The sequence below is a fragment of the Miscanthus floridulus genome, chromosome 8 (genome assembly GCF_019320115.1).
Source record: "Miscanthus floridulus cultivar M001 chromosome 8, ASM1932011v1, whole genome shotgun sequence".
Taxonomy (NCBI): Eukaryota; Viridiplantae; Streptophyta; class Magnoliopsida; order Poales; family Poaceae; genus Miscanthus; species Miscanthus floridulus.
Window position 1 is genome coordinate 37825816 of NC_089587.1, and position 72089 is coordinate 37897904.

The 72089-nt window shown below is 47.5% G+C and overlaps 1 protein-coding gene and 1 pseudogene across 1 annotated transcript; both read right to left on the minus strand.

The window, feature by feature from the left end:
* Positions 1–14863: 14863 nt before the first annotated feature.
* On the minus strand, positions 14864–32270 carry LOC136471661 (heavy metal-associated isoprenylated plant protein 32-like; annotated as a pseudogene).
* A 24974-nt stretch (positions 32271–57244) lies between these two features.
* Positions 57245–59098, minus strand: LOC136471662 (cytochrome P450 93G1-like). The gene is made up of 2 exons (XM_066469406.1): positions 58100–59098; positions 57245–58022 (listed from the first exon to the last, which is right to left on the minus strand). The coding sequence occupies exons 1-2, from the start codon at positions 59081–59083 to the stop codon at positions 57378–57380; spliced, it is 1629 nt and encodes a 542-aa protein (XP_066325503.1). The 5' UTR covers positions 59084–59098; the 3' UTR covers positions 57245–57377.
* Positions 59099–72089: the final 12991 nt, after the last annotated feature.

The window sequence follows — 72089 nt, forward strand, 5'->3', positions numbered from 1 at the left end:
AGTTGGCACATAGATTTAATACAAAATACCGAGCTTTATTGATCTTAAAAATATGGTCTTACAATAGTCAAAGTTCAAATGACATAGCCATAAGTACTATATAACTAGCGAGGTTCTAATGTCGTGAAGCGGCAATTTATTACAAGAGGGTGGTAGATACTACAGCGGAAACTACAGCATAGCGAAACTCTAATCCACAGGCAAGCTTGAGTGCGATCGAAACCCTATGTCCTAGCGACTCCTTCTAGCAAATCCGTAAATCTTCGCGTGGCTCCTAGTCCTCGTGGTCTACCTCTTCATCGATGTCGTAGTCCTATTCAGGGTTGATATCTGTGAGTCATCAACGGGTGAGTACATAAAGTACTCAGCAAGCCCTAACCTTGGGGTATGGTGGAGTGGATGGTGGAGGTTTTTTCACGGAGGTGGATTAAAATGGTAGAGGTGGTAAGGGGATGGTAATATAGTGCAAGTAATGTTTGGGCCCTGGAAGAGCATCACCCTTCTTGCTAGTTCCCAGGTTAGTATTACAAGTTATTTAAATAATCATATGAGCACAATTCATAAATAAAAGATGACTAATCATAAGAGACCTCATCCTAGCGATTGTCCATTCTAAGGATGTGGCTATTCGAATAGATTCAATATGCTCTGCAGAGGGTGTACACTTTTCCCCACATGATAGGCACAATTCCCAACCATGATCAGTGGTGGAAATAAACCTAACAAGATCCCGTACCTGAAAGACTCGATCTTAGATTTCCATATAATTCTACCACGCCTTCTCAGGGGCCGAAAATGACTTGGATGATCACTCATCATCCAATAGATAACGACTTGGATGATCACACATCATCCAATAGATATAAATATAAATATAGGTGCTCGCACACGGCACAACGATAATTTTACATGGAAGACCACATAGCATCCATGCCGACTAGACCATGGAAGATCACCCAGCATCCGTGTCGTCTCCTGATAGCATGTTGCCACGCCGACCTCCTAGTAGAAATTATACTTCTATCTAATAGGGTGTGAGATCTAGTCTACTCATATAGACATATGGTTGTACGAAATATCAGGCTAGACGAGATGGCCTATGAACCGATCCTTATGCGACCGAGGCAAGTATCTCCTACCAGGAACCCTCACTAGGCGATCCTGCCAAGGTAGTTTATACCCCCATAAACTACCCATCACTAAAACGGGTTTGCTAAATACACATTCACATAGTTTGGTTCTTAAGTTCATCCTTAGATTAAAAGTCCATGGAATATTATAAAGAGTTATATCATGTCACAAATGCTCATATTATAAATATATCACAAGAGCTCATATCATGTCATAGTTTCAATATATCACATAGCTCATATCAAGTCACAATATCTCACATTATTCGTCCTCATGAATATTTATATATAATAATATGGATTATATAAATTGGATTTATTAGTTATTTATTAGGTAAAGTGGAAAGTAGTGGGGTCATGATGGAAAAGTGAAATATGGTGGTGGGAGAAGGGGAGTTAGGACTTGCCTTCGCTGTGCTCTCCTTCCGGTTCAACGTAGTATGGGTCCTCGTTTTCCTGATACTTGCCCTCCTCTGTTGGTCGTTGCTAATAAATAAGACTACCGCTAGCGCAAAAGCAAACACAAAAACAAACATAGAACCATACGGTGGTACTAGGTAAAATAAATAGATCTTTATTTTAGAGGAATTTTGGTGGTGGTTTTACGAAAAACGAAATTAGAACGGAAGATATATGATTTTTAGAAGTTAAAATAGGGTTTTGGGAATTTATGGAATTTTAGAGATATTTGGACGACTGGAAAAGTCGTGGTAAAGGTGTGGGTACGCTCTAGGGTGCCTCTAGTATTTATAAGAATTTTATGGGAATTTTTCTATGTAAGGAAAGTAGTTTTTTATCACTTGTGTACACAGCCCGTGTGACCCTAGCAATTATCTGCGTGTTGTGCACTTTGCACGTGATGGTGTATCAGATAAGTGGGGTCAGGGAGTCGGTGACACGTGTCGCTGGCGTGTGGGCCATCCTTGGCCTCCCTCCTCAAACGGGCGGGACGCCGTTTCGGACCCGGGCCCGCGGGACAGAGGAAGAAGGGGGAACGGAGGGCGACGGCGTTCGGACAGTGGTCACCGGCGCGGTGCGGCAGGCAGGGGAGGGGCGCGAGCTCGCCTGAATTGGCCTCGCCGGCGACGCCCTCGCCCGAGGATCGACACAGGGTAGCTGCCGGAGCTCCAGAGGCTACTCCGCGACGGCTGATGGACTCCTCGGTGACGGTGAGCGTCTGTAGCGGCGGTGGCGACTCGTCGTGGCAAATGCGGCGGCGCGGTGACGCGCTTGCCCTCGCGCTGAGCGTCTGGGTGCGTGCTGGTGCGTGTGTGGTGTAATTACGGGTGCGTGGACAACGGATACGTGCTCGGCCATTCCTTTCCGGCGGCGGCGGCGGCACTGGCGTGGAGCCACGGCTCGTCGGGGGATGCTACACAGTGGCAGGCCACAGCAGAGAGAAGAAGGGTGCTAGGAGTGACGGAAGAGGTAGAAGAAAGGTCCGGGTTCTCACCTGCTTCCCAACCTGGCTGGAGTTGCGCTACAGGGGGATGAATTGGAGCTCGGACTCCATGGCGGCGGCGACACCCAATTTGGGGGGAAACGGGATGAAGCTGAGAATGAGAGGGGAAGGGAGGAGATAAGGGGGAGATGGCTCGTTCCAGATCTAGGCGGAGCTCTCAGTTGTGGCCGCGACCGTGGAAGATCACCGGCCGGTCGGTGACGGCGGCGAGATCTTTTCCGTCCAGCCGAAATATCTCCGCCCGCACGTGCTCGAAGCCGGGCGCAGGACGATGCGCTGGAAGCTTCGGAGTTGACTTCTCATCCGCGGCAGTCCTGGGAGTGAGGGAGAGCTCGAGAGGTCTCATCCATGGCGACGGGATTCCCGCACCGGTTGCTCTGCTGGCGCTGACATGCTGTGGAGAAACAGGGAGAAGGAGAGGAGGTGATGGGATGGTTCGGGGTCGCAGACAGTTGGCGCCCGGGTGCTCATCTTCTTCAACGCCGGGACGGGGCCACGGCAGGGCCGGCGCGTCGAGCGCGGACGCGACGCGAGATTTTTGTTGAAGACGAAGCTGACCACCGGGTCCCACCTGACAGTGAGGAGAGGGAAGGGGGAAGGAGCTGCCGCTGCGCCTAGTTGGGCCGAGGGCGTGACGCCGGCCCACGCAGGGAAGAGGAGAAGGGAGGGGAGGAGGTGGGCCGCGCCCGCGGGCCAGAAGGGAAGAGGGGGAGGAAATGAGCCCGAGATGGTTTTCCTTATCTACGAAATGCTTTTCTTTTTTCTTTTCCCAGAATTCCATACACAGGTGCCAGAGAGGAATTTCAAATCCTAAAATGATTTCCAAGGAATTGTACCACCATGGGTTCGACAAACACAAGCAAGCAATATCACGCATGCAACTTGATTTTTTCTTCTGGGATCCTTTATTTGTGTAAAAAATAATCCTACGCATTTAACTTAATTCATTTATAGAAAATTTAAAAAGTTCAAATTTTTAGTGATTTTCAAAACATGGCAAAATTTCAGGGTGTTACACACGCTCTACTAGTGTTGCTCTTCGCGGCTCCTGCGGGCTGAGCACGGTACCCCTCACAATCCTTCTCCGGAGCACCACACAAGCTTCTTGCGTGCTTCGACGGAGACCACCACCAAGCCGTCTAGAACCTTCAAGAGTAACCAGCACCACCGGCTTGCAACTCGATCACCTAGTGCCACTCGATGCAATCTCACAATACAATCGTACTAGAATCACGCGCTCATAATCGGATCACACTCTTGCAAGCACAAGTGAGTCGGAGGGCTCCCAAGCACTCTCAAACATGGACACAAAGTTCCCTTAGGTGCTCCAACTCAGCCATGGCCGATACACCCCTCTATTTATAGCCCAAAGGCTAAATAGAGCCGTTGCCCCTTCACTGGACACTCTGCGACGCGACCGGACGCGCCGGTCAAGATGACCGGACGCGCCAGGCCCTGTGTCCGATCACTCTCGGGCGTCCACGTGGCCTCGCCGTTCAACCGCGCCCATCGATCACCCACGGTCACTGACACCGCCCAACGGTCAAGTCACGATCGGACGCACAACAAAACGATCGGACGCGCCAAAGCCGCCCCCGCTCACGTGCGCGCCTGAGGCGCCAAGCCCACTACCTGATGCGCTGCTCACATACCGTACACCGCGCCAAAGCAGAGTCAGGTCGACTCCAGTAAGCACCCCGAGAGGATTTTCTTGGACCGGACACGTCAGATCAACAAGGACCAGACGCGCCCCAGAGTCTGGTCAGCACTTCGCCTCTCTCCTCGCGCAAACCTTGCCGACGTCAGCGAACCTCACGGCCGACCGGATACAGGCCCTGCAAGTCCTGTCGCACCTCCTCTGCTGAGTCCGGTCACAGACCTGAAGGCGCCCTTCTCTGCGCCAGCTGACCAGACGTGTCTGGGGTGAGTCCAGTCACCCCGAGGCAGAGTCCGATCACTTGTGTGACCACTTTCTCTTCACCATTTCTTCCCCTCCTTTGCAAATATGCCAACACCATCAAGTGTACACCTCCATGTGTATGTGTGTTAGCATTTTCATAATCATTTTTAAGGAGTTAATCGCTCAATTCACCGCGCCACTCGATCCTAGCAATGATGCAAAGTTAGATCACTCGAGTGGCACTTGATGACCGATATGCAAACAAGTTTGCTCCTCTTGATAGTACGGCCATCTATCATAAATCCGGTCATAAACTTTTCTACACACCTATGACCGGTGAAATGAAATGCCCTAGGTTATACGTTTGCTTTGCGCATTCCATTCCATCTCCTCCAACGTTGATGCAACATATGCACCAACCATATCACAAATGATATGATCCACTTCATATCATCATATGACCGTATTGGTTCATCGATCTTGACTTCACTTGCTTTTCACCGTTGCTTCGGTCCATCGGTGCCAAGTCATCACTCAACTTGACCTTCACACTTGCAACCGGTCCATCAAGCCAAGCCTTGTCTTGATCTTCTCCACCTTGGTCATATGACTTAATGTCATGTCTCATATGCAAGGAGTTCCTTCATCATATGTGTGAGCTTTGCAACATCTCCGAGCCATTTTCACCTCCATGGCATATATTGCTCACACAAGTATTCTTGTGGACTAATCTCCTATGTAAATCACTTAACCACACATTAGTCCAGCTAGGTTGTCACTCAATTACCAAAACTAAATAAGGACCTTTCATCATAGCTATAGCCCAAGTCTTCGGTTTTCCTTTTTCATGACCTGTGTTGAATCCCACTTTTAAAAGGTATATATAATAAATATTTTCTCTTGTATATTTAAATTTGAAGGGAATTCTTTTCCTTTACATATCATTGTGTATGCTTATGTGGAAAACTCGATGTTATTTTGGTATCTTTATTAAAATAAGTTGTCTAAAACAAAATGAAAATGATATATAAAAAGGGGTAGTATAAAGAAAAAGTTGATCAATTATCTACATGGGCTACACCAGGCAGGTGCACTCGCACGCCCCCACCAGATACTAAGCCAACCGACTCAGTCACAATTGGCCCTAGGCAAAAGGCTGGACACTCCGGCACTTGGCTCGGCCATCTCGCCCAACTGACCTTCGGTCGGATAAGGCGGACAGATCATCCGAGTCGCCATGAAGCTAATCTCCTTGAGCGAAGAGATAAGCATCCTCTAACGAAGAGTTATTTAATGTGCTTAGAAAGAACAACATTATTGTGATGATTTGGGAGTCTTGTTGACTTGATATTAATGTGAGACCAAACTCATTTGAGAGCTTATCAAATAAGATTTCCATCAAGTACTCATGGGCCTCTATCACACTCTAGATAGAAGAGTTACAACATTTCCAATGAAGCAATGTTGAGTTGTTGATGAACCTAAAATTGGGTTGGAATGAACTTGCATGCCAACAAATTTTTATTTATATCGTTATGCAAATATAGGAACAAACTCATCCTGTTTTTAATTTTTAAAGTGGTATCGTATCCGAAGGTTGCACGTTCTATCATATTGTGCCATGTCACTAATGGCTCATTAGTGACGTGACTCAAGAGGTCACCACTTTTGCTCTGTTCACTATTCTGCATTTTTCGTGTAACGCCTCCAACTCCATCTAGGCATGCGCTAGGACTCACCCATGTGGACATATATATGTGCCTGCGATGTGATATCTGGGTTCTCTGTGGACCAGTTTAGTAAGCATTTGGCTTTGGAGGCTTTCATCCCTTACAACCTCAACTCCTTGTCTGTAATACTTTGACATGATGGCTTGAATAGGATTATGATATTAGCAGAATGCAAATGCCAAAAACACGCGAGAACAACCCAAAGGAAAAGTATAGAATTTGATCTAGCCATCTCGGAGACATAAAGACTCCAAGAAAAAGAAAAACTTTCTACGAATTTGGAGTCAACACAATTCCTGTGGGTTGGATTCAACACACAATGACACAAAAATCTATACCATTCCAAGTTTCAGATCCTACAGAATTAGGCCTTGTTTAGATTGAGAAAAATTTCAACCCGATGAATAGTAGCACTTTCGTCTTATTTGGTAAATATTGTCCAATCGTGGACCAACTAAGTTCAAAAGATTCATCTCGTGATTTCCAACTAAACTGTGCAATTAGTTTTTTTTTTACCTACATTTAATGCTCCATGCAAGTGGCTAAAAATTGATGTGATGGAGAGAGAGTGAAAAAACTTGGAATTTTGGGGTAATCTAAACAAGGCCTTATTTTGGAGAGCTTTCTGTTTTCATCGATCATCTGACCCGGCCTGTCAGCCTCTGTGCCGCTGCCGCGTGAAACACCAACAGCACCAGCACATTATTCCTGTCAAGGCATGGCGGGATCATTCCAGTCCAGTCGATCAATGGGGGCCCAAAAGGGTTAAAGGCGTCATAATTGAAACGCGGCACCCCACACCATCCATCCTCCTTCCTGCCACAGCAATAAAGCTACTACTCCATTCATCTACATGGACAGCTACCAGCACCAGCTACACAGCCTATGCATTTTGGAATGCAATGATTCAGCGCACCCTCAAAACATGGCCCCGAACTCGTTCATGCCGGCACCTATTCTTTTGACCGACACTTGTTTGCTTTGCCACTTGGACATACTAATTAAGGAGGCTTTTCTTGGCATCGAAAACATGGCACAGTATTATGGTTTGGTTTCTAGTTCTTGCAGAAGATCAGGAGAAACGTTTCTCATTTTTTAGTACTAACTATATAAGATTTTTTTTCCAAACCAGTGTAAGTGTTTCTCATCAGTCATCAGAATCGTTTATGCAATTCTGAATTGACCGAACTATCCAAAGCAACTGTATAAGGTTAGCTGGATCTAGCGAACTCGTAGCCCAATAACTGCACAAAATGCCGCCGCCAACTAACCAAAGCGTTTGCAAAGACATAGTATAAGCGCGCGTTTAGTTCGCGAAAAGTGCGAAATTTGGCTACTGTAGCAATTTCGTTTTTATTTGGCAATTAGTGTTCAATCATGGACTAATTAGGCTCAAAACGTTCGTCTCGCAATTTCCAACCAAACTGTGCAATTAGTTTTTATTTTCGTCTACATTTAATGCTCCATGCACGTACCGCAAGATTCGATGTGACGGGTACTGTACCACTTTTTGGAAAAACTTTTCACGAACTAAACAAGGGCTAAATTATAAACAGAATTTAAAGAATCCAGAACCGGAGATGGGACCGAAGAATCTGACAGGAAAATGAATAAACCACGCACTGACACTGTTCCAAGGTAAAGCGTCATCATGGCAAAGCAGTAATTCAATTAGTTGAACTGAGCTGGTGTTATGAACTGGTGTCTACATTTTGCTAGTAGAATCTGTAACTAATTCTCACATTGTTAAGTGAAACAATGTAAAACCAACAAGAGGTGAGGTTGCTGATGGGATAAGTCTCATGTGTTGGCTGGTCTTTGTGGGGCTGTGCTGGTCATATGGTCCTTTTGGTTGCATGATCTATTTTTAGGACAGCATCTTAGACTAGAGGACAACATCTTAGCATCTAGGACAGTATCTTAGACTAGCATCTTGACATATGCTTGGCTGGTTAGCAGCCTATAAATATGTACCCCCAACCCCTTAGGTTGTCATGACATTTGGAAATAAAACAGAAAAAAGCCCCAACTCCTAGTGTCATCCTCTTTCGATGAGAGTAAGAATTCTACTACTACCAAAAGTAAGAATTCAGCGACTAACAACTGGTATCAGAGCCGTACTATCCTGTAGCCTGAGCATCTCCTGCTCATCTCCTTTCCTAGCCACACAACAGCCCCAGCTAGGAGCAGCAGCAGCGCCGGATGCTCCTGCTCACTCCTCTCCCTCTGCGCGTCTGAAGCAGCCCTCTCCCCACGCAGCAGCCCCCCGGTAGCGCGTCATGTCCGCAGGGCAGTCTCAGTGCTCAGTCGCCTCGAGCACGCGGCGTCGGCAGGAGGCCGAACTTGCCGCGACAGAGGAACGCGAGCGAGCGATGGCAGAGACCGCTGCGGTGGCGGCAAGGGCGTCGAGGCTGGCAGTGGCGGAGCTGGCAGCAGCCAGAGCGGAGGTGGAAGCAGCGGCGGCGGTCGATGCAGCGCGTGCGGCGGCAGCAGAGGTCGAGGCCCTGCGCGGCAGCATCAGCAGCTCCGTTTCTGCTGACGACAGCGCCGACACGGACCTCGAGCTGCTGGGGAGGGAGGCAGGACGAGCGTGGGCGGCGCAGTGGGCAGCCGCGCACGCCCACGAGCGCGGCGGCAGCCCCGACAAGCGCGGACGTGCCGGTGGCGCTCCTGGAGGAGGCGCGCACGGCGGCGACGCTCCTGGAGGAGGCGCGGACGACGGTGGCGCTCCTAGAGGAGGCGCGCACGGCGACGGTGGCAAACGGGTCGATGGAGAGCGCGGCCTTCACAAGCAGCGTGGCTTTTCCCCGGATCGGTACTGTGGTTACCACGGGCTCTAGGCTGTCGTCAGGGACGTCGGCCCCGGCGGTGGGTGGCCTACCCTCACCAAGACCAACTACGTCGAGTGGGCTACGGTGATGAGGGTAAAGCTCCAGGTGCGGCACATGTGGGAGGCAGTCCAGTACGACGACGTCGACTACAACCTAGATCGACGGGCGCTGGATGCCCTCATCGCTGTAATCCCGCCCGAGATGCAATTCTCGCTTACCAACAAGCGGACTACCAAGGAGGCTTGAGACACCATCGCTGTGGCACGCATCGGCAGCGACCATGCCCGCAGGTCCACACTACAGGCACTTCGCAAGGAGTGGGAGAACCTAGCCTTCAAGCCAGGTGAGGACGTTGATGACTTTGCTCTCTGTCTCAACACTCTGTTGCAGAAGATGGTGCAGTTCGGCGATGACACCTACGGCGAGGAGAGAGCTATCGAAAAGCTCTTCCGCTGCGTCCCCGAGAAGTACAAGTAGATGGCTCGCTCGATCGAGTCTCTGCTGGATCTCTCCACGATGTCGATCGAGGAGGCAATAGGTTGCCTCAAGGTCGTCGACAGCGATGAACCATAGTCTCTCTCGGGGCCCATCACCACTGGCGGGAAGCTCCTTCTCACTCGGGAGCAGTGGCTTGCCAGCCAAGGTGACCGGAAGAAGGGGAGCCTTCTTCCACGATAGGCGGCCGCAAACATGGCAAGCCGTGCAAGACGCGCAGAGACGCCCAGGCCGGGGCACGAGGACGTGCCGAGGGTGATGCTCATGGAGGCGCCTAGGGCGGCGCCGTCGGCAGGCACAAGCCGGCACGAGACGACGCCTGCCACAACTACGGCCAGCTTGGCCATTGGGCCAAGGACTATCGACAGCCACGACGCGGCCAGGCCCACGTCGCACAGGCGAAGGAGGAGGAGCCAGCTCTGTTCATGGCACATGCAAGCATCGAGCTACCTCCAGCGGCACCGGTCGCAGCGGCCCTCCTCCACCTTGACGAGCCAAAAGCACACGCCCTCCTTGGCGATGGCTCCAGCAACGACAAGACTGACGGGTGGTGCCTCGACACCGGCGCCACCCATCACATGATCGGTCGATGGGAGTTCTTCACCAAGCTTAACTCTAGCGTCCGTGGCTCCATCAAGTTTGGGGATGCCTCCGGCATGGAGATCAAGGGCGTTGGCTCTGTCATCTTCACCGCCGTGTCTGGTGAGCACAGACTGCTCACCAAAGTCTACTACATCCCCATGTTAAGGAACTCCATCATCAGCTTGGGATAGCTGGATGAGAACGGTTCACGCGTGGTGGTTGAGATGGAGTCATGAGGATTTGGGATCGCCGTCGTCGCCTTCTTGCTAAGGGATCCAGAAGCGCAAATCGACTCTACGTCCTTAACGTGCAGGTGGCACAACCCCTCTGTCTCGCTGCTCGTCGGGACAACGAGGCATGGCAGTGGCATGAGCATTTCGAGCACCTTCACTTTGAGGCCCTGAAGCGGCTCAGTGCCATGGAGATGGTGCGAGGCCTACCGTGCCTCAACCATGTGGAGCAGCTCTATGACGTCTGCGTGTTGACGAAGCAGAGGCGACTCCCCTTTCCCCAGCGGGCGAGCTTTTGAGCCAAGGAGAGGCTCGAGCTTGTGCACGGGGACTTGTGTGGCCCGGTGACACCGGCCACACCAGGAGGACGACACCACTTCCTGCTGCTCATCGACGACCTCTCCCGCTACATGTGGGTGATGGTCCTCGGCAGCAAGAGAGAGGCTGCGGACACCATCAGGCACTCGCAGGCTGCTACGGAGGCGGAGTGCGGCCGCAAGCTATGCGTGCTACGCACCGACAACGGTGGCGAATTCACGGCGGCTGAATTCATGTCGTACTGTGCTGATGAGGGCAATCAACGCCACTACTCCGCGTCGTACCACCCACAATAGAACGACATTCAAGTGGTGCAACCAGACGGTTGTGGAGATGGCTCGGGCTCTTCTCAAGCAGAGGGGGATGTCAGCTGTCTTCTGGGGAGAGGCGGTGGTGTCGGCCATCTACATCCTCAACCGCTCACCTACCAAGGCGCTCGATGGCAGGACGTCGTATGAGGCTTGGCATGGGCGCAAGCCAGCGGTCTCCCACTTGCGAGTCTTCAGCTACCTCGCGTTCACCAAGGAGCTTGGCCACATCATCAAGCTCGACGACAGGAGCACTCTGGGAGTGTTCATCGGCTACGTGGGGGGCTCGAAGGCCTACCGCATCCTCGACCCAAAGACACTGCATGTGCGCACGGCGCGTGATGTTGTGTTCGATGAAGGGTGAGGATGGGCGTAGGACAAGGCTGTGGATGACGGCTCGGCTCTGACGTATGATGACTTCACTGTCGAGTACGTCCACTTTGAGGGAGATGGGGGAGTAGGCAGCTCTTCTTCGGTGAGCGCATCTACCCCAGTCCCCGAGCCTCCACCAACCCCGACGCCTGCTACTCCGACAGCACCACGCTCTCTAGCTAGGACCTCGGCTGCGATGAGTCCTTCGCCAGCTCCACCAGAGCTGGCAACGCCACGCACTCCAGCACCGATAGGCACCTCTCCAGGCACATCTACTCCAACACCAGCTCATGTCGAGCACAACCCGGTTGAGCTCGCTACTCCGCTCTCTCACGATGAAGAGCGCATCGACGCATACCACGACGACGAGCCATTGCGGTACCGAACGATGGAGAACCTTCTCGGTGACCAGCCGGTGTCAAGATTGGTGCCTCATGACCTAGAGGACCTAGAGGCGTAGTTGCATCTTGCATGTGACGACGATGATCCTTGGTCCTTCACAGAGGCTGAGAGACACGCGTCATGGCGCGCCGTGGTGCAGTTGGAGATGGATGCGGTTGAGAAGAACCGCACCTGGGAGCTTGCTGACCTCCCTCGCGGTCACCGTGCGATCACCCTTAAGTGGGTGTACAAGCTAAAGAGGGATGAAGCTGGCGCCATCATCAAGCACAAGGCTCGCTTGGTGGCACGAGGTTTCGTGTAGTAGGAGGGGGTCGAATTCGACGACGCCTTCACTCCCGTGGCACGGATGGAGTCCGTATGACTCCTCCTTGCGCTAGCTGCCCAGGAGGGCTGGCGTGTTCATCACATGGACGTCAACTCAGCGTTCCTTAATGGTGACTTGAAGGAGGAGGTCTACGTGCACTAGCCACCGGGATTTGTGATCCCCGGCAAGGAGGGCAAGGTGCTCCGCCTGCGCAAGGCCCTCTATGGCTTGCGGCAGGCACCGAGGGCGTGGAACGCCAAGTTGGATTCCATGCTAAAGGGGATGGGCTTTGAGCAAAGCCCGCATGAGGTGGCCATCTACCGATGGGGCAGTGGAGTAAATGCTCTGCTGGTGGGTGTCTACGTCGATGACTTGGTGATCACCGGCACCAAGGATGCGGAGGTGGCGGCATTCAAGGAAGAGATGAAGGCCACCTTCTAGATGAGTGACCTGGGGCCTCTCTCCTTCTACCTGGGAATCGAGGTGCACTAGGATGACTCCGGGATCACGCTTCGACAGACCGCCTACGCCAAGCGCGTCGTTGAGCTAGCTGGGCTCACCGACCGCAACCCAGCTCTCACTCTGATGGAGGAGAGGCTGAAGCTGAGTCACAATAGCATGACAGAGGAGGTGGACGCTACGTAGTACCGACGTCTTGTGGGGAGCCTTCGCTACCTCACCCACACACGGCTAGACTTGGCATTCTCCATCGGCTATATTAGTCGGTTCATGCAGCGATCGATGATGGAGCACCAGCAGGCTATGAAGAGGATCATCCGCTATGTTGCGGGGACTCTCGACCATGGCCTCTACTACCCTAGGTGCCCTAGGGTAGCACACTTCATTGGGTACAGCGACAGCGACCACGCCGGCGACATCGACACCAGCAAGAGCACGAGAGGGATCCCCTTCTTCCTAGCCAAGTGCCTCATTAGCTGGCAGTTGGTCAAGCAGCAGGTGGTGGCCCTATCTAGCTGTGAGGCCGAGTACATAGCGGCCTCCACCGCTTTGACTCAGGCGCTCTAGCTCGCTCGACTGCTTGGTGATCTCCTCGGCAGAGACACTAGAGCGGTGGAGCTTAGGGTGGACAGCAAGTCCACTCTGTTCCTGGCAAAGAACCCCATTTTCCATGAACGGACTAAGCACATCCAGGTGAGGTACCACTTTATCCAATGTTGTTTGGAGGACGGGAACATCAAGGCGAGCTACATCAACACCAAGGATTAGTTTGCGGACCTACTCACCAAGCCCCTTGGGAGGATCAAGTTCCTTGAGCTCTGCTCCAGGACCGGGATGGTTCAACTTTCCCACAAGACGACGCACAAGACTTAGGGAGAGAATGATGGGATAAGTCTCATGTGTTGGCTGGTCTTTGTGGGGCTGTGCTGGTCACATGGTCCTTGTGGCTGCATGGTCTGTTTTTAGGACAACATCTTAGACTAGAGGACAGCATCTTAGAGGACAACATCTTAGCATCTAGGACAACATCTTAGACTAGCATCTTGGCATATGCTTGGCTGGCTAGGAGCCTATAAATATGTACCCCCAACCCCTCAGGTTGGCATGGTATTTGGAAATAAAACAGAAAATTGCCCCAACTCCTAGTGTCTTCCTCTCTCGATGAGAGTAAGAATTCTACTACTACCAAAAGTAAGAATTTAGCGATTAACAGTTACTGGCCGAAACAAATCCAATAAAAACTAGTATAGTCATATGGGCATATTGCCATAAAACTAAAATGCTCATGATCAATCTTTTCTTTGCACAGCTGAAGGTTTGCATCGGTGCTCACCTGCTGCAACTTGGTGTCTCCTTTGTATCCTATAGGAGATAAATTTACAAGCAAAATTAGAATGGCAGGTTAAAATACCACAAATATTGAGAGCTGTGCCTGACAAGTGAGGAGAGTGAACAGAGTACATTTCACCCAGAGACATTTTCTGCTCTCATAATAGCACAGTTTATAGTTGTCATGGGTGTCACCAACATAATTCACCGAGTTGTTTATGAAATTTTCTGTCACTTGTATTCAAGCGGTGTAAGGAAATGGAACAAGACACACCATGTGAAAAGCAGAATGACAGAATACATGAATTCAAAGTTTCAAAGGTCATGTGAGCTGAATCTGAAAATACAGGACAACTGTATCTATATTAGTGCAAAACCAGATCAAATTCCCACAGGCGGATATATCTATGTGTTATTCATGATTCATCCAACTACAAAGGTCTGAATGCACCAGACAATAGCTGGCTATCATATAAATTGAACTTCCATGACCATTATATAGTTAGAATGTAAACCACAACATATGCACACTAATTTACTTGGATTAACAACATTGCTCTACCTTCAGTCCACCTTTTATGTAGCCATAGCCCACAAACACCACCCCAATTGGATGGTGGCTGTGCCTATAAATAGCCTGTTCGCTTGTTGGTTTCAGTCAGGGCTTATCAGCCAGCCAACAGTATTTTCTTCTCACAACAAATTAGCACCAGCCAGGCTTATCAGCTCAGAAACCAACCAGCGAATAGGCTAAAAGGCTCATCTCTCCCTTATCAATACTATCCATAATTACTATACCAAACTTTGCATTCAAGGAAGTTTCTTTCTCCAAAGAAAGGACAAAAAGAGAAAGAGAAGAGGAAAGGGAAAAGGATAAGTTCTAGCTGGCACTCAAAGTACACTGATGATTGAGCCATGGTATTTCAACTTTCAACCATGGCGATGTTGATCACCTGTGACCTTGGGCAGCAAGACGAAGCTAACTGGCTGGTGCCATCTTTTCTCTCCCCCTCACATCACCGAGCAGCTGTTCGGGTTCTCATCACTGAAGATGTTGTAATCCCTAGAATGCGAATGGGGCGGGGGCATTGGGTACCCCATTAGGTAATGCATCAGTGGGTAGCCATAGCCATAGCCCATTGACAGGTACCCTGCACTGTCATGGCCATGGTGGTGGCCATGGCCATTCATCATCATCTGCTGTTGCTACATCAAGGCCCTACGCCATGGGGTTCCCGGTCGCAGCAGTAGCCTGTAGCATCTCGGCGCCCAACGGCCTACCACCTCCTCCTTGGTAGAACCCTAGCGCTAGCATGCCCTGTACGGCACCACTGGCGCCGGCGCTGGTGCCACCGCCACCCTAATACATCAAACCCATGGTCAGATGCTCGGTGGCATACGCATGGGTGCGTCGCCGCCCATCTGCCCTGTACCAGGGAAGCCAACACCACCGATCATGTTAGGCCTCACCATGCCCTGCTGTTGAGGCAGCATGCTGGACATGGGCCCCCCAACACCGGCGGCATTGCCGCTGCCCTTCTTCCCCTAGGCCGGTTGATTCCCGCCGCTTGGGGCGCCTCCCTTCGCACCCACATTGTGGCCCTAACCATTTCCCTTGCTCTGTGTCGAGATCTCGTTCCCGCCGCCACCCTTCTTGCCGCCTTTCTTGTCGCCCCCACCGGCGCCCATGGGCTTCATCATCATCTTGGGGTCATCGTAGAAATTGTCGTCGAGGCCATCGTCGTCGTAGTCATTGAAGTCGTCGAACTCATCGTCGAATTTGCTTCCATCGTCGTCGAAGTCATCCTCGGCGAGGGCAAACTTGACGGACTTGGGGTCCTTCAACGACGCAGCTGGGGTGAACGCCGACATATTGTTGCCCAAGAGCTACGGCGGAAGTTTCAGCCCCTTCATCTGCAACTGCTGCTGCCGCTGTGTCAGCAGCGCTGGCAGGCACCGAAGAAGATGCTGCTACTTCTAGCTTGCTTACCGGCCCACCACATATTCAGCCCAAGAGAGTCACGAAGCCTAGCTCACGGGTAATTGGCCCATCCTAGATCAACTAGAAGATATAGTATAAGTACCAAAGAGGTATGGGAAGAGGAACAAGAAGAGAAAAATTGTAAAACCCTAAATTAAGTTTTAATCATTCATGGTAGCTCATCTCTGTAATTTCTGTTCTGCCTGCTTTTCCTTCTTCCTCGGCGCCATCGGGTGCTAACACCTGGTATCAGACGTCTAGTTCCAATCCTGGCCATTCCATCACCGCCACCCCCTCCTCCGCCACCCCCAACTCTGCACCACCACTATACCTGGCTCAATCGTGTTCACGGCGCCATGGAACCATCCCTAAAGCAAATCCTCGACGCGCTCAACTCCCGCTTCGATGAATTCGACCGCCGTCTCGATGACCGCAACCGCACCTTCGCCGACCGCACCGGCTCCATCGACTCCCGCTTCACCTTACTAGAAACATCCATCTCCACCCAACCTATTGGGCTTGAGCGGCGCTTGGTGGGGATCAAGTCATGGCTTTCGGATCCAGTGTCTGCATCTATCGAACAATGCCTCGCCTCCCTCGAAGCATCATTCGCCGACGGCCACGGCCACCTCCTCACCACTCTGGAGACCAGCAACGGTGTTACCGTCAAGCCAGAGTTCGATTCACGGATGGCCACTCAAAGGTCCTTGTTTGGTTTTGGTAATTGAGTGACAACTTAGGTGGACTAATTGTGTTTATGTGAGATACATAGGTGATTAGTCGACGTGTATATGTGTTTGAGCAACATATGCCATGAAGGTGAAAATGGCTTGGAGATGTTACAAAGCTCACACATGTGATGATGAAGGAGCTTAAATGCACATGAGACATGACATTGAGTCATGTGATCAAGGTGGAGAAGATCAAGACAAGACTTGGCTTGATGGACCGATTGCAAGCGTGAAGGGCAAGTCGAAGGCTTTGGAGTGATGGACCGTGTGACGTTGAAGCTTGAGCAAGACTTGGCGCCGATGGACAAAGGCAACGGTGAAAAGCAAGTGATGTCAAGATCGATGAACCAATATGATCACGTGATAATATGAAGTGGATCATATCATTGTTGATCATGTTGGTGCATGTGTTGCATCAATATTGGAGGAGATGGAATGGAATGCGCAAGGCAAAGGTATAACCTAGGGCATTTCATTTCACCGGTCATAGGTGTGTAGAGAAGTTTATGACCGGGTTTAGGATAGATGGTCGTCCTATCAAGAGGGGCAAACTTGTTTGCATATCAATCATCTAATGCCACTCGAGTGATCTAACTTTGCATCATCGCTAGGATTGAAGTTGGAGTTGATGTGGATCAACTCGGTAAAGAAACGGAGATGAGAAAGGTCCCATAGAGTGGACCAGACTATGGTCACATAGTGACCGAACGCTGAGGCTCAGCGTCCGGTCAGTAGTGGCAGTCAGCATGCAGCGTCGGTCTGTCGACTGGACGCTGGCTCTGAGAGTGACTGGACGCTAGTGGTAGTGTCCGGTCCTGTTGTCGGACGAAGCAGTGTCGCTGGAGAGTGATCGGACGCTGGGGCTGCGTCTGATCATGTCCGACCGGACACGTCTGGTCGGGGTCAGTACCTTACTGTAAACGACCGGACGCTGAGGGTCCAGCGTCCGGTCAGTTGAAGCTGCTGTGTCCGGTCGATAGATGACCATTAAGATTGGAAGAATGCCGTTGAACGTAGGTGACACGTGGCTGTCATCGAGCGACCGGACGCTAAGGTCCAGCGTCCGATCAACAGTTGCCCAGTGAAGGGGTAACGGCTAGTTTAGCCCTTGGGGCTATAAATAGAAGTGGTCTTCGGCCATGGCTAGGGCTGAGCACCTTGGGGGACTTTATGTCCATGCTTGAGAGTGCTTAGGAGCCCTCTATCTCACACATACTTGATAGTGATCATTCGATTGTGTGAGTGAGTGATTCTAGTGTGATTGCATCGTGAGGTTGCATCGAGTGGCACTAGGTGATCGAGTTGCAAGCTGGTGGTGCTTGTTACTCTTGGAGGTTGCCACCTTCTAGATGGCTTGGTGGTGGTCTTCGTCGAAGCCCGCAAGAAGCTTGTGCGGCGCTCCGGAGAAGAGCTTGTGAGGAGCATTGTGCTCGCCCCGTGGGAGTCGCGAAGAGCAACTTTAGTAAAGCATGTCATTGAGCTACCCTCACCTTCGGGGTAGGTTCTTACGGCGCCCGACGTGCGGGCTTAGCGGGTGATGCTAATTAGCCGCCGAACCACCAAGTGAGCGGTCGACACAACAGGGACTAGCGTGTTGGCAAACACGTGAACCTCGAGAGAAAAATCATCGTGTCAACCTTGTTCTTCCTGTTGGTTTGCATCCCCATTACACAAGCTTGCAATTACTTTTATACATATTAAGCTTGTGTAGTTACTCTTGTAATTAGTTAGCTTGTGTAGCTTACTAGTTACCTTCTTGCTTGTGTAGCATAGAAGTAGCTCCCTTGCGTGGCTAATTTGGTTTGCGTAACCTTGTTAGTCACATTGCTTAGTTTGTGTAGCTAAGTAATTACACTCTCTAATTTGGCATTGGTTGCCTTGTTATTGAGCATTGCTAGTGAGCTTAGTTGGCTTTGTGCTTTTGCTTACTAGAATGCGTAGGAGCTCCCTTGTCGCTTAAAGTACTAGTGGCATAGGTTTGTGTGGCCTTGCTTCTAGAATTGGTTAGGAGAGCTCTATCTAGCCTGGCATCTTTGTTGCTAATTAGTATCTTTGAAAGGTGCTAGTGAATATAGATAGAGGGGTGTAGTCTTGGCTAGACCGATAGTTATAATTCCGCACTTGTTTCGGTTAGCCGACGAGATTAAGTTTTAGAAAAGACTATTCACCCCCCTCTAGTCACCATCTTGACCCTTTCAATTGGTATTAGAGCGAGGTCTCTCATTTGTGGTCTTCACCGACCCGAGAGGATGGCGTCTAATGGGCTAGATGTTTGTGAGACACACATTTTTTATGGCACAAACTTTGCACTTTGGAAAAATCACATGCTTGATCATTTTTATGCAAAGGGACCTAAATTTTGGTGGGTTGTTACTAGCGGTCTCACCCATGTCTTGGATCATAGAAATCTCACCAAAGCTCAAAGAGTTCTCTATGAATTTGACGCACATGCTTGTTGTTATCTAATGGATGCTTTGAGCTTTGATTTGATGAAACAAGTAAACATCAAGGGAATCGCTCGTGAGATATGGGAGTCCATCAAGGAAACCTTCGGTGATTCCTCCACATGGGATGATGGCAAATTCAAGAAAGAGGATGAGCCTAAGAAGGAGGTGCATGAGTGTGTTGAGCATAACCACAATTTGGTGATTGTGGAAGATTGCTCCACCTCATGGTCAAGTGATGATGATGATGATCGATCTACCACAAGTTCACATGACAAGGTTGATGATGATGTCACAAGTGTTGCAAGTGATGATGCTACCCCATGCACACTTGATGGTAATGATGGTTCATGCTCAAGCCATGATGTAGATGCTACTACAAGCTCTCCAACTACATCACCACATTGTTTCATGTCACAAGGTGACACCAAGGTATCAAATGATAATGTGGTTGATCATTTTGATTCATATGATGAGCTTGTTAGTAGACTTGCTAGCATGACCATGTCTTTAGAAAATGAGAAAGCTAAAACATTGAAATTAGAAAATGAAAACTCATTTCTAAAGAACTCTTGTGAAGAACATAAAGACTTACTTGATGCTTATAAATCTTCACATGATGAGTTTAAATTGAATCATGAGACACTACTTGCATCTCATGATGAATTATTAGAACAACATGCTTCTCTCATTAAAATGTTTACCAAGAAACTTAAAAATAATGAGAGTTCATCACATGGGTCAATTGATCAATCGCATATTATTGCTAACCCTTGTGATGTAGGCAAGAAGCATGTATCCACCTCTTGTGATGATTTATTAGATATGCCATGCTCTTCACATATAGATGCTTGTTCTACTTCTATGTCTTGTGAGACTAACCTTTTGAAGGAGAACTTTGAGCTTAATGAACAAGTGAAGAAATTGAGCAATAAGTTAGAGAGGTGCTACAACTCTCAAGTCACCTTTGAGCATATGTTGAAGACTCAAAGAAACTATGGTCACAAGTGTGGCCTTGGCTTCAAGAAGAAGATGACAAAGGGTGAAAGAAAGAGAGAGAGAAAGATGAAGAAGCTACAACAAAGAAAGCTCTCTCATACCATGTGCTACCGGTGTTATAAAGCGGGACACCTTGCAAATGGTTGCCCTAACATTGAGAAGCTCAAGAATATAAAAGAAGAAGAGAGGCTAAAGCATGTCAAGTGCTTCAAGTGCCGCACTTGGGGTCATCTTACCTCAATGTGCCCAACCAAGCAATTGGTGAAGTAACAAATGAAGCCTCAACCAAAGCCACAAGTTGAGCTAGAGAAGACACCCCAAGTTCAAATCAAGATCAATCATAAAGATGGTGGTGATTTGATGATAAAGAAGAAGAAAACAAGAAGGGGTGGAAAGGCAAGGCATCCAATGCAAACTCAAGATGCCAAGATGATGAGCAAGAATGAAGATGACAAGAAAGATCATGCTCACATCAAGTGCTTCAAGTGTGGAAGTGTGGGACACTTTGCCTCTAAGTGTCCTACCAAGCTTGAGAAGAAGGCTCAAGCAATCCATGAGAGGCAAGGCAATGAGAAGCACCACATGAGCAAAGAAGAGAAGACTCAAGCAAAGAGAAAGTGCTACTCATACCGGGAAAGGGGACACATGGCACATTCATGTCCCCTAGGTGACATTTCTAAGCCTATTTCAATTGTTGATAATAATGTGCTTAGAAAGGATGGTAATGGTACATCTATGGTTGCTATTGCAAAACATCCCGCTACTCATACTAAGGCATTGCCTAAGTATGTTGCTCCTAACTTGAGAGGACCCAAAGTTGTTTGGGTACCATCAAAAAGTGGATGATTGTTTGTAGGTACCATCAGCACTGGAGGCTTGGTTCAAATGATATTCATCTTGTTGATCATGTAGTTGAGCCAAGTATTGCTAAGTGATGATCATTATCCCAATGCCATGACAAATTGAGTGAAGTCCAAATATGCTACAACATATAAGTGTCAATTTTAAGTTGTTGGTGATTCATTGGATATATTTGATGACTTGCAAATAATTGAGTTGAAGCTTGCTAGTTGGATGATCATGAGCTAACCAAGGTATATCTCTTATTGATCATTTCATTTGGGTGCATATGAGTTGATTGAATTGGATAAATATGCAAAGTTGCTTGCTATAAGTTGATTGAATGGATAATTGCTTAGTAATCAAGTTTGGATTGATTTGTGTTGGATAAATTCATAAGACGATATTTAGTAAGTGGATTGAATGGATTTATGTCTTATGGAAGTATTCAAACAAGTTAATTTTAAGTTTGATTCATATTTGATGAAGTATAGCTCAAGTGATTGAAATATGTCCTATATTGAAAATCTGAGCTAGCTGTGATGTTAGCCATGTTTAAGTGATCAAAACCTATTGGATTGGCATGAAAATTGGTGTAAATACTCTAGACTTATGGTATAAAATGCTGTATAAATTTCATGAGAATTGGATAAGAAATGCTTTGGTTTTGGAGTAGGTCTTGTCAGCTATAGTGCAGCAGTTTTCAACATATAGCAGTGGTGGAAGAATTAAAATCTAGTAGCAATCTAGAAGTCAAATACAGCTCAAATTTTTACAGATGCTAGATAACTTAGTGAAGCACACCTCCACCAAATTTAGTGGTATTTGGATTTATACTTTGGGAGATATGCTTATTTCTTTGAAGGGTACAAAATCTGTCAAAAAAGTGACAAATGTTGGATTGATCTAGAGTCACTTTGATTGAAAGGTCCTCAAGTTGGAAACATGTTTACAAGTGTTTGAGGTACCTAAGTTTGGTTTTGAGATGATCTAGAAGCATGAAAAGCAAAGAGTACAAGGCTATTTGATTGTGGAGTGTACTTTGCACACATTCGGTACTCAAATTGAAAGATCAAGATCAAACTCAAGATGAAGTTGAAGTTTAAGTTCTAGTGACTATTGAACATCATTTGGTAGAAAGAAAAGGACTTAAAGAAGTAATCAAGGTTACTCACCAATTTAAGTCCATCACTTGGATCAATCAATCAAGTCATTTCAAGTGAGTATCAAGAATAATTCTTGGAGAGAGGTCACTTCTCCCTAGTGTAGGGGCTTGCCGCCTATGTGTAGGTGAACCAAGTATAGTACTTGGAAGGCTAACATGAAAGTGGTGATCCGAGGAACATTTGAGATGCTTAGTTGAAGCAATCAAAAGGGTTGATCAAGAAAAGCAAGCAACACCCAAAAGAGAGCTAGTCATGATATTTCAAGTGGTATTCTCAAATTGATGCTCTCATGCAAGCAAAGATCAAAAGATAAAGCAAGCCAACCACAACAAGAAAGTGCACTTGATCAGATTATAAGTGGTATTCATTTCATATGGGTGAAGAATGAAATTCACCATGGTATCTATTGGTCTTCACCAAGCTTATAATTAGACTTCACATTGCTATTGGAGTAATGAATTGGAATCTATGTGACTATCCTCTACTCCAACATAGCAAAGGTATTATTGTAATGTGCATGATCATTTCATCTCTTACTAGTATGTGGTTAGTGCATATAGTACATGCTTCATAGGATCATGCATAACAAATGAAATGCCCAAATTCATAGCCTACCACTATTGTTTGAATGATTACTTGATCTAGTGGTTAGTACATAAATTTGTTCATGAGCTAGTGAACCCAAGTACTTGACTCAATTTGGATTGCTAACAAGTGACAAGTACAACATTGACAAGATAATTCTTGCAAGAGGTGTGAAGAAGCTTGTCATTGGTTCAAACCAGACTTGAAAGCTTAGGCAAATCAATTTAGTTCAAGTCAATCATAGAAGCTCATGATAGTGATAAGAGTACAAGCACAAGACAACAATGCAAATGGATATCTAGTTTGTTTGTTTCAAATAGTATCTAGACTCAAGTATTTCATCAAGAATCTATAAGTGATGTCTAGATCAACTCACAAATGATATCCTATAAGTGGTACTCATAAAGGTAGCAAATGTTCAAGAAAATGATCAAAATTAATAAATCCAACAAGTGGTTCCAAAATAGAAATTTATTTCAAATGGTATCACATCTACATATAGTATTAATTATACAAGTGATATCAACCATGAAAGATGATGGTTCCACAAGTGATCCTCAACTTTAAGTGATCAACAAATGAAGAATGCATCCCTCAACTACAAGAGCTCAAGTGTATCAATTGGATGACCCATGCTATCACAAAGGGGAGTTGTCACACAAATTGATAACAAGATCAAAGAATCTAAGTGTGGTATCTCAAGCAGATACAAGGGGTACAAGTTACAAGTGGTATCTACAAGTGGTGTCATTCCAACAATCAAGTGATGTCCATAAAAAATGCAAGATTCAAGCCTCAACCATCTACCCCAAATGCATACCTTTGCATCAATGAGAAGCACACCTTTTATAGAAATTGATGATAAAGGGGGAGAGATTGTACAAAGATACGAAAGTCTTTATAAGGGGGAGAGATAAACTGTATAAAGGGAGAGATAAGATATGAAAGCTTAAGAGGTTGGACATGAACATGGACAAAGAGGGAGCAACATTTGAGAAAAGAGATGGATCAAAATTCTTGGACAAGAGAAGCACACAAGTAGGGGGAGCAAGCTCATGAACTTTGATTGATTGCATTTGATATGTACATATTCATGTGCTTGCTTGCATTGCATAAGCTTTCAAATTCAATATGCATGCTTGTGTGGTGTATGCTAGTTGTAAAACTTGAATGATGATTTGATAACTAGCATGCATAGGATGATAGCTAGACACTTGGTATGCTTTTCGAGTAATGCTAGTACCTTGCTTTTAATGTTGATCTCACAAGGTATCTAGTGCTTTTATTTCCAAGTGATATCTAGCTAACCATGGTGCTAAGGATGAACTTAAAGGTGCAACTCCGATTGGTACACGCTTCAAAGGTTTATTCTATACACCTTAGCATCATTTTGTAGTAATTACTCTCCCACAATTTCAATCTATGCATATGTGCGAGCTTCAAATTAAACACACTAGCACATATGTAGGGGGAGCTAATACTACCATTTTAGGTTTGTGGTACTTGTCCAAAAATCATTTTCACATGGTAAAATTGTTTGGGCAAGCAACATGAATCCAAAAGAGCTTAATTTCCATATCTTTGTAGAGTTGTCATCAATTACCAAAAAGGGAGAGATTGAAAGGTCTTTGTTTGGTTTTGGTAATTGAGTGACAACTTAGGTGGACTAATTGTGTTTATGTGAGATACACAGGTGATTAGTCCATAGGTACATGTGTATGAGCAACATATGCCATGAAGGTGAAAATGGCTTGGAGATGTTGCAAAGCTCACACATGTGATGATGAAGGAGCTTAAATGCACATGAGACATGACATTGAGTCATGTGATCAAGGTGGAGAAGATCAAGACAAGACTTGTCTTGATGGACCGGTTGCAAGCGTGAAGGGCAAGTCGAAGGCTTTGGAGTGATGGACCGTGTGGCGGTGAAGCTTGAGCAAGACTTGGCACCGATGGACAAAGGCAACGGTGAAAAGCAAGTGATGTCAAGATCGATGAACCAATATGATCACGTGATGATATGAAGTGGATCATATCATTGTTGATCATGTTGGTGCATGTGTTGCATCAACATTGGAGGAGATGGAATGGAATGCGCAAGGCAAAGGTATAACCTAGGGCATTTCATTTCACCGGTCATAGGTGTGTAGAGAAGTTTATGACCAGGTTTAGGATAGATGGCCATACTATCAAGAGGGGCAAACTTGTTTGCATATCGGTCATCTAGTGCCACTCGAGTGATCTAACTTTGCATCGTCACTAGGATTGAGTGGCGTAGCAAGTTGAGTGGCTAATCCTTTGGAAAATGATTATGAAAAGCTAACACACATACACATGGTGATGTACACTTGGTGGTGTTGGCACATTTACAAAGGAGATGAAGTTGGAGTTGATGTGGATCAACTCGGTAAAGAAACAGAGATAAGAAAGGTCCCACAGAGTGGACCGGACTCTGGTCACGCAGTGACCGGACGCTGAGGCTCAGCGTCCGGTCAGTAGTGGTAGTTAGCGTGCAGCGTTGGTCTGTCAACCGGACACTGGCTCTGAAAGTGACTGGATGCTGGTGGTAGTGTCCGGTCCTATTGTCGGACAAAGCAGTGTCGCTGGAGAGTGACCAGACGCTAGGGCTGCGTCCGATCACGTCTGACCGGACGCGTTCGGTCGGGGTCGGTACCTTACTATAAACGACCAGATGCTGAGGGTCCAGCGTCCGGTTAGTTGAAGGTGCCGCATCCGGTCGACAAATGACCATTGAGATCGGAAGAATGCCATTGAACGTAGGTGACACGTGGTTGTCATCGGGCGACCGGACGCTAAGGTCTAGTGTTCGGTCAACACGACCAGAGCGTCCGGTTGACCCGACAGTTGCCCAGTGAAGGGGTAACGGCTAGTTTAGCCCTTGGGGCTATAAATAGAAGTGGCCTTCAGTGATGGCTAGGGCTGAGCACCTTGGGGGACTTTGTGTCCATGCTTGAGAGTGCTTAGGAGCCCTCCATCTCACACATACTTGATAGTGATCATCCGATTGTGTGAGTGAGCGATTCTAGTGCGATTGCATCATGAGGTTGCATCGAGTGGCACTAGATGATCGAGTTGCAAGCTGGTGGTGCTTGTTACTCTTGGAGGTTGCCACCTTCTAGATGGCTTGGTGGTGGTCTCCGTCGAAGCCCGCAAGAAGCTTGTGCGGCACTCCAGAGAAGAGCTTGTGAGGAGCATTGTGCTCGCCCCGTGGGAGTCACGAAGAGCAACTTTAGTAAAGCGTGTCATTGAGCTACCCTCACCTTTGGGGTAGGTTCTTACGGCGCCCGCCGTGCGGGCTTAGCAGGTGGTGCTAATTAGCCGTCGAACCACCAAGTGAGCGGTCGACACAACGGGGACTAGCGTGTTGGCAAACACGTGAACCTCGAGAGAAAAATCATCATGTCAACCTTGTTCTTCCCGTTGGTTTGCATCCCCATTACACAAGCTTGCAATTACTTTTATACATATTAAGCTTGTGTAGTTACTCTTGTAATTAGTTAGCTTGTGTAGCTTACTAGTTACCTTCTTGCTTGTGTAGCATAGAAGTAGCTCCCTTGTGTGGCTAATTTGGTTTGCGTAACCTTGTTAGTCACATTGCTTAGTTTGTGTAGCTAAGTAATTGCGCTCTCTAATTTGGCATTGGTTGCCTTGTTATTGAGCATTGCTAGTGCGCTTAGTTGGCTTTGTGCTTTTGCTTACTAGCATGCGTAGAAGCTCTCTTGTCGCTTAAAGTACTAGTGGCATAGGTTTGTGTGACCTTGCTTCTAGAATTGGTTAGGAGAGCTCTATCTAGCCTGGCATCTTTGTTGCTAATTAGTATCTTTGAAAGGTGCTAGTGAATATAGATAGAGGGGTGCAGTCTTGGCTAGACCGTTAGTTATAATTCAACACTTGTTTCGGTTAGCCGATGAGATTAAGTTTTAGAAAAGACTATTCACCCCCCCTCTAGTCGCCATCTCGATCCTTTCAGCCACGCTTGAGAAGGTCTTAGCAGATCTAGAAGCGTGGCACCCAGGCGTGGATGGCGTCCTAGATGACATCCAGAAGGACATCTAGAAGCTGGTGAAGAACCTCGACCGCCAGGTGTTCGATGATTCGTCTCACTGCCCAGTCACGCTTCATTCACCACCGACGGCGACTGCGTTGGCTTCGGCTACCGGTCTACACATCACACCGCCCAGCGGGCACCGCGTCGACATCAGTGCACGGGATGCTGGGTCTAGAGTCATCATGACTTGGACCCATGCCTCGGCCAATGGTATGTTTCCTGACCATCACTCTCGTCTTCCTACATTTGAATTTCGTCCACCACCCGTCGTCATTCCTCCACGCCCGACGCCTGATCTAGTTCATCATCCACACTCACATCTATTTCATCCCCTCCACCACCCCATCCCAATTTTCATTCCAGACCCCTCCATCTCCAGAATTCCCCTCCTATACCAACCATTTACCCTGATCCCAACCGTCCCAGCCACCTGACTGGTAGGCTTCCTAAACTTCCCTTTCCAATGTTCGATGGGGTCAACCCAAAACGTTGGCATTCCCTCTGTGAGAAATATTTCAACACGTATGCTATCGATCCTTCTATTTGGATTGGTTTAGTCAAACACTATATGGAGGGTCCAATAGCAATTTGGTACCAATCTATTGCCCCCTAGCTACCCTCGGCAACTTGGGATTCCTTCTGTCAATTGCTTCACGAACGATTCAATCGTGATCAGCATGAGCATCTCCTCCATCAAATGTTCAGTGTCCGTCAACAGACGTCTGTCTCAGCTTATGTCACCGCATTTTCATAGTTAGTCGATCAGCTCATTTCCTATTCTTCGAATGCTGACCCACTATTCTTCACTCAGCATTTCATTGATGGACTTTGTTCTGACATTAGAGCAATAATTCTTGTTTAGCATCTCCAAAATTTTGATGCTGTTATTCGTCTCGCTTTACTGTAGGAAGAGGTGGGCATGGCTCCTAATCTACGAGCCCTGTGTGGAGGTGATTAGCAGGCTGCTTTTCATCCCTGACTGCCAGCGGCCACAGCATCACCCTTGCTGCTGCCCCCGCCTCCACCACGTGCTGACAAAGTGGTGGCCCCAGTTGCTGCTGCTCCAGCCATGGTGATTGCTCAGCCAAACCATGAAACCATGGTGGCTGTCAAGGCGTATCGGTGGGCTCTTGGTCTGTGTTTCAAATGCAACGCCAAATGGAGTAAGGATCATGTCTGTGCTCCTAAGGTCCTTCATGCAGTCGATGCTCTCTGGGATTCATTTTCTTCAGAAGATTCATTGGCTGATTTTGTTGAGGAGTTTCTGCATACTAAACAGTGTTGCTTAGCACTCTCCAAGTCTACACTTTCTGGTGTGCCAGCTTCTAGCTCGATTTGCTTCACAGGCTTGTTATAGTCAATACCAGTGCAGATTCTGGTCGACTCAGGCAGTTCCTCCTCCTTTGTGCATGAAGCCTTGGTCCCTCACTTGACAGGTGTTGTTTCAGTCCCAGTCTCTAGCTCTGTCTTGGTTGCTAGCGGCACTCAGCTCACCAGCTCGGCCGTGCTGCTTCAAGTGCCTTGGTCAGTTGGTGATTGTTCTTTTTAGTCTGACTTCAGGGTGCTACCACTGGGCTCCTTTGATGTGGTGATTGGCATGGATTGGTTGGCAACATACAGTCCCATGGAGATCCATTGGCAGGAGTGGATGGCGATTCCATACCATGGTCAGTTAATGGTGTTGTAGGGGCTTCCAACTTCCTTTCCTCAGCAACTGTTGCTTCACATTGCTTCAGTGGATGCTGTTGAGAATATTGAACCGGATTTGCCACCGTTGCCAGTTGAGCTACAGTCCCTGTTGGATGCTTACTCTGACTTGTTCAAGCCTCCTACTTCCTTGCTGCCATTAAGGGCCTGTGATCATGAGATACCTCTGATACCTAGAGCGGCACCTATTCTTATGAGACCTTATCGGTACCCACCGAAGCTCAAGGACGAGATTGAGAAACAGGTGCAAGAGATGTTATCCCAGGGGTTGATTCGGCATAGCCATAGCTCCTTCTCTTCTCTGGTACTCCTGGTTCGCAAAAAGGATGACGGCTATCGATTTTGTGTGGATTTCCATCACCTCAACGCCTTGACACTAAAGTCCAAGTTTCCTGTCCCGGTCTTCGACCAACTCATGGATGAGATAGCACATGCCCACTGGTTTTCTACTCTAGATCTACGGGCTAGCTTTCATCAGATTTTGTTGCACGAAGGTACATTCTAGGGTGCGATGAACGCTACCCTTGCTCCTAGGCTACGCAAATTTGTCAGTGTCTTTTTTGACAGCATCCTGGTGTTCAGTCCTTCATTTGAGTCTCATGTCATGCATCTTCAACAAGTCTTTGATTGGCTCCGGTGCGATCAGTGGAAGTTGAAAAAATCCAAATGCAGTTTTGCTTGGTAGTCCATATTCTACCTAGGCCATGTGATTAGTGCAGATGGCATGTCTACTGATCCTGCGAAGGTGCGTGCAGTTGTAGATTGGCCAGTACCATCCAATATCAGAGAACTCCGTGGGTTTCTCGATTTGGCAAGTTATTATCGGAAATTTGTCAGACATTTTGGTATTCTTGCTAAGCCCCTAACTGAGTTGCTCAAGAAGGATCAAGTCTTTGTGTGGACCCCTGCTCATGCTAAAGCCTTTTCACCGCTCAAAGCTGCTCTATGTTCGGCCCCAGTCCTAGCTCTTCCTGATTTTAATCAGCCATTCCACATCGAGACAGATGCTTCTGGTTCAGGGATTGGAGCTGTTCTCTAGCAAGACGGCCATCCTGTTGCTTTTATTAGCAAGCCACTTAGCAAAAGAAATCAAGGCCTCACTATCTACGAGAAGGAATACTTGGCAATCTTGTTGGTAGTGGATCATTGGCGACATTACCTTCTCTAGGCAGAGTTCTATATCCACATGGATCATCAAAGTTTAACACAACTCAACGACCAACGCCTTCATACCGCATGGCAACAAAAGGTGTTTGCTCGTCTAATGGGTCTCTAGTACAAGATTCTATACAAGAAGGGGACCGAGAATGGAGCCGCTGATGCCTTGTCTCGACGTCACCATCTTGAGCAAATTATGGCTATCTCATCTATCACCCATCAGTGGCTAGATGCTGTGGTGCTTAGCTATCAAGCTAATTTCGAGGCTACAAAGCTACTGTCACAATTGGCTATCAACCCAGAGTCTGTTCCTTAGTATTCTCTGGTCCAGGGTGTGATTCGCTACCGAGGGCGCATTTGGTTGGGATCTAGTAAAGCCATCCAACAAGTCTTGACAGCCTTTCATGCTAGCCCGATGGGTGGTCACTCCGGTGCCCCAGCTACATACTCCAGACTGAAATGTCTCTTCTTCTGGACTGGCATGAAAGCCGATGTCTGGCACATGGTGCAGTCCTGTTCAGTGTGCTTATAGGCTAAACCTGGCCGCGCCTGTTACCCAGGTCTTCTACAGCCTCTGTCGGTTCCTAAAAACTCCTAGGAGATCATTTCCATGGATTTTGTCAATGGACTTCCCACATCAGGGTCTGCCAATGCCATTTTGGTTGTTATCAATAAGTTCTCCAAATTTGCTCATTTCATCACGTTGAAGCACCCGTTCACGGCCAAGACTGTGGCTCAGCTGTTCCTAGACAATGTTTACCGCCTTCATGGTCTGCCCACATCCATCATCTCTGATCACAACAAGATCTTCACAAGTTAGTTTTGGTAGGCTCTATTTAAGGCAGCCAGTACTTCTCTCCGCCTCAGCTCTTCATACCATCCGCAGACTGACGGACAAACTGAACGGGTAAATCAATGCCTCGAGACCTTTCTCCACTGTTTTGCTCACTCCTGCCCCTCCTAGTGGCATCGCTGGTTATCACTTGTGGAGTATTGGTATAATACATCCTTCGATTCTGCATTGGGCAAGTCGCCTTTCGAGGTCCTATATGGCTTTCCTCCTCGACACATGGGTCTGGATGTGGAATCGGTTGCTCCTGTCCTAGATTTGCAGTCCTGGCTTGCTGGTCATAGACACATGCAGGAGCTTATCTAGCAACACTTGCTGCGTGCTCAGGACTGCATGAAGCGTCAAGCTAACAAAGGTCGCTCAGAGCACGTGTTTTCAGTGGGTGACAAGGTGTTCTTGAAGCTCCAACCATATGTGCAGTCTTCTCTGCTGCGCCATGCAAATCACAAGCTGTCATTTCGCTTCTTTGGTCCTTTCAAATTTTTTGAGAAGCTTGGGCCAGTAGCTTACAAACTGGAGTTACCACCATCTTCATCTATTCACCCGGTTTTTCATGTTTCCCAGCTAATGCTGTCTCCAGGTGATCAACAAGTATCCTCTACATTGCCATCTGACTTACAAGCTTTCCAAGTTCCCCTTCATATTCTACAATGTCGCTAGACTTCGGGAGATCATCCCATGGAGCAGGGTCTCATCCAGTGGTCACATACTCCACTGGAGTTGGCTACCTGGGAGCCGCTTGTAACTCTTCATCAGCAATTTCCATGTGCACCGGCTTGGGGACATGCCAGCTCTGAAGACTCGGGGACTATCAGCAGCGCTGGCCAGGCACCTGAAGAAGATGCTGCTACTTCTAGCTTGCTTACCGGCCCACCATAGATTCAGCCCAAGAGAGTCACAAAGCCCAGCTCACGGGTGATTGGCCCATCCTGGATCAACTAGAAGATATAGTATAAGTAGCAAAGAGGAATGGGGAGAGGAATAGGAAGAGAAAAATTGTAAAACCCTAAATTGAGTTTTAATCAGTCATGGTAGCTTATCTCTGTAATTTATGTTCTGCCTGCTTTTCCTTCTTCCTCAGCGCTTGCGGGTGCTAACAAGCTACTAGAGCTACAGCTGCGTTGGCTGTGGCAGCACCATCTTCGCATCCTTGCCTCCGCCGCCACCACCACCCTTGTGGTTGCCACCACCCGCTCCGCCCTTCTAGGCTTTTCCGCCGCCGTCGTCCTTGGAATGGCCCTTGTCGCCGGCGTCCTTGGGCTGGCCCTTGCCCCCACCACCACCATGGTGGACATTCTGAGGCACACCAGGCTTGGAGCCCCACAGCTGCGCTGGCTTGTCGGCCTTGTTGAGCTTCCTGATGATGGTGTCCGGATCTAGCAAGCCGGACACCGTCACCTTCCCCTGTTCGGCTTCGATGCTGCTTTGATAGGCACCTACGGATCAATTTTGTCAGAATTTCATCATAAAATGCAGAGCAAATGTTGAGAAAAGAAAACACTAATCAACAAGAAAAACTCAAGCAATGCGCTCTTTGACAAAAGATGAGTTTTCTCTCTCTCTCTCTCTCTCACTCTCTCTCTCTCTCTTACCGTCGATCTTGTGGAGGGTCTTCTTGACCTTCTCGCACCCATCATAGTGTATGTTCACTCTCAGCGTCAAAGTCTGAGAATGAGGGGGAAACATCACCAACACAGCAAAACAAAAATGATTTTCAAGAAACAAAAACATGGTAGCAGACTTGGAAGGGAACACATGCTGCAAACACAAGCAAAAGCTGCCTCCACCTGCTGGAGGAAAATGGCAGCCAAAACAAGAAGAATGGTGGTTGAGTAGAGAAGAAGCAAAGCTCACACACCTGAACCTTGAGGACATCCTCCTTGCTCATCGTAAACACAACTTCAAATGCTACAACCATCCTTCATCTTTCTTTCCACCGCACTCCAGCGCACCGCCTGCCATCCTTCATCTCCACCCAGCCATCCACCGCCGCGGTGTTCTCCACCGCGCTGGCCACCTTCTCCACCAGAGCTGCGAGCCACTCCACTGCATTGAGCTCCATGCCAGCGTCAAGTTCCGCGTCGATGAGCTTCCATACATCCAAGGCAGCAAATAGATGTTGCGCTGAAAGCGTATGTTTCAAGTGCTTCAGATGTTTTAAGTGGTATGTTGCGAGTGTTTCGTATGGATGTTGCAAAAGTAGATCGAGAGGTTACATATGTTGCAATAGTTGCACACGTATATTGCAAACTTATGTTCCTAATGTTTCATCTACTTTTAGACGTATGTTGCAAGGATGTCTATCTAGATGTTCCACATATGTTGCAAGTGTTTTATCTTGATGTTGCGTATGTTTGCAATGGTTTAGAAGTGTTTTCAAGTGCTTTTGCGAGTGTTTCAGACGCACGTTTCAAACGTTTTATTTGTCTTCAGACGTATGTTGCAAGTGTTGCATTTGGATATTTCAAAAGTAGATCGGGTGCTGCACATGTTCCAACGTGACCTACCTGTTGCAGCTACTGGGGGCACGAGGGGTCAAGCGCGGCGCAAAAGCCACGTGGGGTTGGGCGCGGTACGCGAAGTGCAGGCGCGGTTCGGACACGGGCATCCGTCCTGACGTCCGGGCGCTAGCACTGTCATGAGTTGAATCGTAGCTCCACCACCACCAACAGAAGATGCTATTGGCAGTTGAAAGACACTAAAATTTTATTAATAACAATGTTTCAAATTGCAACATGCTTCACATCAGTCGGAAAACTGCAAGAATGTTATACATGAACAACAAAGAATTAGTTGGCGCACAAGAAATGAACTTGAGCTTTCAAGCTTTTCTCAGAATCATCACAAATCCTTCCTTATTTTTATCTATATGAAACCACATAAAAAATCCACACATGCTGATGTTGATTACATACCAAAGATCTGAGAGATGACCTTGAAGCCCTTGAATACGCTGTTCATCTTGTACAACACTGATAGATGTGAACAAGAACAAGTCCTTTGGACACTGAAACGTGAAGAAGGCAACAAATGTAAAGCAAAGAGCTCTAGATTCAAAACTGTCTTTTGTTTCTAAATGATTTTGTCTAAAGAAAGAGAGATATACTAGTAGGGAGGAGGGCCGGACGGCCGGTCACCGGCTCACCGCCGGTGGGCAGTGGCCTGGAGGCTGGAGCCCTGGACTGGAGTCAGAGGTTGAGGCCACAAGGAGCTGGAGGCCGGTCGCCGGTGGACGGTGGCGCAGGATAGCCGCATGCCAGCGTGGCGCCTGGCCTGTTGGCGGAGACGAGGAGGCCGATGACCCGGCGGCCGGCGTGCGTGGTGGCGGCGCGGCCTGGGTCATCGTCGTTGGCTCCCCTTCTTCCGTGTCCGTCCGTGTCGATTCGGCGCTTTGGGCGCGGTCGGAGGGAACGGGAAGCCGAATCAGAAGCATGGCCCTAGTCATTTTCTTACTGGACCTTTGTCTATTGGGCCTTTAAATACAAAAGTAATCTTTTCATAAACATTAAATCAAATAAATAAATTAACACTCCACTCAAAAAAATAAAATAAATTAACATGTACTGACATATATAAATATAGAAATACACTACAGTATTACACCCTGATATATCCATAATTCACTAATAATTATCTGTATATCCATTTAGGATAAAGTGGTAGTAAGTCCAAATCTCTAGGGTCTACATCCAGCCAGCGATCAATTTCTTAAAATGTAAGACATCAACTTATACAAGACTAACATAAGTTCAATACCACCAGCTTTAGTTCATTAGGCTCGCAAGCCAGCAGAAATGTTGAGTCACCTTGTTGAAAAAAAATATAAACAAACTGAGTCGAGTCAATTCACTAACAACTCGAGTCAAACGAGCTATCAAGGTGTGAGCTTTTTGTCGAGTCCTAGCGGTATGGCATGGGCTCACAGTCACAGCCATCCTAGGAGGCAGACTGATGCCATGTATAGTAATCTCCCTACATGGTTGATTACACCAAAAGGAACCTCCATGTTCATTCATAAGGCCCCAAAATTATCATATCAGTCAGAAGAAATAAAATCAAAGTGCCCTTTAGATATTTTGATAAAATCCACCACTATCATTATACAAAAAAATTACCCTAAATATCCTTATACCTATTCCACTATTACCCACTCATGTCATTATTAAGAAAAAGAAAAAAAAACAGATAAAAAAAGGAAAGAAAAACATCAAGCTAACCACATACATACACCATACTTAATGCATTTACATTTGGGAATGACATTTAAATGATAGTAAATGGTAAAATACAAACATACATAATATAAGATATTTTTTTTAGAAAAAAAAACATATAGCTAAACGCTATTATCATAACCTCTGAGAGCAAGGCCAATAATATAGCCGGCAGGCCGGCTGTAAGGATCTTTGTAGCCTTCTCTCAGCCTACTTATATAGTAATTAACTCTTCCCTATTAATATATGGCCCACTTATCTCTCTCACAAAGTTTCTCGGTTCTTGTGTCTAAGCTGGCTATAAGCTTACAACGCACTTCTCTTCTCTCTCCTCCACCTCAGCATTCAGCCAGCTTACAACCTGCTATTATACTTGCTCTAATGGTGATAAAAAATACCCATATAAAGCCATCACCCAGTAAGCAAGGCATGTCAAATACTTCCTCTGTTTCAAACTATAAGTCACTTTGACTTTTTTTTATATATTCATTTTGCTATTTTACTATGTATCTAGATATAATATTATATCTAGATACATAGCAAATTGGATGAATCAAAAAAGTGAAAGTGACTTATAATTTAGAATGGAGGGAGTATATAAGAGGAAGAAATATCTTACAAATTGCTGATGATGAAGATTACAACATTAATGAGATTAGGATTTGATAATATGACACGATTAAAAATAGGCACTACGTTTGCATGTTGTATTGCACGATAGTCACAATTAGATTACTGCATCACTTGTCTAAACCTGGCATTAGTGATAATAAATAAATATGTGTTTTTAAATTCAAACTCATTTATTAAGACGAATTTATTAAGCCTAATTAGTTCATGATTTAACAATGGTGTGCTACAGTAAACATGTGCTAATGATGGATTAATTAAGCTTAATAAATTTGTCCCGTGAATTACTGATGACTTCTGTAACTTATTTTTTATTAGGGAAAATTGGCTGGCGGACACCCACAGTGGTGGTCGTTTACTGGTGGACACCCAAAGTGGAGCTGTATGCTAGAAGACACTCTGGTTTGTTGTAATTATGCCAGAGGACACCGTGGGCCGGTTTCCACCGGTTGAGGAGAGAGGAAATTTTAGTTTGGACATCCGGTGCCCTTGAGCCACGTTTGGGTCTGGTTGGACCAGCTAATAACCGACCCGAGCCTGGTCTAGACACGGCGGATCTGGACCTTACATTGACTTCATTGACCACAGGTCAACAGAAGATCTGGACCGCTGATCTTGACATGGCGGGCGGAGGTTTGCTGCCTGCCCTTCGTTTCCGCTGGGAAGGAGCAGAGCCGGCGGCGGCCGTGGCGCTTGCCGAAAATGGCTCTCCGGTGGCCGGCGGCCTCCGGTGAGATGCCAAGGTGGGCGAGGGTCTACGAGGATGCCGTTGCGATCACGATGGTGGAGTTTTCATCGGCGTTGGTGGACTAGAGGTGGTGGACACTGGTAAGGGGCGGCAGCGCACCTCGCCGAGGTTGGAGGGGTGGTGCTATGGGCATGGATCGACGAGTAGGAGTTGTGGGTAGGTTCGTCATGCTCTTGCGAGCTTGTAGAGCCCAAGAGGAGCAGTGTAGATGGCCGGAGTGAGGAGATCGGAAGCTCAGGCCGGGATCAGCCATGGCGGCGGCGGCCATTAGAGGCGCTAGAGTGAGGGAGAGAGCTTGGAGAGGGTCGGGGCGGGTGTGGCGTGCAGTTGCGGTGCCGATTCCCTGCTTTTATAGGAAGAGAGGGAGCGGAGAGGGGCTGGGTCACGGAGAGCTCGAGCATGCCGGTCATGGAGGCCGTGACGCCGTGCGCGCGTGGGAGAGCGATTCATGGTGGGGATTCGGCAAGGACGAAGTGGGAGCCTAGTCCGTGCGGCTGCGGTGGACGCGGGAGGAGCACAGACGGGGCTCAGTCCGCGGCTTGCTCGGTCGCCCGGTCAGGGCAGAGAGGAGCGGAGGAGAAGGAAGAGCCGGAGGTGGGGGATGATGGGTGGGCTCCACCCGTCAGCGAGGAAAGGGTGAGGGGCCCGCATGGCAAAGGGACTGAGGGAGAGAGGGGCACAGGCGGTTAACTAGACCAGGCTCGGGTCGGTTATTAGCTAGTCCAACCAGACTCAAACGTGGCTCAGGGGCACCGGATGTCTAAACTGAATTTTTCTCTCTCCTCAACCGGTGGAAACCGGCCCGCAGTGTCCTCTGGCATAATTACAACAAATCAGAGTGTCTTCTAGCATACAGCTCTACTTTGGGTGTCCGCCAGCAAACGACCACCACTGTGGGTGTCCGCCAGCTAATTTCCCCTTTTATTAATATTTGAATACCCCATACGACACACAATGTGACACCTCTTAAACTTTAGTCCCTGCATCCAAACACCACCAACTGCTAATATTCTTTTAACTACATACATGTTTACGAATCTTTTATTGTATTTTGACACTCAGAGCATCTCCAACAAACTCTTTATATCTTTTCTAATTTATAGTAATAGAGATTTTGGTGAAAAAATACCCTCCAACAGCATCTTCAATTGAATATCCAAATATAGACATCCTCTATTTCGGATTTCTCGCTAGCCAAAAACGAAGAGCGAGGATGACTCTCTAGACTACACACAAGATATAGAAAAGTTGTTGGAGGGTAAAAAATATAGAAAATGATTTTTACTCGAATGACTCTCCAAATGATGATTTAGAGAATAAATTTTAGAAAGGCTCTGGAAATGCTCTAAACAATATCAAATGAAAAAGTTGTAGATCTCATCAAGTACTACAAGTTTGATGTTGACTTTATCGCCATTTAACATGGTTAACTATCTCAAATCTAATCTGAGAACTTATATTGAATATTTGGACATATAAACCATCTAAACTTAAAATGTTGTCAACTACAAAGTTTCGGATATCTTTGAACTCTATAATTTTTATATAGAGTTTATCTTGATATGACCTTATATGAAAAAGTTACGATTTTTTTGTGGCAAAAAGAGCCTATCATTGGTGGTTGAATCCATGAACCGATAGGTGTCAATTCATGGCTACAATTAGCTGTGATATGTGGACTTTAACTGCTGGTTCGTAGCTACAACTAGCAGTGATAACAAACCAGCAGTGAAAATCCACCTATTGGTCCTGTTTGGTAGAGCTTATTATCTTGAAAGCGCTTTTCAAATAAGTTGCACAAGTAGAATAAGAGTGAGGCCAAATAAGCTGGTATGATCTAGCTTCTATTTTTTAATACAAATAGGAGCGCTGAGAATAAGCGTGACCGAAATAGACTAAAAGAGCGTATCGTTTGGCCGTTGGTTTCAACTAAGCCATACCAAACAGGTATGTTACTTTCGGTTGTTCTATCACTAACGATTAAAAGTATGAACCACTGGCAATAATAGTCTAACAATGATTGTATATTTTATGATAGTAGTATTTTAAGCCTTGTTTGGGAGAACCGTACCGCGGCTCGGATTGTCTAACTCACTGAAGGTAAGTCATGGATTGCCCCCCGCTCGATGCCATTCATTTGCTATCCAACGGTTGATATAAGAGCACCTTTCCACCTCCCAAATCACAACCCAGCTGCGTTTCGTGGCCCAAATAAGGCCTAGCTCGGGTTCAAGGAATGACCTACGCCTAACTTGTTCCTGCGGCCGCTGGGAAAAATGGCGCGACGACGTACAGGATAATTTTGGGCGGGACTGGCGCGCCGCCGCTGCCCCCACCGCGTCCGCGTCCGCACGGTCTGCTGCTGAGTGTTGGCGGTCCTTTAACTCTCAATTTTAACCACCAACTTTCATATAAAATTCACTCAAATAAAAACCAAACCCAGTAATAGAGCTTTAAACTAATGATTTCGGAATAATTAACTTTTTACCAGACTTATGAGGTGAGTGGTATATAAAATATCATGTCAGTGACACATGTTATGGTGTCATTCGTAAGAGTGGTAAAAAATTAAATGCCCCAATGATTTCCATATGTTTTAGTGAGTTGTGCATTTGCAGGATGCATACATGGAATACATATGAAAAATAGTCAAAATGCACAATAGGAGAAAAGCGTAACACAGATCCAAAACAAACAAATGAAGGAAGGCCCACTTACCTAGTGAATCTGGGCCAAAAACCCACGTGGAAGCGGTCCAGGCCCAACATACGACCGCCATGCGGAAGACGGTTGCGGGGAGGCAACACCTAGGTACGGCCGCACCTAGGGTGTGCCCGCACCCCTGCATGCAGGCATCGCCTCCCCCTTCCACGTGGCGTTTCCTGGTGGCTCTCCCAAGGTGGTTGCATGTGGGATCCTGTGGAATATTCCCTACAACCGACCATTCCACTCCTATATATAGATGGGAATGCCTCCTCCTCATATCATCAACACAAGAGACAACACAATGTGACAAGAAGAGAAGAGCTACACTCCTATTTATAGTTTTAGCTATTCTTAGTTTAGAGAGTGAGTGAGGAAGAGAAAGAGATGGAGAGTACCGGAGTTGTCGGCTACCTCCACTTGTGTACTTGGCGAACCTTGTACACCGAGCGGAAGGAGTGCCGGGGATGCCGACTCCCTCTTCACTTGTACCTTGGCGAATCTAGTACTATTTGGAGTGCAAGGTTCGTGTTCTTCTATGATGGTGAGCTCTTACTTTAAGTTAGTCTTGTTCATTATTTACTTGCGGGCTCGTTGTTCGCTCTTGTAGCGGATACTCTAGTAGAGGGCCCTGATAAAGATGGATAACCCTGATCGACACTAGAGTAGTAGTCGATAGCGTGGACGTGGTGTCTAGGATAGAGGCTACCTTTGTTTGCCTTGTACCCTATGGTTCACGGGTAGGCGGCAGGTGGTGACAGCCATGTCCATTCCTCGTAATCCCCCACGTCTGGGTACAGCGTAGAGCCATAGGCCGGCAACGCTTGGTGGACCAAGTGTTATCCGGTGCCTGAAGCAAGTCTATAATGGCAAAGCTATCTTGACTTAGGATATGTAGCCCTAGAAAACCTTACTACCCGAGCTATCCTTCTTCTTGTTATCTTAGGTGGACTAGTTAAGAGACTTTTACACATCCGTTCCTCGTGGAAATACGATACCCTGAATACTTCCGTGTGAAATGCTACAACGGCAATTCCGTGCGCTTGCGAATTATTTCTGTTTGCGTTAAGAAACACCAACAAGCATTTCTGGCGCCGTTGCTAGGGAACGGTTGTTGTAGAATCTCTAAACCTAGTTCACCCGTGTATCCTTGTGTTTTACCTTTCAAAAAAATATTCCTTTTTCTTTTTTCTTCTCCAATGGAGCAACTTACCTTTCGAAAAAAATCTTCTTGCTCCTAAGGATGTGTTCTTAGAGCCTCCGCCATCAAAGCCAATCATAGCTTCTGGCTATGAACTCTGTCCTAGCTTTGGCGGTCAAGCTTATGACAATAAACTAAGCACTGCCGGGAGATACCCTGGATTATTATAAAAAAACAATAACAATAATAATAGTAAAAAAGAACTTTTCTTTTTAATAAAAGCAAGAACATGTTGTCAAGTTAGTATGCACTTTTGGGTATTCTTGTCACTAACCATTTCAGGTTGAGACTAAGAAGAACAAGGGACATACGATACTAGAGAACATGAGAGCTACATCAACTGTAAACCATGATGCCCTTTGGTGAAGGAACGCACTCAAAAAGGAGATTCCGAACTTACACACTTGACTTTTACACAAAAGTCTAAGTGTGGAAGAGGATGGTGAGAGCCTCACTACAAGTTCCATCCATATCAAAGGCCATTCAAAAAAATAATGATGTCAGCTCTACCTTGCTATATAAAAAAAGAGAAGAAAAAAGGGGAAAGAGAAAAAAGGAATATATATATATATAAGAGAGCTAAAAAAGAGAAGAGATTGATAAAAAAAAGAAAGAGAAAAAATGATATATGAAAAAAAGAAGAAAAAGAAGATGAGAGAGAAGGAGCAGGCTAGCCCCACATGGCCACCACAAACACCAAAGTGCCACCTGACTCCATCAAGAATTCTCCTCTTCTATACCTTTGCTGTTTACCACCAAGGCCCATGGTCCGTACATACTCGCTATGTGTGTGGCCTAGCCTTGGTGCTAACCTGAGATGGACCTTCTACAATCAAGCCGTCGCTGCAGCAGCTCCAAAGCTTCCATCCACGAATATGGCCGGTAAGAATACTCAGGTATGCAAAGATAAATAAAAGTTCACCAACCCCTTCACTCATTTTTTATCTCCATAAGAATGCATCTTGATCATTCAATTCACGCTTCACTTGTTTATGATATATGCTCTGATTTGAGTGTAGTCACACACCTATGTGGCGCATTCATAGACTTTTAAATTAAGCATGGTGCTTAGGTTAAAATAGCATTATTTAATCAAATTTAGACATGGTATTTAATTTTGATTAATGAACTTTGAGTAATCATTTCTATAAACAATAGAAGTAATCTATGATAGAGATAAAACAAGGCTAGGAATACTTTACATTTTTACCTCAGCCTTGTATGAGTTATTCTAAAAAGAATTATATATATAATAATAATAAATTGGTGAACAAATAAATAAAAATAAAAAAATAATAAATATAATAATAAAATAAAATTTGGGCTCCCCAATATTCCAACTTGTAGAGCCCTTGTTTGTTTTTGTTTTGCTATTCAATAAAGCAGGTACAAGAATAAGTGTGGGAGAGATCTCTCAAGTAGAACAACCACACATTCGAGATCTCCCCCCACATGTTGCACAACATCAAGCAATCATCATGCAGAAGGGCAGGGCCAAATGCTCCAGAGAGGATTGACTAAACTTCTAGTTTAGCCAAGTCATCTCTGACTCCCCTCAACTCCTTCTACGATAGTTTGTGCAACACTATCCTCACTCCCTAGTTTTGAATTGAAACTAAAATTGAACAAATTAAAATATGATTTTTCTACAATGCTCCATCTCCATGTTATCCTATGATTAAAAATTTGCATACTCTTTATTCCTCGCCAATATTCCTATGCTTGTGAACAACTTATCATAGGGACCCCATTTTATCTAAGTGATTGGAATATGAGATATAGTAGGATGGAAATGAAACTTGCCCGCTCTTGCAAAGTACTTAGGATTTATTTACAAAATAAAAAACTCAAATAGAATGCTCCTCAGATGATATTTTTAATACCTACCAAGGCCAAAAGATGAATTCGTTTCAAAACCTTATCAAACATGCCACTTACTTTTATACTGAGCTTTGTCAAAATGTTGTGATACTTTGTGAAGAAATATTTCATGCTTTCATGATTCAAGAGCACGTACACGCCACCCACAAAATAAAGCTAAGCTTCTACACTAGAAGTTAGCACAAAAAATTTCCATCCATGCATCCAAAAAAAAAAGAAAGCTCCATGAAAACTCTCGATCTCGCTTCACCAATGTTTCATTAAAAAAAGAAGAGAGACATGGCAATAAAAAAAGAAAAAAATGGACAAAAGAAAGTCCAAAATAAAAAGGACTCAAAGAAGTTCAAAGAAAATGGACTCAAAAAGTCCAAAAGGAAAGAAGAAAAAAAGATAAAAATCAAAAGATTGCCATGACCTCTATAAAAGAAACCTATGGTGAAGGAAGAAAGAGATTAAAAACCATAAAGGAGTATTTCTTCCACAAAAACCATAAAATACCACACACTTGCACCTCTTGATCAGATTGTATGACTTATTTCTCCTTAGATCCGGATTTTGACTTCGCAACATGTGCAAGGTAAGTATGCTACACTTTACCCTACCTTGAGCTCCACATAAGCCTTTCTAGAGGTAGGAAGTAAAGGCAACATCTTTTGCCTAAGTAAGGAACTAGAATTATGAAGTGCTTGATCTAATTGTTGTGCACAATCATGTTCTTCACTTGCCACAAACCTTCCATTTGATGCTATCACAAAGAAAGATTTTAGAAGTGCAAGCTTTTGAAATTGAGTCTGCCGATGATTCAGGAATTAGGCCAAAAGCTGCACATGATTTGGCTAGTTGCCAAGTTGGAGGACCAATGAATCTCAACTACACTTGTCGTGATAAAAAATTACTTGCAGGGGAGGTGTCAAAGAGAATTGGCATATGGTCAGGCATAAAGCATGCTGAAGTATTTTCAAGACAAGATCTTTGAGAACCCTTCTTTCCGCTATGCTCTACAATTAGATGTGGAAGAACATATAACTAATATTTTCTAGGCTGATGCTAAGATGATAATTGATTATGCTCACTTTGGTGATGTGGTGACTTTTGACACTACTTTTGGCACAAACAAAGAATATAGGCATTTTGGTGTTTTTGTTGGATTCAATCAATACAGAGAGACCACTATTTTTGGAGCTGCTCTTCTATTTGATGAAACATGTGCATCTTTTACATGGCTATTTAAAGCTTTTCTAGTTGCATAGAATGGGAAATAACCTAGAGCTATATTTACTGATCAAGACACTACAATGGGAAATGCTATTAAGGAGGTATTCACAAAAGCTTGGCTGTGCACTCATCACATAATGCAAAATGTTGTCAAGCACTTATGCAATAAGAAAAATGATGAAGATGAAGAATCACATGTTTTGATAGATTTTAGTGCTTGCATGTATAGCATTGAGGACAAGATAGCCTTTGAAGAAGCATTTAATATCACGAGGAGTAAGGTTGATAATAAGAGGGTGTCATGGCTTGAAAGCATCTACAAGTTTGAGGAAAAATGGGCTGAATGCTATATGAGGGATATTTTCACATTGGATATGAGAAGCACACAATTAAGTGAGAGTTTCAATAGTGACTTGAAAAAACATCTGAAATCATATTTTTACATCATTCGGTTCTTAGAGCATTTTGAAAGAGCGGTGCAAGGAAAAAGAAACAAAGAACTAGATGAAGAATTTGAAGCTAGGAAAAAGCTACCTAGAATAAGAATGAGGACACCTATGCTAGTGCAAGCAAGCAAACTTTACACCCCCCAAATATTTGCAGCATTCCAAGCTGAATATGAAAGATCCATGGCAGCATGCACTAGAGCATTGGATGAAAATAACACATATGCTATTTCGATTGTGAGGTCTAATGGTGATTTAAGTTCTGAAAACAAGAGCGCATAGTTGTTGGTGATCCTCTGGAGCAAACAGCTTCGTGCAACTGTGAGCAATTTATAAGGACTGGTGTTTTGTGTGGCCATGCTTTGAAAGTTCTTGACTTGATGAATATCAAGTTATTGCCCAATCATTACATTCTGAAGTGTTGGACAAGGGAAGCAAGGTATGGAACTGTACAGGACAACAAAGGAAGGAACATCGTTGAAAATCCAAAACTGGATGCTATGCTCCGCTACATGTTTATGTCTCATAAATTTCTGAACTTGGCATATCAAGCTACAAGCTAAACAGAGTGTTCCCTATTGGTAGATAATGCACTTGACTGTCTTAGTAATCAACTGAAGGAGAAAATCAGTGCGTCTACAAGTATTTTGTCTGATTCATACAATGTCTAGCCTAATGTTCAACAAGATGAAGACATGCTTAGTGCTGCACGCTTAAAGAAAAAAGAGATTCAACCAAAAAATTCAAAGCGGCAAAGAAGTTGGCTCGACAAGACTCAAAAGTTCAAAAAGAAAGTACCAAACGAATCTAATGTATGTTGCTGAAAACCCTTACAATATCTATATATTGTAACTATTTATCACTACTAGCTAACAAATAAGTTTGGATGCTTTATGCAACATGAAGAGAATGGTGGTGGTGTACAAACTCAAGAATCCATGGATAATGCTCATAACGACCATAATACATTGGTCTTCACTAGCTTCACAGATTTGATAATGGTAGTTTCGATAGTATTATAATTTTTTAAATATATAGAATTAACTATTAATTCTTCCTGTTTTAACTTTTTTCCTTTGTCTTTGTAGGTCATAGCAGAATTGACTATATGCCAGTTCAAGATCTTTAGGTTGCTCTCACATAGAAGGATATTTTGTTCTTATGGGCAAATTCGTCTAGTATGTGCTAACAGATGGCTCTTGGCGAAGATTATTTTGTTTTTAGCGATAACAATTCTATGGCTGATTATACATATATGTATACAGTATATGATGTAGTGGTGCTTTTTAGAAGAGTTTATTTTGGTTATTTGGACCATGTAAACTATTGAAAATACTTAGTAAACGCTTATTTAATTCTGCTATGGAAGTACTTATACTTAGCATTCCTGTAGTTGTTTGTTTCACGCATAATTCCAAGTTGGGCTTGGGCTGTATTTGGGCTAGAACTGCATCTGGCCTATGCTATTTGGGGTGAAAAAGTTGGTTATTTCATCAACCATTGGATGAGAAATGGAGGGCATCAGGCATGGGGTAAGGCAGCTATGACTTAGCTTCAGTAAGTCAGGGAATCTGAGCCACTCCTATGAAGGAGCTAGAGCTGTTAAACAGCTCTAGTTTCTTTTTTTTAAGTGAAAAATGACTTCAAATAACTTCTCCTACTCAACCTTTTGACAGGGCTCCTTCAAAGGAGCCAGAGGCAGAGCCAAAACCGAGAAGAGTCCTATACCAAGCGAGACCTTATATGGAGGAAAGCAATATTCATACCGAGATTAGCTAGCTAACCTAAGAGAATTCAATTAAACCACCGATAGTCCAGCTCTGATTCTTGAGAGCGCGTAGCCGTCCAGACGCACGAGTACAACTACCAACGTGACGCACACATTACCAACCCACAGGGAGAAGTGGATCACGCTTTCACTTGTCTGACCCATCTAGCATTCTACATGGGCCAGGTTGTAGGCCCATTTAAACACACGACAAATTAATGTCTATAGTCTCTGATGCTATCCAGAGTCTTCCAAACAGTAATGCAAGGGCGACTCTGAGGTGATTGTTTCGCCGGATTTCCTGGCCACCGGTGGCCTATGTGGCCCCGGTGAGCAGGGTGAGCTACGGATCCGATGGGTAGTGTACATATCCCCTCTTTTTAGGGTAGTTTTAGGTAGTTTTGGGGTGGATTTTGTCCCAGTGAGGATATCGTCGGGTTCCTTTTGGTTGTTCCACAGCTTCTCTGCTTTTGTCTCCTTCCATGGTGATGGTGATGGTGGGTGCGTGGTGCTCGGTGACAGCATCTTCTGCGGGGATTCGACAGTGATGGGTATGCCATCGATGTTTTCCTTTGCATTGGTGTTCGATTCCTCTGTGTTCTACTCTGTGCCGGCGATGCCCATGCCTTCATCAACGACGCTGGTCTCGTAAGCCATGGTATGGTGGCAGACATGGAGGAGTTTTGGTGGATGTTTCATGGAGATGGGGTGTCATCCATCAATCTTTTGTTCCTCCAAGGCAATTTTAGTGGACGCGTCAGAAGTTTTCTTGCGAGGTTAGCTATCCACCTTCCCGTGTTCGGGTTGGTGTATTCAGATCCCCCTAGTGGTTTTGTTGTTCGTTGTCTAGGGTTGGACGGTGAGGCAACTGGCGTTCGACGAATCAACGGCACGCCTTGGGCGTGTTTTTATGGGCTCCTTAAACTTTGATGAAGATTCTTCGTCGATCTAGAATTCGGCCATGAGCTTCATCCCGTGTCTTCTTCATTGTGGGAGGTGGAGAAGGATCGGCTTGCGGCAACATCGGTCAGCGACGACGCCGAAGGCCGCGGGTTGCTCCTCTAGAGGACTTGGCTGTAATTTTTCTTTTCTTGAGGGGTGCCCTTTATGGGGGCTACATGTACTAGTTCTTTTCCTGTATCCTATATTAATAAAACACAACCCTTTTCTAAAAAAACTAGTAGCAAAATTAATAATTTTAAAAGGACTTTTTACAAATAATTTAAAAACTTTCTACTAGCATATTTAAAACATAACTCAGATTCAAAACTTGTTATTCCAAACTTTGCACACAAAAAACAGAAACTTTATGGCCCTGTTCGCTTCTCTTATAATATGTCTTTTTTAGTTTTTTTTCAGTCGAACAGTGTTTTTCTCTCACAACAAATCAACCAAAACAATATTTCAGCTTGTTTTTTCAGCGAAGCGAACGGGGCCATAGAGAAATAGTGTCTCACAACATATCATCATATCGAAATATTCTTTGAAGTTTGAACTAAGGACCGTTGTACTACCACAGTGTAAAATTCTAATGGCATGCTATAAAACTTTGATACATCTAACTTGGAAACTTTGTAATTAAAACTTTACACTCCAAGTTTCCAAACTTTATACAAAAATATTTCAAACTTTGTATTCTGAAATCAAAAACTTTGTGTCGTTGTTTCGAGTAAACACCAATGAGTAAATTTGTAATATTGTGCGTCTGGCTCGGATGGTGTGCTAAGAGGACACGAGGATTATACTGGTTTGGGCCGAATGTCCCTTCGTCTAGTTTTGGGCTGCTCGTGTTACCAGCACTGAATTTGTAGTAGGAGGTTACAAACTGGCGAGAGAGGGAGGAGCTCCCAAGTCTCTGTGGTTCGATTGCTCGATGTTTATACTGCTCGATCTATTGGTCGATCGATCTCTCTCCTGAGCGGTGCCCTGCCTTCCCTTTTATAGACCAAAGGGAGAGAACAGGATACTAGAGACCGAGAGAAGGGAAGAGGAAAAAAAAGAAAGAGAAATAAGGCTCTCGGGGGTGTGCCATCCTCCTCTTCGCATGGGTCCCGCTGACCCTATAGATCATGGTGGCAGCGGCGTCGCACCGGGGTCCTGTTGGCCGCTGCGGCATACGTGCGGGTGTCGTGCGCCGTTCTTATCTTCCATCCCATCCGATCAGACGGAATGGTCAAAGGGTCCCATGACAGAGGTCATGCGGGGGGCTAGCGGTATAGTGTCAGTCAACTAACGCCGGTCGACTGATGTTGGACGGTGGTCAGGCAGGGAGTCGGCAGCATAGTGCTGGCATGTTGACATTATGGGCGATGTGAGTCTCCCAGCATGGCCTGATGCGATCGCCAGTCACATCAGGACATGCCCAAGACATGCTCCCGGCCGTGCGCCTCCATGCCGTAGTGGTTGAAGCGGTTCGGGTCCCACCCTAGGGCCACTGCTTTTGTCCGGTAGCAAATCCGACCCCTAGGAAATGAGCGAGGCGGAAATCTCACCCTGGGGGCCGAGCAAGACAGAATCTGACCCTCGGGGGTCGGACGAGGCAGAGCCCTCCCTGTGGGACCGGACGAGTCAGAGCCCACGCCTTGGGGTCAAACGAGGTGGAAACCTCATCCTCAGAGTTGGACGAGACAGAAACCTCATCCCCGGAGTTGGAGCCCACACCTTGGGGTCGGACGAGGTGGAAACCTCATTCTCGGAGTCGGACGAGGCGTGGCCTGGCCCCTAGGGATCAGACGAGGTTGTAGTTGCACCCTTAACCATCGGATGAGCTGACGTGACACTCATTAATCCTTTGGCCCAGATACCTGGATATAGATATCCGACAGTAGCCCTTGAGCCTTTGGAGGAGTGAGACGCTCCTACAAAGGCTTTTTATGATCCATCATTTGAGGGCGCACGGGAGTACTGTTTGTTACTATCGCTTTGTAGTCCGTCCACGGTTTCCGCAACCAGAGATGACTCGTTGTTTGTCTACAACCGTGTGTTCGGTCTCTTTGCAATGCCGAGCCCCCGAGCCCTCGTGCATAGCAGGGGTCTAGTCGGGGGGTCGGTTCATTTTGTGATCATCATCCCTCATGCGTCCATTCGCTAGAATGAAGGGGCTGAGCCATGCCATGCTTTCCTCACTAGACGGAGCACGGTGCTTGATGATATGTTAATAGGCTTGTTCGAGTGGAGCCCCGGTATCCCCTTTGGGGGGGCCTGATTCGAGATCAGCTGGTGTCTGAGTCTAGATTCTTGGTGGCTGGTCCATATAGTTCTCGGATCCGTTCGACCGGTCCGATGGCTCGATGCCTTTCTTTGGGGAAAAACCATGGACCTTGCATCATCCAAGACTCAAAACAAGGGCCAGGACGCCCATGGTGCTTCACGCGCCTCAGGTACTGGCCGCTAGCGGGCCCGTCCTTAACCTCCCCTCACTCTAGGGTGCCCTGGAGTGGCTGTGAACCCACTGGTGGGCCAGGCTTCAAACTCATGGGTGTTAATGGGCCGTGGGAGCATTTTTAGCTCCATATCCCACTTACCTGCAGCGGCCTATAGCCTTTGAAGGCTAACCATCGCCCGTTGGATCCTTCGGCGGGATGATTTGGATAGGCATGTGCTTGTGTCTTGAGGCAGCGATGCGACTGATGCGGCGTGGAACGGTGAGGGCACGACCCCCGAAGGAAACAGATCTAGCGAGGCGTGGGGCGCGTTAATTTAGGTGGATGGTTCGCCCATCGCCCGTTCCACCCTTACCTTTTAAATGGAGTCGTTTCTCCCCAGCCTCCATACGCGTAACCACATCCTTGCCCCTCTAGTCTTTCTGTCTTTCGCTCTTGAGTTCTAGCCTTCGTTCCCCTATTTCTGCTCCATCGTCGGTGAAGTTCTTGCTCTCTAGCCCTACGCCACTGCTGGATCTTCTGCATCGCCATCCCCATTCCTCGATGGAGCCGTGGCCTCGCTCCAATGTTCTCCATGGGTGCATGGAGGGTCTAGTTAAGAAGGGCCTTCTCTGGGCAAGGACCACAGCGATGGAGTGGATTATACCTAGTGATGAGGATGAGCCGTCGTCGCCCGATGGTTACGTCGTCTCTTTCATCCCCTTCCATGAGCGTGGGTTCGTGACTCCTCCCCATCGATTCCTCTGAGGGCTGCTGCACTACTATGGGCTTAAGCTACAGCATCTAAATCCCAATGGGATTTAGCACATCTCGGCCTTCGTTGTGCTATGCGAGGTGTATCTAGGGATCGAGCCTGACTTTGAGATGTGGAAGTACTTCATTGTCGAGCTATAGAAGAAGAAGGAGAGGAAGAAGCCAGACCTAGTGGTGCTGATGGGATGTGCGAGCATCAATCTTCAAGGTAGTCGGTCGTCATAGTACATGTCCATCCTATTGTTGAAGTCCAACAAGGGGGTGGCATAAGCTCTGGTTCTACTTAAGGAACGATGCCGCCCCCTTGCTGATCTTCATCGGCCACCTTATTGAGGAGGCGCCGGACGTGTGGAGGTACGGGCCCATCGTAAAGGCGTAGAAGAGGCTCGGTGACCTTGTCAAAGCTATCATGACTCTGAAGGGCCACGATCTTCACGGGACCAATGTCGTCGGAGCATACCACGTCAGGAGGTTGGCACTATTGATGGTGCGCACTCTTCTGATGTATAAGATGGCGCTGGATTCTACGCCCGAAGGGACGGTGATGGTCACCAATGAGGCCCTCAGCATCGATGAAATGGCACAACGCATCAAGGAGGCGATGGAGTGCCCGGTGGATTCATCGGTGGATCTCGCCCCGGTGTACCCGGTCCTAGGGCATCCCGCGATGCAGTCGGACGTGGGTTTTGTCGAACTAGTAAGCCTTCTTCGAGTTTCTTTCCTTGGGTGACCCTCCTTTGTTCTTAGATTCTAAGCACCGAGATTTGCAGCCTGGCCTCTTCGCCCATGAGTCTGACCCACCACTGCTAGAGGACGCTGCTAGGAGGGCGGCGAACCACGTCATGGCTAAGGCGGCGAAGGCAAAGAAGGAGCTGCAGAAGGCGAAGGAGTGAGCGAGGCTACAACGCAGAAAGCGCCAGCAAGGCTCAGAGGAGAGCGATGGCAATGAGGAGGAGGAAGAGGAGTCTAACCCTAACATCCCGTGGGGCGCACTTGTGCGCAAGGATGAGCAGGCTAACGCGGGGCAGGCCAACCTAACCCCGATTCCACAGCACGCCCCAGTGCAAACCGAAGAGGATGCACCTCCAAGATCGATGGGGGAGGACGCGCCCCCTAGGTCAGGGGAGCAAGTCCGCCCTGCTCCGACCGACCCCACCGGGGGATCAAAGCGGCCAATTGTCGACGTGGCAGAGTCAGAATCAAGGGACCAGCCCCCAAAACATTCTCAGATAATGGCATCAAGGTGAGTTAACGACCTCTTCGCCCTTTCGTTGCATTCTCATATTTCATCGTGTGACGTTGGTGCTTTCCGCAGGACCGGCCCCAACAACTTCCAGACGTTGGCGCCGCAGAAGATCCTAGCGCGTCAGACAATCCCCAGGAGCCGACTGGCGTGGTGCCAGGGGCGTGCCATGAAGGCGCCGAGGCGGACACGGCGCCGCCTAAGGAAGCGGGGGAAGCAAAGGCGCCAATTATGCTAGAGGAGGCGCTCGTGGAATCGGCATCTACGTCGGTCGATGTGCCCAAGGTGGGGCAGATGGGAGGAGGCACGACCGAGGCATCCCCTATAGACGTGGCAATGGCTCAGACTTCAGAGCCCGAGCTACCAGCCTCCTCTGTCATCGGAGGGTCCACTCCCAAGGGAGCGCCGATGACGGAGGAGGTACTGTTGGCTCCCGTCGGGCTGACACCGACGATTACAACGGCCGACCCCTTGGTTGGGGCTAGGCCCTCCTGATCCCTTGTCTGGTCAGGTGATGATCCGCTCACATGGGGAAGAGACCGGCTCCATTGGGCTAGGCGGCTGGACCTGAGCGACTCGGTGTTCACCCTCGATGACCCGATGGAGGTGAAGGACTAGACGAGCGTGCGCTTGGGACTTGAGTCCACAGTCCACTCTCTGACCGATGCGCTGGGGGTGTTGAAGGATGACGACGCCCCGAGCGGCTAGGTTTGTCGTGTCTTCACATTTTCTACTTTCGAGCCCTGTTTACATAATTCTAACTAGATTTTTTCGCAGTCCCTTGTGATGCGCAGCTGGGAGAAGTCCCTATTCCTCCATCGCGAGAGGGAGGTCTGGGGTCTTGCTGTCAAAGTGTCATGGTTGCAGGAGGAGGTGGCGAGCCTCTAGACCTAGGAACGGGAAGCCCGTCAACATGCCGACGACGCCGAGGACAAGCTCAAGGTTGTGGTCACCAAGGTCGGGGAAGATGCCGCGGAGCTTGGATGACTCCGCCCGGCACTCGACCATGCCCGTTAAGAGAGCGTCGACTCTCGACACACGCTAAACAATGAGCAGAAGTTGAAGGAAGAAGCCGAGGGCCTGGCCGCCACCTTGGCCAGGGATGTTGGCGCGCTCTAGAGGGAGAAGATGGACCTCGAGGAGCAAGTGAAAGGTGAGGCTCTGGTTACCTTTTTGCTTGACGTTTGCAGTCGGTTTTCTGACACTCTTTGATGTTCGGCTTGGGCAGTCCTACAGAGGCAACTCCCCGAGGTGCGGGGTCAACTCTAGTCAGAGAGCGATGACCATGACACCTTGCGCGCTGCTGTCGGGTTGGTCTTCAACGACCTCGGGGTCATCCTAGCCGTGGAGATGAGCTCGCTCACAGTCTGGGTTACCTAGATCCTAGATCAGGCACGCGCACTCTCAAGGGAGGCCCTATACACAGGCGCCCATCGCGTGTTCGCCATCGCCCGCTCCCACTACATTAACATCGACCTGCCAGTGATCAGTGAGGGCTTTGCGCCTGGCTACACTGACGCTGAGCTAGACAAAATTGCGAAGGAAGCGGCTCTCCCGGCGTGGGACCTAGCGGAGAAGGTCGGAGAAGAAATCCTGCCCAAGGGTGTTTAGTTAGATAGCTGAGTCCGGCATCGATCTTTTTGTAAAGACTTTTATTATGGCCAGAAACATTGTTTGTCCTTTCTATATATATATGCATATATAAAGTTCATTGCGATCCGACCCTTGTTTTATGTTAAGGCATTAGAAACTTAAGTTGTGAGCGACTAAGTAATGATCACACTGGTGAGCATGTGATGCCGTAGTCGTCGGGGCGTAGGCTTTTTGCATTCCGACCAGCTTTACTCATCGTTAGTTTTTGGCAACTCTTATTTCTAGGTCTTGTCATAAAAAAGAAGGGTCGGATGGGAAAATGTTCCTGAGTATATGTACTCCTATATATATAAAGTTTGTTGCGATCCAACCCTAGTTTTATGTTAAGGCATTAGAAACTTAAGTTGCAAGCGACTAAGTAATGATCACGTTGGTGAGCAAGCAATGCCGTAGCCGTCAAGGCATAGGCTTTTTGCATTGCGACCAGTTTTACTCATCGTTAGTTTTTGGCAACTCTTATTTCTAGGTCTTGTCATAAAAAAGAAGGGTCAGATGAGAAAATGTTCCTGAGTATAAGTACTCCTATCAGCCCCCGAGTAAAACCCGACCCTAGGTAGTTGCTAGGGTTGGGTGTTACTGAAGACCGATCAGATCAGAAGTGAACTCGATAGGAGGTAACATTTTTTGGTTTTTGCAGAAACATTACTTAGTTTGATAAGCATATTGGAAGCTTTGGAACGCAAAGACTAAGGGTAAAAGCGACATAGCTGTTCGATGTTCTAGGCGTTGGTGATGGCTTTGCCGTCATCAATATTCAGCTTGTAGGTGCCGGGTCGGAGTACTTCTGCGATGATGTATGGTCCCTCCCATGGCGCCGAAAGCTTGTGGCGATTTTTGTTGCTCTAGATCCGATGAGGGACTAAATCGCCTACGCCGAAGGCACGACCCCACACGCGTCGGCTATGGTGCATTGTAGCGCATGCTGGTATTTGGCCGAACGGAGCAGGGCGACGTCGCGTGCTTCGTCAAGCAGGTCCATTGCGTCTTCCAAAGATGCTTCGTTTCCCTACTCGTTGTAGGCCTTGACCCTTGGCACTCTGTAGTCGAGGTCGGTCGGGAGGATGGCTTGAGGTAGGTGTAGTTGAGGATGACCATGAACTTCATGTAGCATGGTCCTCTCTAGATGGCGTGGTAGGTTTCATGGAACCCAACCACTTCAAAGGTGAGGGTCTCCGTCAATAGTTGGACGAAGACCCAAAGGTGATGGGCAGATCGATCTGCTCAAGTGGCACGGCCTGCTTTCTAGGCACGATGCCTTGGAAAGGCACTCCGGTCGGCCGGATGCACGCTCGGTCGATGCCCATGGCGTCGAGCGTCTCGACGTACATGATGTTAAGGCCGCTGTCTCCATCCATTAGTACCTTGGTGAGCCGCTTCGTGCCGACGATAGGGTCGACCATGAGCGGGTACCTGCCTGGGTGTGTGACGCTATCCAGGTGGTTAGATCGGTCGAAGGTTATGGGAGACCTTGACCATTTAAGAAAAGCGGGCATGGCGGGCTTGGCTTCATAAACCTCTCGGTGCGCGAGCTTCTGTCAGCGCTTGGAGCTGTATGCCTCCAGCCCACCGAAGATCATGAGGTAGCCATCCAGCAACAGAAAGCCGCCGTCCTTCTCTCTAGTGTTGTCGGCTTCTGCCTCGGGCTTCTTCTTCTGCTCCCATTTCTTGGAGCCACCGGTGAAGAGGCACTTCATGAGGGAGCTGTCCTTGTACATGTGTTTGACTTGGAAGGCATGGTTTGGGCATGGCCCCTCAAGCAGCATGTGAAAGTGATCGGGAGTGCCCTCGGCCGACGCTCGACTGGCTTTTCACTCGGCGGCGGCGGCGAGCGAACCCCTGCGCTATTTCTGGTTCTTCTTCTTATTCGAGCGGTCGAAGGGGCCTTCGTTGGTGTCCTTGTTCCGCTTTGCTTTGCCTCTGGAGCGATCGAAAATTGCTCCAACCGCCTCTTCGCCAAAAGCGTGGCTGGTCACGATATCGAGGAGTTCCTTGGTAGTCCATAGGCCCTTACGTCCCAACTTATGGACTAGAGACTCATAGGTGGTCCCTGATAGGAAGGCTCCGATGATGTTGGCGTCGACAACATTGGGGAGCTCATTGCAATGCTGGGAGAAGCGTCGGATGTACTCACAGACAGTCTCTCCCGACTTATGTCGATAGTTCTTCAAATCCCAGGGATTCCTAGGGTGTGTGTAAGTGCCCTAAAAGTTCCCCACGAAGATTTGTTTAAGGTCCGCCTAACTCTGAACGTAGTTGGACGGAAGGTGCTCCAGCCATGTTCAAGCCGAATAGGCCAGGAATAGGGGGAGATTGCGGATGACAAAGTCATCACATACCGCACCGTGGGCCCAACAGGCGAGGCGGTAGTCCTTGAGCCACAAGCTGGGGTTCATTTCCTCATAGTACTTTGGGATGTTAGTCGGTGGGCGGTATCGGGGCAGGAGCACCGCCTGGAGGATATGCCGACCAAAGGCCTGGGGCCCCGTTGGTTCGGGGCTATGACTCCAGTCCTCCTCGTGGTCGTAGCGTCTGCCCCCTCGAGGGTGGTAACCGCACTGGCCCCCTCCCCTACATCGCTGCGGGTACGCCAGCGGGCGTCGAGGGTGTCATGCATGTCACGGTTGTGGCCGAGACGCTCCTACACCAGAATCATGATGTGCGGCCTGCTGTCGTGCGGCGCCTGGTGGACTGATGTGTCCTTGTCGGGTCGCACCGAGGGCGTGCGCTGGCTGGCGTCGAGCTCCCGTCGTCGAGACAACGAGCTCTCAGCCTGCTGCACAGCCACACGCTCGAGAAGCATGCGAATCTCGTGGTGGGCCCATCGATCCTCGGGCGTCGCAGGCACCGGAAGCCCCCTAAGCAAGCTACCACAGCAGCGATGTTTTGGCTTGCCCGAGCGAAGTGCAGGAGCACTTGATCATCCTCGACGATCCTCCGGTTCACGTCATGGGCCATGGCGCAAGCGCGCCCCTGTCTCTGTGGTGCTCGATCTCATGATCGAGCTCCACGCATTCCTGTTCGAGCTGGAGTCGCGCTTCCTCAAGCTCTAGTTGCCGGGCCTTCAGCTGCTCCACTCGCAGGCGGGGTGGGGCTCTTGTATCTCCCTCGACCTCGTCGTCGAGGTCATTTGTCAAAGTAGCCTCTTGCTTGTGGATGCTTTCGACGTGTCCCTCGGAGGTACCTGTCATGAAGCATTCACGAGGGGGGTGATGGCTCCCCCTACTAGAGTCAGAGCCAGAGGACATCTCTGGCTCCTCTGCGAGGAGGTCATGGAAAGACTCCATGACGTGTTCGATCACCCCCATGAACTCGTCGTTCACGGGGGATGGAATCATACGTTGCGCCATAAGGTGGCCAACGGTCTCTGCGGCATTGCGGAGACCGAACGGGGGCACTGTTGGGGCGCTCCGGATGAAGTATTTCGGGGAGAGTGGCTCTCCCCCGGTAAGCTGCGCCATGACGTTGGCGAACGAGAAGGTGAGGTGGTGTAGGCCCTCCTGGGACGGTTGGGGTCCCAGGAAGACGCCAAGCTGACGCTCCAACCTCCCGTAGTCGAAGTCGAGGAGCTGGCTGCTCCCGGGGGCGCGGGCCTCCGGCGCACGTAGCCGCAGCTCCTCGAGCGCCTTAGTGATCGTGTCAAGGCCGGCGGAGTGGAGGGGTTAAACAATGACGGGCGTCCGCGCCAGCTCTCCCTCCGCCATGACGATGAAGTCTAGGTCCCCAAAGTGCACATGTGTGCCCGGGACCCAGCTGATGCCGTGACTAGCCATCCGTGGCCTGGTGTTGATGTCGAGATGCGTAAAAGTCCCCCTACCTGGCGCACCAACTGTCGGTGTTTCGAGTAAATACCAACGATTAAATTTGTAGTATTACGCATCTCGCTCGGATGGTGTGCTAAGAGGACACGAGGATTATACTGGTTCGGGTCGAATGTCTCTACGTCCAGTTTCGGGCTGCTCGTGTTACTAGCACTGAATTTATAGTAGGGGGTTACAAACCAGCGAGAGAGAGAGGAGCTCCCAAGTCTCTGTGGTTCGATTGCTCGATGTTTCTACTGCTCGATCTATCGGTCGATCAATCTCTCTCCTGAGCGGTGCCCTGCCTTCCATTTTATAGACCAAGGGGAGAGAACAGGATACCAGAGACCGAGAGAAGGGAAGAGGGAAAAAAGAAAGAGAAATAAGGCTCCCGGGGGTGTGCCGTCCTCCTCTTTGCATGGGTCCCGCTGACCCTGTAGATCGTGGTGACAGCGGCATCGCACCGGGGTCCTGTTGGCCGCTACGGCATACGTGCGGGCGTCGTGTGCCTTTCTTGTCTTCCATCCCATCCGAGCGGAAGGAATGGTCAAAGGGTCCCCTGACAGAGGTCACGCGGGGGGCTGGTGGTACAGTGCTAGTCAACTGACGCCGGTCGACTGACGTTGGACGGTGGTCAGGCAGGGAGTTGGCAGCACAGTACTGGCCTGTTGACGCGGTGGGCGACGTGAGTCTCCCAGCATGGCCTGATGCGACCGTCAGTCGCATCAGGACATGCCCGAGACGTGCTCTCGGGCATGCGCCTCCACGCTGTAGTGGTTGAAGCGGTTCGGGTTACACCCTGGGGCCACTCTTTTGTCCGGTAGCTAATCCGACCCCCAGGAAACGGGCGAGGCCGAAATCTTGCCCTGGGGGCTGAGCGAGACGAAAACCGACCCTCGGAGGTTGGACGAGGCGGAGCCCTCCCCGTGGGACCGGACGAGTCGGAGCCCACGCCTTGCGGTCGGACGAGGCGAAAACCTCGTCCTCGGAGTCGGACGAGGCGTGGCCCAACCCCTGGGGTCGGACGAGGCCGTAGTTGCGCCCTTAACCATCGGATGAGCCAACATGACGCTTATTAATCCTTTGGCTCGGATACCCGGATATAGATATCCAACACTGTATAAGTGGACAGAAACTTCACCCAGGTATGCTTGCACATGGCGCAATCAGTAAGCTGTAGTGTACACACGAAGAATTGGCTGGTTTCCTGTTACTATGCATCAGAAATGTACTTATTTTAGGACCCAGGTACGTATATACGACTACATTTTTTTGTGTGAACAATATACGAGTACAAAATTAAGGGACATGTATATATACGATGGCGATCGGCAAGCCGGCCGGCATGCAGGGAACGGGTTCAGACGACCGCCGGGAACGGGTTGAGACGAGCGGTGGGACGGAGCACAAGCGGGTGCTTCCGAGCGCACACTAGGCCCACGTCGGACTCATCCATACCTATCGCCGCTGTCCCGCCGTCGGCAGCGGCCCAATCAAAGCACTGCACGAGGGCCGCGAGGACCGCCGGCACGGACTGCTGCGCGAGCCCCATGCCGGGGCATCCCCGGCGGCCGCTGCCGAAGGGCATGAACTGGAACTGCTGGCCACCGCGGGGCTCGAGCCCCTCCGCGGCGCCGCCGGGCATGAAGCGCTCCGGCCTGAACGCCAGCGGTTCCTCCCAGAAGGACGGGTCGCGGCCGATGGCCCAGAGGTTGATGAACACCGCCGTCTCCGGCGGCACCGTGAACCCGCGGACCACCATCTCGGCCGTCGACTGCCGGTGCGCGATGGGCGCCCCCGGGTGCAGCCGCAGCGTCTCCTTGAACGTCGCCTGCAGGTACGGCAGCCTCGGCAGGTCCGCCTCCCCCACGATCCTTCTGTCCCCGCCGACCATCGCGTCGATCTCGGCCCGCACCTTGCCGAGGGCCTCCGGGTGGTTCATCAGCTCCGCCAGCATCCACTCCACCGTCGCCGCCGACGAATCTGACCCAGCGGTCACCACGTCCTGCATCGGCAACGTTGTTACTAGCATGCATGGACGCTACGCTGCTGGGACTTTTGCACGCTTACAGGGTTACTTACAATGATGAAGGCTTTCATGTTTTCCCTGGTGAGCTTCAACTCCGCCGTCTCGTCCTCCGCCTTGTCCAGCAGGATGTCCAACAGGTCCTTGTTGCGCTGCTTGCACGTCGCCGGCGGCCCCTCTACTTTCTTCTCCTCCTGCGTGCCGCCGCCGCCGCGGCGACGCTCCCTGTCCCTGGCCTCCTCCTTGTGCCTGATCATCTGCTCCAACACGGCGTCAAACAGCCGGTGGACACAGGTGGCCCTCCTGCGGAGGCCCTGGAGGTCCCAGCCGCGGCACAGGGGGACGTAGTCCTCCAGGTTGAAGGCGCCGAGCAGCTCCGTCACCGCTTTCACCAGCTCCTGCGCCTCGTCGGTCACGCCCACGTCGCTCGCCACCATCCGGATGATGGCGGTGTTGGAGAAGCGGATGAGCTCGCGGGTGACGTCCACCGCCTCGCCCCGCGCAGCCGACGCCCGCACGGTGCGCAGCAGCGACGCCAGGCTGCCGCGCCGGACGTGCCGCAGCTGCTCGACGGTGCGCGGGCCCAGCACCTCGGAGACGCACAGCCGCCTGAGGAAGCGCCAGTGCGGACTGTTGGGCGTGAACGCGAAGCCGGCGGAGCCGTAGGAGAAGAGCCGGGACAGCACCGAGACCGGCCGCCCCGAGATGGTGGCGTCGTGGTCGCGGATGAGCTCCCTGGCCACGTCGGCCGTGCCGGCCACGACGCAGTGCGTGGAGCCGAGGCGGATGTGCATCAGGGGCGCCCCCAGCCGGGACGCGAGCTCGTGGAAGGTGCGGTGCACCGGTGGACGCAGCAGGTGGAGGTGACCGATCACCGGGAGGCGCGGCGGGCTCGGGGGAAGCCGCCGAGAAGATCGCCGCCGTGATGAGAGCATGTGGTTCAGGGCAACAAGCAGTGTGGCCACGGAAAGGAGCACCATGACGGCGGCTGCTGAGTCGGTGGACAGGAGCATGGGCATTGCTAACTGGTCCATGGCCATCGCTACTACCTCACATCCACTACTCTACCGCATTGCTAGTCTGACCTCTGACGGTGCAGGTTTTAAGCTTTCTCATAGCCACTGTAGACTAGAGAATTATTTTGTTTTTAGGTACGCGCAAGCCTTTCCTAAGTTAAGTATAAAACATGCGTTTAGCATGGGAGTTATGAAATTTGAGTAGAATATATAGCCTATAGGGAGCTGTTCGCATGCCAAATCATGATGCCACGTGACGCACACCTCCTTCCTCTTAATTTTTTTTTTGCTTAGACCTTTGTTTGAGCTGCGGTTTTACGCCCTGTTTTTTAGCACTAGTTCAGTAATATTTTTCAGTGAATGAACAATATTTTTCTCTCACAACAAATCAGCATTAGCTAAATTTCAGCAAAACGAACAGCGAAGGGTTTAGGGTTAGGGCTTTTAGTTAAACACTGACTTTCGGTTATTAGCTTTTTACTATTGACTTTTTTGTAATAACTTTTAGCTTCTTGGTACACGGAAAACTAGAAAAACTCCTAATCTTCTTTTTAGCTTTTTATTTATTTGGATAGAAGCCAGCGTTCAATTTTTTTTAAAAAAAAGCAAGCTCAACAATTCGACTGTTTATTTCAGCTCCTGCCTAACAGTAGCAAAAAAAAACTGAAACAAACATGTCCTTAGGATTATTCTCTTTCTTTCTTTACATTTTTGTGAGGAGGCTTATTCTTCCTTCCGACTGTTTGTCCTCCATATGATAGTTGGTGGGCTTCAGTTGTAAATTTCAACGACCCATCTTCTAGAACAGACTGTGATAATCTTAAGTTCTTTGAGAAACACAAAAGTTTGTTTAGGTGGAAAAAGTTATACATACATGGAAATGGAAATTTTGTACACTTCACTAAAAAATAAATCATGCACTTTTGGTGGACCAAAACGTTACAAGGAGGAACAAAAAATTTGCACAAATCATGGAATTCAAGTGAAAATTTATTGGGTATGAATTCTGAACACCTATATAGTTAAAACTAAGAAGTATTTTTTTAAAGAAAATAGTTACTCTGCTTTTAATAAAGCAATTAGAGTCACTAGGTACGGCTGGGGATACGAGGTCACACGGCCACACTCCCGAGACTTTAACGACCGCTATCCTATTATTTAGGCCCTGTTTAGTTCCACCCAAAAACCAAAAATTTTTGCATAGTAACCGTCACATCGAATCTTGCGGCACATGTATGGAGTACTAAATGTAGACGAAAAAAAAACTAATTACACAGTTAACCGAGAAATCGTGAGACGAATCTTTTAAGCCTAAATAGTCCATAATTGGATAATTTTTGTCAAATAAAAACGAAAGTGCTACAGTGTCCAAAAGCCAAAAATTTTCGGAACTAAACACGCCCTTAACCGCAATGTCTGAAAGACTGAAACAGCTAAGGTCGGCGGTCTGACATCATTCATCCAGTCGAAGACGATCCCCAATAATGTTGTTAACTGCTTCCTTGACTTTTGGCTTTAGCAAGACTAACCGCTTCTGCAAAAATGATTGAGCTTAAAACATCACGTCACCACCATGGGTAAACCTTCACGACCGCCGTCTTATATCTTAACTAAAAGTTTATTCATGTGGAACAAAACTCCTGAGGCCTTGTTCGGTTAGCTGATTCTAGAGCCAAGAATCATTCTAGGTTTGACTGCTTATACAAATTAAGGTAGCGGATCTCACTGGATTTTTTCGAGGTTATCATTCTCTGATAACCGAACAGGGTCTTAGGGGAACAAAATGTCCCTACACCTGGAATAAACTCATGGGATTCAGGTGTAACAGAGATTTGTAAAGGGATAATAAAGAATGTACACCTAAAACGAAATTATATTACACAAAATATGGATCAAGATATATACTACGAATATCTCGTACTATGAAATTTATTACGAGAACTTGCACAAAGAATATTTACAAGAACTTTGTACTATGAATACAAGTATTTACAAGAATTTTGAACTAGCGGAACGAGATGACCGAGCCGATCGGGTACAGCGTCAGAGCAGGGCACCCGGTCGTGCGCGTGCACCGGCCCTCGGCAATGGCGGAGACGACGCCCTGCTCGAGCTCGGCGACTGTGTTAACGATGATGCCGACGGCATCCATGAAATGCCTGCCATGGTACATGTACCACGCACATTCGGCACTGGGGGCAGCCCAGCGATGTCCGCCGCGCTATCTATCTCTCCCCGAACTCGCCGGCCACCTCCTCGCACAGCGCCGGCAGGCGCAGGAAGGAGAGCGCCTGCCGGCCCTACGAGCTCGCGGGCCACATCGACCAGCGGGGTGCAGAACAGGTCGAGAATGAGCGCAGCCACCGGGCACACCAGGCTCGAGACGGCCGCCCTGACGTGGGCCGCGTACACAGCTGCACGACCTAGGAGATGAACTCGACGGAGCCCGTGTGGTCCGTCGGGGTCTCGACGGCGGAGAGGCGGTGGATGCGAACGTCGTGACCGGCGGCCACCTCCTCCGTGCGGTGTATGGACCTGCCCAAACATGCAAGCTGAATGACGTGGATGAATAGGCTGGAGGGCGCGCGCCTGACCATCGTCGACGTTTGCTGCTACTTACCTCGGTTGCCTGCTTCTGCCCGTACGGGATGGAGTACTGCAGCCTCGACGAGACCATCGTCGATGTTCCAGGCGGCGCCGAGAGCCCGAGAAGGAGTAATGCAGCCTCCTCGACGTGACTGGCGACTATGTGCGCTGCCTCTGCGGTCTGCGCGCAGGTGCAGCTGATGCAGAGCCTCGTCGAGCTCTTCTCCGTCCAATGATCGTTCGCCAAATGGAGCAATTAGGAAGCGCCGTGATTAAGGGGTATCCAATCTAATTAAATGGCTACATTTACGAGCCATGAAAGGCAAGCGGCACGGAATTGAATTAATAATTAACAAAAGTTTCGGTGGGTCCGTGCACGTCCGCTCGATGGTGGCGGTCTGGTCGATGGGTTGGATCCGGCTACAGAATTAGATATTCCGTAGCCAGCTACAGCTTAATAGTTCTCTATATATATATACACGTGTGAACAGAGATTGCGAAAAGAAGGATTGCTGCGACTGTTTTTTTGGTTAAATAGCTGCAGCTTTACTAACTCTATTCTAAGGGGTGTTTGGTTTCCCACCTAAATTTTAATCGTTGTCCTATCGGATGTTTGGACACATGTATGGAGTATTAAATATAGACTAATTACAAAACTAATTACATAGTTTGCGACTGACGGATTAATTAGGCTTAAAAATTCATCTCGTGGAGTACTGACGGATTATATAATTTGTTTTTTTATTAGTATCCGAATACCCTATACAATATCCTTCTGACACACCTCCTAAATTTTAGTAGCGGGATTCAAACACTCTATGAGAAAAGATAGAGTCAAGAAAGCTCTAGAAACTCTAGTCTATTATGTAGTTGCTCTATGATAGAGTCTACGGAGCCGTGTTGGTGGAGCAATCCTACAAAGTCTGTAATTTGAGAATGGGAAAGGAGAATTCTGTGCAGCTTGCCAGAGAATTCGGTGCACAGTAGGAAGGTGTCTACAAGCGGCGAGCTTTTGTCGTCGTGCTGGTCTGGTCGGCTATGAGCCTATGGCTGTGACATACAGAAGTTTTGAGTCAGGCATGGACCTGGATCACCTGGGCGTGTTCAGTTGCTACCCCAAAATTCCAAAAAGTGATACAGTACTCATCATATCGAATCTTGTGATACGTGTATGGAGCATTAAATGTAGACGAAAAAAAACTAATTGTACAGTTTGGTTGAAAATTACGAGACGAACGTTTTGAACCTAATTAGTCCATGATTGAATACTAATTGTCAAATAAAAACGAAAGTGCTACAGCAGCCAAAATTTCCAAATTCATCCGACTAAACACGCTCCTGGATGAGAGTTCAAACTGTTCACCGTCCTTGCGTTGCATGTGCTCTGATTATCCTTTTTCTCCATGGAGATCACGTTGATTGGTACTAATCATTACTCCCTCGGTTCCAGAATATCTGTCGTTCTCGTTTTTCGAGAAACAACTTTAACAAAATATATATTAAAAAATATTATTATTTATGATACATAATTAGCATCATTGGAAAGATCTTTGAATCTAGTTTTTTAACAAATTTATTTGAAGACACAAATATTGCACATATTTTGAATAAATTGAGTCAAAGTCGTGGTACGGATACCGAAAACGACAGTTAAATTGGGACGGAGGGAGTATGTGGTCGGTGGTCCAATATCCAATGGAGTCTGCGAGAAGCTAAAGCATGAACCTTGAACAAAGCTTTAGAGCAACTATTATGCTGAAACTTGACTTATGCTGATTTATTGTGAGAGAAAAACACTGTTCGTTCGCTGAAAAGTACTGCTGAAGTAGTGTTTCAGAAAAGGGTGAATAACAGGTTGTAAGCTAGCTAAATGCTAAAGTGGAGAAGAGAGAAAGAAAAGAGAGGAGAAACAAGTTGTAAGCTTACAGCCAGCTTAGACACGATAACCAAAAAAATTTTATATAAAAGACGGATAGGTCATGTATTAATAATGAATAGCTAACTATTATATAGACAGGCTGAAAATAGTCTACCCAGAAACCTTACAATAGCACCTCCTGTATTATTAGCCTTCCTCCTATGTATGGATGAAAACGGTACGGATATTTATTCGACCGTCCGTTCGACCGAACAAATATGAACACTTATCTGGATAGTTACTCGGATATCCGTAATTTTTTTCGGATACGGATACTAAAACGGATATCTTAGGCGGATATCGAATACGGATGTAATATCATCGATATCCGGCGGATATCGGATAATCCGGTTAAGTATCGGATATATCCGGATATTTAAAAACGGATATTATCCGGATATTATTCAAACGACCTTGGATGGAGAAATGATCAAAATAAAAATTGTAGATCTCAAAAAGTTATGAAACTTTGTTGTTTACAACTTTTTCGTTTAAAATCATTTAGTGCTTCAAAATTTAAACCGTCCAAACTTTCTCAAATGGAAAACTAGTTTATAGGCGTCAAAATTTAAAAATCACAAATTTGAACCATCCAAACTATCTCAAATGGAAAGTTGACCAAAACAACAATTGTAGATCTTGATGAGTTGAACAAACTTGGTATTCAAAACTTTTCAATTTAAAGTCATTTAGAGTTCATAATACTAGAGTCAAAGTGTTGTTTTTTCATTTGACCAAATTTGACTTGGTCAAACTTGCTTAAATGAGACACTAAATGACCTCAGATGAAAAAACTCTGAATACCAAGTTTGATCATCTCAGCAAGATCTACAATTGTTACATAGCTCATTTTCCCATTTGAGAAAGTTTTATCAAACACTAGTCATAAATTCTTGAATCTCATATAGATTTTCTGAAACTATGTCACACACTTGTGAAATTTGAACTATATTTTGTTCAAACTTTCTCAAATGAAAAAATGGCCTATATAAGGATTGTAGATCTTGATGAGATGAACAAATTTGGTATTCAAAACTTTTTAATTTGAGACAATTTAGGGTTCCGAAAACTAGTTTGTAAACGTCGAAATTTAAAAATCACAAATTTGAACCGTCCAAACTATCTCAAATGGAAAGTTGACCAAAACAACAATTGTAGATCTTGATGAGTTGAACAAACTTGGTATTAAAAACTTTTCAATTTGAAGTCATTTAGAGTTCATAATACTAGAGTCAAAGTGTTGTTTTTTCATTTGACCAAATTTGACTTGGTCAAACTTGCTCAAATGAGACACTAAATGACCTCAGAGGAAAAAACTCTGAATACCAAGTTTGATCGTCTCAGCAAGATATACAATTGTTACATAGCTCATTTTCCCATTTGAGAAAGTTTTATCAAACACTAGTCACAAATTCTTGAATCTCATATAGACTTTCTGAAACTATGTCACACACTTGTGAAATTTGAACTACATTTTGTTCAAACTTTCTCAAATGAAAAAAATAGCCTATATAAGGATTGTAGATCTTGACGAGCTGAACAAACTTGGTATTCAAAACTTTTCAATTTGAGACAATCTAGGGTTCCGAAAACTAGTTTGTAAGCATCGAAATTTAAAAATCACAAATTTGAACCGTCCAAACTATCTCAAATGGAAAGTTTACCAAAACAAGAATTGTAGATCTTGTTGAGTTGAACAAACTTGGTATTCAAAACTTTTCAATTTGAAGTCATTTAGAGTTCATAATACTAGAGTCAAAGTGTTGTTTTTTCATTTGACCAAATTTGACTTGGTCAAACTTGCTCAAATGAGACACTAAATGACCTCAGATGAAAAAACTCTGAATACCAAGTTTGATCATCTCAGCAAGATCTACAATTGTTACATAGCTCATTTTCCCATTTGAGAAAGTTTTATCAAACACTAGTCACAAATTCTTGAATCTCATACAGACTTTCTAAAACTATGTCACACACTTGTGAAATTTGAACTACATTTTGTTCAAACTTTCTCAAATGAAAAAATGGCCTATATAAGGATTGTAGATCTTGAATCCATGACCATGACTCCATGAGACCCATGAAGCCATGAGCTTGGCTATTTCTACTCATGCCGCGAAGATTGGTGCTTGTATGATGTTTGATGTATGATGTATCTGTATCTTTATCTTATTTGTTGCTTTACTCTTTAGTCTTTCGGCTTAATCTAGATGGATTATGGACTCATAGAGTGGTGTAATGGTTTGCGCACGTATGATATATATATATATATATATATATATATATATATATATATATATATATATATATATATATATATATATATATATATATATATATATGCTGCTTTTACTCAATATCCGAATAGATATTTGTATCCGACCTTCTCCGAATCCGATTCATACCGTATTCGATACTCATTATTCGTATCCATAACCGAGTCAATCCGTATTCGTATATGTATCCGAACGCTATCCGTGTCCGAATCTGAATCCGAACAGAAATATGAAAACAAATATAATATGAGTGATATCCGTTCGTATCCGATTCGTTTTCATCCCTACTCCTATGCATATGCATGGGTCGCTGCGGCAGTGTATGTCGCGGGGTCTCCACACGCGTTGACCTCAGCTTCCACTTTTAGACAGGCTCCGTTTACGTGCCCTTAAATCCTGCTTGATCCGCTTATTTTTTCATCCGGAATAGTATTTTTCTCTCACAAATTCCTCCAGCATTCCTCCAAACCATCCAGATTCCTCCAGAATTCAGACAAGCGAACAGGCCCAATGGGTGTAACCGATTCAATTTTTAAGTATCATTCTAAATCTGTATTCTAAAAAAATATAAAATATCCGACACTTAAGTATAATAAATCTATTTAATTTTTTTCTTTCTACAATTGGTGACATATTATTTAATTTTTATATTACTATTGGTGCATTGAAACTATGTATAGTATATCCATAATAAATTTTAACATCAATTTAGTATTATTAATGATATAGAAACATTAAATTAATTTTAGGTATTTTTACAGTAGTTTAAACATAGGATATTTCTTGTTGTAAATTATTTTAATACTTTATTTATTTACTAATACAAATTATTTTATATAATTTACAATTTCATGTTAGATATTATATAAATATTAATCGACTAACTTTAATTATTAAATATTTTTATAACTATAGTATTTTTCATGAGCTATCTTTGTCTATGTTATATATCCACATACTTTTATCTCTACTTATGTCATTTTGTAACTTCAAAAACATTGTTAAACCAAAATGGCTACTTGTTGCCTAACATTCTTCACTTGACCTCCCATTTCAATAAATATTATCCATTATAATTTGATTCACTTCAACAATGGAGATTAAGTGCACTTGATTTTATTTCACTTTGGTTATTGACGAACTTAGTAATTAAATTCTATTCATGTATGTTGAATTTAACAGTATGTATTTTGAGTTGAATTGAGTAAATATTCGAAAAGCAATTTGTCGGTGTTTCAAGTTACCACCGACGAGTAAATTTGTATTATTGCGCGTCTGACTCGGATGGTGTGCTTAGAGGACACGAGGTTTATACTGGTTCAGACAGAAAGTCTCTACGTCCAGTTCGTCGCTGCTGCTCATGTTACTAGCACCAAAAGTTTATAGTTGGGGTTACAAACGAACGAGAGAGGGAAAGGATCCCAAGTCTCTGGTGAAAGGAGTGAGTGTGTGTTGAGAGCTCGATCGCTGCTCAGCTGTGCGTTCGTGTCGTGCTCTTGTGCGGATCTGTATCGAATCTTGATGGGTCGATCGGTTTTGGGGTCTCTTTCATGGGGCGCCCTGCTTTCCCTTTTATAGACCAAGGGAAAGCGCGGGTTATAGCGGATGAAAAGGAGAAGAACGAGAGAGAGAGGAAGGCCTCCAAGATCGTCGGGTCCTTCTTCTCCTTCATAGGGTCTCGCCGACCTTGTAGATGTCAATAGGGACGGCTCCACGTCGTGGTCCTGTCCGTCACTGGTGCCATGCGTAGGCGTCATCCGCCGGTCAAGGCGCTCCACTCCGTCCTAGTGGACATCGTGGTGAACTGACACGTCTGTCAGTGTTCGTATGAGGGTTAGGCAGAACAACACCGGTACGCCCGACGCTGTTCTTGATGTGAATCCTCAGGTATGGCCCATTATGGCCACGGGTTACATTAGGGAATGACGGTCTCTTCCTTGGTATAAGAGTTTTGACCCAGGCCCATACACTTAGACCTGAAGTGGTTGGCGATATTATGAGTCCTCGTCGAGCGAGACAGAGCCCGCACCCAAGGGGTCTAGCAAGGCGAAGATCGTGGCCTCAGGGTCGAGCGAGATGGAGCCCGCCCCTGGAGGTCAGGCGAGGCGAAGATCGTGTCCTCGGGGTCGGGCGAGGCGGAGCCTACCCCCAGAGGTCAGGCGAGGTGGAGCCCGTGCACCTAGGGTCGGTTGGAGCTGTAGGCGCGCTCTTGACTGCTTGGTTGAATCAATATTGATGACCATTAGCTACTCTTCGAGTACCCTAGTATTGGTCCCCGACAGTAGCCCCTGAGCCCGCGGAGGAGTAGAATACTCCTTCAGAGGCTTTTCTGAATAGGAGGACTCTAAGAGCCTTGGCCTTTTCTTGTCACCCATGGCATGTCCTAGGGACGACGATTCCCTTTTGTCGTGATCGGGCCTCTGGGGGATATAGCTGTGAGATTTAGTGGGTCAAAAAAGGTCTTTTCTGATTTTGACCCCTATGGGGGTCTGTCGTTCTACGACTGTGCGTTCGGTCTCCTGGTGAGTCTAACTTTCCTTGAGCCCCCGCACGTAGCAGGGGTCTGGTCGAGGGTCGGCTCATCTTTCCTTAAGCATTTTTTCTGATAAAAATAGAGGGGCTAAGCCGTGCCATGATTTTCCTCTACGGAGGAGCCATGGTGATCGATGAGTTATTAACGGGCTAGTCCGAGTGGACCCCTGACATCCTGTTCATGGGGGTCTGGCTTGGATTAGCTGGTGACCGACTCTAGATTCTCAGCGGTCAATCCATATAGTTCTCAGGTCCATTCGATCGGTCTTGAGGGCTCTCTGCCTTTCTTAGAGGAAAAACCATGGATTGAATCCGCCCGAGGCTCGAACATGGGCTGGGACACCCGTGACGCTCGTGCGCCCAGGTACTGACCACTAGTGGGCCCATCCCTTTCCACCCTCACTCTAAAAGTGCCTAGAGCAGTTGTTGAACCCATCGGTGGGCCAACCTTTGAACTTATGGGCTTAGATGGGTCGTGGCCCGTTCGAGGAGGCGAAACGTCTGACGCATTTTTTGAGGGGACGGCCATAGGTTGCCTGCGCATGCCCCACGATGAGATGTGGTGATAGGTCATGGTAGGCGTGGAGATCTAGGTGAGCGGTTGGTTTCCCCGCACACGCAGCCCCTATAAAACCAAAGGGTTAGCCCTCCGGGTTTCATACGCACACCTACATCCTAGCCTCCGCAGCCATGCCACCACCGCCAACGCTTAGGTTTCCTGCCTCTGCATCTCTACCACCATTGAGCTCGCATCCATCCGCTCCCACCTCCAATTGATCTGTGGTGCTGTTATGACATCACCTTCAAAAGCATGGAGGGCCTCATCCATCGTGGTCTTCTCCACACACGGACCTTAGTCGAAGAGTGCTTGCTACCTAGCAATGAGGGTTTGCTGTCATCGCCCGATGGCTACGTGGTGTCGTTCGCCCACTTTCACGAGCGTGGGCTTGCGACCCCTGCCCACAAATTCCTCCGGGGGCTGCTACACTTCTACAAGATTGAGCTGCAGCATCTTAATCCCAATGGGATCCAGCGCATGGCAGCATTCGTTGCGCTGTGCGAAGGATTCCTAGGGATCAGCCCCCACTTCAACTTATGGAGGTATTTCTTCACTGTCAGCCTCCAGAGGAAGAGAGAGAAGGGCGGCAGGCAGGAGCTGCACATGTCGATGGGGTGCGCCGGCATCCAACTTTGAAACAATTGGGTTAGCGAGTACCCGTCCATGAGGCTCTCGATGTCCAACAAGGGGTGTCACTCACAGTGGTTCTGCCTCAAGAATGACGCCGCTGCCCCTTCATCGGAGTTCATCGGGCGCTTGATCGAAGAGGCCCCAGAGCAGTAGAGGAATTGGGGCGTGCCGGAGAAGGATAAGAAGAAGATTCGAGACCACATCGCCGCCATCCATATCCTAAAAAGGAGAATGGCCTAAAAGGGTCAGGCGTCATCAGGGCCTACCATGCGAGGAGGGTGGTGCCGTTGATGATGCGCACGCTCCCGCTATACGCGATGGTGCCCAAGGCGTTGTTCGATGGAACGGCGCTTGCCGAGGGAACGCTAACTTCGAGATCACACAATGCATCAAGGAGGTGATGGAGCCTTTGTGGGATGACACGGGTGCCACCCTTGAATTCATCTACTCAGTGCCAGGGCATCCTCCGATGTGGCCGAAGCCAGGCTATGCCTTCTTCGTAAGTTTCCTTTTCTCCTGCCTTCTCTTCAATTGATTTCCTAACCCCGTGGGACTAACTTTGAGAGGGATAGGACCAGCCGAGGGACCTCATCCTCATGGATCACCTAGCGCCGCTGCCGAGGGATTCGGCCATGAGGGTGGCTAATCATGCCAAGGGCGAGCGGCTGAGGAAGGCGAAGGAGGACAAGAAGAGGAAGAAGCAGTAGAAGCTACGGACGCTGGGAGAAGGGGAGGACACCGACAATGATGATGGTGATGACGATGGTGATGACAACGAGGTGATGGAGGAAGAAGAAATGGTAGCCAGTGATATCGAGTGGGACAACTTGGAGAACGAGGATGCGCTGATAGACATCGATTCATCCTTGCAGGCATCGGGACCCTTCTCGTCCCACGAAGGGGAGGGTACATCTAGGGAGCCGGTGGAGGTAGGACATACCATCAGCCTGCCCTAGGACTCAACAGAGGCAGGCGGCTCTATCATCGGGCCTAAGGTGCCAGTGGAGGTGGATGGCCCTGCCGTTGGGCCCTAAGAGCCAAGGGGAGCAGGGTGTTCCACCAACGTGCCCTAGGAGCTGCCCGGGGTGAGCCCCTCTGCCCAAGAGCAGGAGGCGGGCTTGAAGTGGCCTTGTTCTGACAAGGTGGAGCAAGGGTTGGGGGGTTCATCCCCTAAACACATCTGCTGCCCGATGACGCCGAGGTGAGTTATCGATTCCTCTATTTTTTCCTATTTTAGTCGGATTTCATCATGACTTGTGTTTTTTATCCTTTGTAGTGGTGGTAGGCAGTGGAATCCCTTAGTGCTGGTGCTGAAGAAGAGCATTGCCCTCCAATCTAGGCAGCGGCTATCGGCTAGTGTCGCACCCTTGACGATGACACAGAGAGCATGGAGCGGGAGAGCTTTGATGTAGGGATCGTATCGATGCTTGAGGCCATGGACCATGCCACGGGCGCATTGCATGATGTTGTTATTCCCTCTAGCCGGGTATGGTTTGGTCCTACTTCTTGCCCTTTTCTTCCTCTATATAGTTTTCGTATCCTGACCATCATCTCCCTATAGTCCCTTATAGCTCGTCGTCGGGGGAAATCTCGTTTCCTTCGTCAACAGAAGGAAACCTAGGACCACCTCATCGATTAGGCATGGCTACATGGGGAGGTGATAGCTCAGCTCACCGCCACCTAGTAGTGGGTGGTTGAGCTGACTCCCCTTGCCGAGGAGGTAGCCAATCTTTGGTCGCGGGTGGACGAGGCCCATCGGGATGCTAACGAGGCCGAGAAGGCGTTCGAGGCCCTATTGGCGAGGTCGTGGATGGATGATGAAGTCGCCAGGGTTAGGAAGGAGCAGGATGAGTTGCTTTAGAAGGACGCTGAAACCCATCAGTGGATCCTTGACCTTCTGAGCGAGGTTGAGAAAGAAAGGGATCTAAGGCTGGGGGCCGAGGAGAAGCTCGTGGCCCTGGAGAAAAGGGCGAGCCTGGTTGCTATGGTGGTCACTTGGCTGTGCAAGGAGCAGGATGAGCTGATCCAAACCATAGAGAGGCTCCACTCGAAATGTGGCATGGCTTGCTAGGAGCGCGACCATGCTTTCCAAGAGCATGACCAGGCCTGCCAAGAGCACGACGACGCGAAGCAGAAAGTTAGCTCCCTCTAGGCTGAGCTCAAAAGGGAGATGACCTAGAAGCTGGAGGCTGAGGGCATTTCTACCAGACTGGCTGTGGATCTCACTGAGGAAAGGAGAAAACTTTAGGCGGAGAGTGACGAGCTTGGTATCCTGAGCGCCACCCTCAGAGCGGTCTATGATGACCTTGAGGTGGTGCGGTCGGAGGGGACTAGCTCGCTCACGGCTCATGCCGTCAAGATCATGGCCTAGGTGCGCCAGCTCAAGAGGAATGCCCTTCGCGCTAGGGTCAATCAATCCTTCATGATTGTTCATTCTTATTATGGGGACATCATCGATCTAGAGGCGATGAGCCGCGGCTACGCGCCTGGTTATGAAGTCCATGAGCTGGAGGAGATGGAAACGGCGGT

Coding starts and splice junctions, on each gene's coding strand:
- LOC136471662 (XM_066469406.1), bottom strand. CDS start 59,083: ATGGCCATGGACCAGTTAGCAATGCCCATGCTCCTGTCCACCGACTCA. Junction 58,023..58,099: donor ACATGAAAGCCTTCATCATT/GTAAGTAACCCT, acceptor TTGCCGATGCAG/GACGTGGTGACCGCTGGGTC.